At 36.1% G+C, this 72089-nt stretch overlaps 1 protein-coding gene and 1 pseudogene across 2 annotated transcripts; one reads left to right on the top strand and one right to left on the bottom strand.

The window, feature by feature from the left end:
• Positions 1 to 34180: 34180 nt before the first annotated feature.
• LOC143634551 (rop guanine nucleotide exchange factor 12-like) lies at positions 34181 to 38030 on the top strand. Its single transcript, XM_077102592.1, has 7 exons — positions 34181 to 34497; positions 34573 to 34689; positions 34780 to 34934; positions 35533 to 35607; positions 35691 to 35939; positions 36292 to 36612; positions 37456 to 38030. The coding sequence occupies exons 1-7, from the start codon at positions 34440 to 34442 to the stop codon at positions 37921 to 37923; spliced, it is 1443 nt and encodes a 480-aa protein (XP_076958707.1). The 5' UTR covers positions 34181 to 34439; the 3' UTR covers positions 37924 to 38030.
• Positions 38031 to 40305: 2275 nt separating this feature from the next.
• LOC143634566 (proline-rich receptor-like protein kinase PERK1) lies at positions 40306 to 43083 on the bottom strand (annotated as a pseudogene). Its single transcript, XR_013153880.1, has 7 exons — positions 42615 to 43083; positions 41806 to 42345; positions 41624 to 41710; positions 41369 to 41439; positions 41211 to 41287; positions 40960 to 41107; positions 40306 to 40885 (listed from the first exon to the last, which is right to left on the bottom strand). The product of XR_013153880.1 is annotated as a proline-rich receptor-like protein kinase PERK1 (transcript).
• Between the last annotated feature and the right edge of the window lie 29006 nt (positions 43084 to 72089).

Raw genomic sequence — 72089 nt, 5'->3', positions numbered from 1 at the left:
TGGACAAGTGAGTTATTATGGTCCGGAACATAATAACAGACTTGTCCGTACGAGGGAATTCAGGGGAAGTCACGGGGTACATTAATAGGTAAAAATGGCAACATATGTGTAAAGTATATAATATTATTTATACGTGCTAATGTGTATATATATATATATATGCATATCTTGTGGGTACAGGTATTGAGAAATAAGACCCGGATAAGGAACTGGGGGATGAAATAATAAAAGTACCGAGGATGCTGAAATTTCTAGAGCATCGGTTGATGATAAGCTTGACTTATCGGGCCATAGTTATGAAAGTACCAAGTTAGATCTCCCGTTTGACATTAGCCAGAAATATCTAGTAACCGTAACTCCCAACCGAGAGTGATAAATTCCTTACCCTACCAAAACCGGTACCGTATACCCTAATAACCCCAGATGTTCACCCGAACCGTCGACCCTCACGAACGGATGGACCTGTACTTGAACTCATTCTTATTCCATTAAGGTAAATAAATAAATAAATAAAATAATAATAATAATAATGAATTTGATAATAAATGAGCAGATAAAAATAATATAAAGAAATATATATATATATGTATTTCTCACTCTCAAACATATGAGTCATACCACCTCCAGATCGAGAATTACTGATTTTAGCAAACCTAGAACGCTTGAGGACATTGACTGAGCAAGTGATAGAGTTCCCATAATAGTAATTAATAATATTTGAAGGCAAACCCATGTTGCGCGATCACCTTGAACCTTGCAACTCCCTATGTTATCCTTACATCCGTTAGATGCCCATACCCATGTATGCTCGAATAGAATGATTACCCATACACAAAGAGGTGTTGGAATCATTATAGCATAGTTGGTTGTTCGTTAGTAGGTGGTATACCGTGTATGCCGGATATACGAATAGACACGGATATTATAACTCCGTGGTACGTAATCGTTTGGTGCTCACGGTGAGCATGTATCGGTTATGATGACATGCAGAAGGATATTGAAATCAAGCATGTTAAACATTAATCTTTGTTGAGAGAGATCTATATGTCAGTTGGTGACAAGGGTTATGAAACATATTTAAACGTTAACCGACGTCAGGTTAAGTCCATATGTTATTATATTTGTGGGACATATTGTAACGATTCCGACGAAACCAGGGATACCCTAACCGGTAGACGAGAGTTACGTCATATTTAATGTCGGATACATGAATTACCATAGTAATTATACGAGAATACATGGTTCACTGTATTGATTGTACGTGAATATATAATTCATCGCATTGATTATGCGATTAATCGATCGATAGTTATTGAAACCCGAACGAATCAAGGGTTCAATTATAGACGAAATATATGATATTTAGTGATGTTACGAAGCATTAATGCTTCGGGATAAGTGAATTAAAGCACAGAAAAAGAATTTCGATTTAATGGTACGTTGGTACGTTAAACGAAACCTTTAATACCAAACCGAGCAAGAGACGATCGATCAAGCCGAAAAAGATGCGTAATTATTAATAATATGATGTTTCAAGCTAATAAATGCCATGGTTTAAGTTTTTTTAAAGTTTTAAATCGGTTTTATATAAATTTCAATTTTAAGCCGAAAAACGACCGTTTTAGCCTCGTTTTAAGCCGAATTAGACATTTAACCGAAAAACGAACTGAACCAGATTATCCAAAACATTATCCGGATTTCGAGAATCCAAACTTGTGGCTAGAAATGAAGAGGTGGGTCCCACCCCACCCCTCCAAGAGGCCGATCGGACACCACCCCCACAAACCCACTTCATTTTCTTTTTTCTCATCAAACACTCCAACAATCTTCAACTCTCTCAAGATCATGATCCAAAACCGAGAGTTCTAGCAAGAAAAACAAGGTAATGATCGAGTTATTCACGTGTTCATCTTCGTTTCTTGAGTTTATTTGCAAGAAAATGAGGTTTCAAAGATGAAAACCGATTCTTGCATGATCAAGTGATGTATACGGGTTATACAAGGGATCTTGGTCCAAGAAAGGAGTTAAACGGACCAAAAACGGATTTTTACGGTTAAATCTTTGTTTTTAAAGCAATAACCGAAACTATAGTGTAAGAGGCTTGATCGTGAGTGTAACTTGCTTGGTATTGTGGTATGTGGATTGTAGGCTCTGTATGTAGTGGTAGATAAAGCGGAAAGACGAGTTTGTAGCTTGTAGTGGCGGAAAACGAAAGGTATATTCGGTTATGTTTGGTGTATGTGTTTTGGGACAGATTGTTGATGGTTTAGATTTGGGTCATGAAATTTTACAGGGATGTTCTACACATGAAAATAAGAGTTCTGTAAATGTTTGGTAAATTTTCGACAAAGGATGAATATTTGGTGAATTTAATGCTCGGTTTTGGCCAAAAATGGTGAAAAATAGTTAAATATCATGAAAATTCTGGAAAATTGCAGATAAGCTTTTTATATCATATGTAAGTCACACACAAAATTTGAGGTCAGTTGGAGAAGTCTAAGTATGCTTTTCGGTTAAACGAGTTCTAGGGTTTTCTAGCTCGGTTTTAGTGAAAATGGCATGTAAAAGAAGACTTTGGTTCTGGAAAAATTACAGGGGACTATGTGGATGGCAGGGAACATCCAGGAAAAAATTGGGATTTTTCTAAGGTCGTTTGGTATTTACGACATATTTAGTGTTTAAATGGTGTTTAAAAATAGATAAATAAATTTTAAATATAAAATTTATTTCTGGAAATATTTTTATAAAATTCCCCACTGTCAAAAAGTGATTTGTTCAAAATATCAAGATCCGAGACTAAACGGATAATTATTTGTGCTAATTATCAAACTTTTAAAGTTAAAACGCGTAAACCGGTAAAGTTCGTCTAAACGAACTGACTGATGTATAAAAACCCTAAAAATGAACTATTTTCATATAATAGAGTTAAACAAGTAAAAATGAATCATCCGAAAATAATTCGGATGATTTGGGTATTTTTACCCGATTTAACAGTTTCCGGTGCACTAAAGACGGAAACGGGTCACGCGGCCAATCGGAGCGTCTAAACCGAGCTCAAATTTCACAACTTTACTTAAATTATCAGTCAACGACTATTTTCGGGTCGTGTGTGACCAAACTAATTTTTGAAACATAAAAACGGGTAACCGTGCTAGGCACGCAAAACGGGGAAAACAAGCTATTAGAAAATTTGACTGTTGAACTCTAATCGACATCACAATCTGAGTCCGGAGAAGTGTTTCTGGGTTAACCTTGCCCCCAAAACGGGTACAGTGCTGGGTTAACAGTGTCCCCAGATGTACCGGTTAACTTAATTAAAGTTATATTAATAATGAGTGTATAGTAACGATCGTAGGAATCATATTAAAGATTGGACGTGTTAACTGATAATGATAGTTGTTACCTGCTTGCATGTGCTAAGGTGAGTTTCACGAGCCCCTTTTCCTGAATAGTTTTCAAATATTTTCCCGGGGCGGAAAGCATGTTACTAATAAAATGTTTAAGTACATACTGAACGCATGGATTTGCGTGTATTTATAAATATTTGATTATACGGGAATCGTACGGAATGGGTACAGTACTGGGTTAACAGTGTCCCCAGATGTCCCTAGAAGTGTTTCTGGGTTAACATTGTCCCCGGAATGAGTACTGTACTGGGTTAACAGTGTCCCCAAACAGAGGTTTCGCTTGTGGGCTCAGCATAATTACATCGTAATTCTGGGTTAACATTGCCCCCGGAATGAGTACGGTACTGGGTTAACAGTGTCCCCAGATAATATTATATTTTGATATGGATTTATCATGGTTTACTCAAATTGTGAAACTCACCAACTATTCATAGTTGACCCGTTTTCTCACATGCTTTTCAGGTACAACTAAGATGAAGTGATTGCTTACGTGCTAAGTGCTTGATGTGTGTAAGATTTGCGTGCGGGATGTTAGGATACATTATAATAAATAGAATTATGTATCGTATTGTATGTTGTGTGTATCACCTAGACGGTAATGAAATACGAGATAATGTAATTTGAAGTATATTAATGTATTCAGTTTTCTTTATAAACAATGTGGTTGATATCAGAGGTGTCTGTCGCACCCCGTTTACGTTTCCGCTGCGGTTACGGGGTGTTACACATATATACTAGACACTGGTATGTGTAATATGTATGATAATATTTGGTGTGTATGTCTACCTGCTGTTATGATTGAGCTGGTAACGAGTTATACGGTGAGATTAGTGTTGATTACTGCGTACGGGATGAGTACGGCAGAATGACATAAAAAGAGTAACTCCAATGATGGAGATTAATATGATTCAGTTGATTGCTCAAAGATAGCAGATGATGATACCGAATGTCGTATCACAGATCACTGCTAGTGTTGATGCAAATGTGATCGCAGAATTATAGATCGAGCAATCACATGAATATGAATATTTTAATTCTTAGTGGTATTACTAAGAGTGATAATGTCCCACCGAATACTATTATGACTACAAGTATTAGTTATAAACTAAACATGAATAGTAGTCGTAATGAATTAGATCCGGTATGAAGGATATATTTGTTGGTTGTGTTAAGGAAATAATTAATGTTTACTGATAGTAAAGAGAGGAATAGATTGGCAAGTGGATAGAAAAGATCGAAATGGTTAAGGATGTTGGTAAGAGTCTAGAACATTTTGTAGTGAAATATGCTACAGATATGTTGGTAGATTATGTTGTATCGTGATGGAACACGATGGTACAAAATTATAGTTAGAAAATTATCACTCAGATGATATGGTCAGAGTTTAAAATTCTTGTGCTAGAGCACTTTTATTCGAGTAATTAAGTTCAGAGATTGGAAACTGAGCTATGGAAGATAGAAATGTTGTGTGCTGATCACTTAGAACACGCTAATCGTTTGAAGGAATTGTCATGTCTGATAACATGGCTAATTACTCCTGAAACTAAGCGAAGTGAGCGCTATATTGGGGACTAACTCCATCGATAAGGAGTATAGTCAATCCTGTGAAATATACAACCTTTGGAAGGGTTGTGTCACAAACCAGCACTGATATATTTGACTCTATGGGAAGCGGACTGGAAGGACGTTAGGTGAGACGTCGAGTGTAAATAAGAGAAATGATAACGGTATAGTGCAAGATAGACTTTTGAATAAGTAGGTATGTCCTACAACCCAGAATTATACTAAGACTAGTTCTGGTGTGAAAACATGAACCGCATGAAGGGTCCTTCCCTAAATGTGGAAAATATGGTTATCAGCAGGAAGAAGAATGTCAAGTGATAGTAGGCCACAGGTGTGGTAAAGAAGGACGTAATGCCCCAATTGTAGAACCAATTGAAGCCATGTGAACCGGCAACCCCAACCCATTCGTGTAACAACCAATCCGAACCCAACAACTTCAATAACAATCCATCCAAAGAAACCAAATTATGCCAAACAGTTGTACTTGCTATGAATGTGGCAGTACATAACGTTTCAAGAGAAATTGCCCAAAGTTGAACCAGGGTGTCGTTGGAAGACGAACCTCATGACAAGCATCAACCTCTGATCAAGCAAGGAGCCGTGTTTTTGTGAGTAATTCGAATAAAGCACGTCATGATCCAAAGGTGGTATTAAGTATGTTGTAGTTTTAAATCAATAGACTTCAGCGATATTTTTACGTTCGCCGATAGAAGTTAGTTCCTGTTAACCTCCTACCCTTTGGAAAGATACCGATTAGTGAAACTATAGAACTCTATACTGTAGAATTGCTAACGGTAAATCCCTAATGGTTAACTAAATTGTTCGGAATTGTCCTATTATTCTGAACAATTAACCTTTCCTTATTAACCTGCGACCAGTAAAGTTAAGAAGTTTGACGTAACAGCTAACATGGATTGGCTAATTCAACATGAAGCTGAAATCAAATATGAAAAGAAGATGATTAGAAGCTCTCCTTCGGACGATGAAGCGATTAGATACAGAGAAAAGTGTACGGTATTATGTTACCACTCTAATATCATCTTGAGATGTTATAATATTTACGACAAGAAGACGTGGTGTATTTAACAAACGTGATTGCCAAAGTATTTAAAAGAAAAACATATAGAAGATATCCCGATGGTATGCGAATTTCCACAAGTTTTCCCAGAAGAACTTCCTGGATTGCCGTCAACCCGACAGGTCGAATTCAGAATCGATTTAATACCTCAAGCTGGCCCTGTTGCTAAAGCATCTTACCGACCTGCACCAACTGAAATGCAAGAATTATTGGAAAAGGTTTTATACGACCTAGTTAGTCACCATGGGGTGCACCAGTGTTATTTGGGGAAATGAAGGACGGAAGTGTTAGGATATGTATTGATTAGGGAGAATTGAATAAAGTGACGATCAAGAACAGGTATTCACTTCTTTAAAGTAAATGATCTGTTTAACCAACTGCAAAGGGCGATTTATTTTTAGAAAATTGATCTTAGATATAGTTATCACCAAATGAAAAAAATCCAAGAGGAGGACGTTGCAACAACAGCGTTTCGGACTCACTATGGCCATTATGAATTCTTAGTTATGCCTTTCGGGCTAACAAATGCGCCGGCAGCATTCATGGAACTCATGAACCGAGTCTGTAAACTTTATTTTGACAAATTTGTCATAACATTCATTGATGATATTGTGATATATTCGCAACGTAAAGAAGAGCACGAACGACGGTTAAGGAAAATTGTGGAAGTGTTAAAGCAAGAGGAGTTGTACACGAAGTTTTCGAAATGTGATTTTGAATAAAGAAGGCATAATCCCTTGGTCATGTTGTAAAGCAACAAGGATTTCACATAGACCCATATAAGATAGAAACCATTAAAATTGTGCCAAGCGCCGATTTTAAGTCTCCCCGATGGAGACGATGGTTTTGTCGCGTATTGTGACGCATCGCGTAGAGGGTTAGGATGCGTGTTGATGCAGAATAATAAGGTTATAGCCTATGCTTCCCGACAGTTAAAAGTACACGAGAAAAATTACACTACTCATGACTTAGAACTGGGAGCGGTTATCTTCGCACTTAAAATCTGGAGACATTATCTCTACGATACGAAGTGCACCATCTTCACCGATCATAAAAGTTTGCAGCACATATTCGATCAGAAAGAACTGAATATGAAGCAACGAAGATGGGTCGAGTTGTTAAGCGATTATGACTACGACAGCCGTTATCACCCCGGCAACGCTAACGTCGTAGCCGATGCCTTGAGTAGGAAAGACCTGGTTAAGCCATTGCGAGTGCGAGCGCTGGGGATGATAGTCCAGTCGAACCTTTCGGATCTGATTCGAGTCGCTCAACGTGAGGCGTTGAAAGAGGAACAATTGGAAAAAGAGGGACTTTACGGCAATGAGAAAAATTTCGAACAACGCGTGGACGAAACGCTCTATTTCAGAAATCGGGTTTGGATCTCGACTCTCCATGACCTTCGTGAATTAATCATGGACGAAGCGCATAGATCGAAATATTCCATACATCCGGGATCGGATTTGACTATTGATAATACGAATATCTGAAAGAATTTTATTAATGGCCGAGTTTGGAGAAAGATATGGTTACGTATGTTGGTGAATATTTAAGTTGTGCAAGAGATAAGGCTGCACACCGAAAACCCTAGGGAACGCCACAACGACAGAAAATTCGCCAATGATAGTGGGAATAAATTACAATGGATTTCGGGACGCAAATTCCCAAGATGTATCAAAGGCATGAGGTAAATTGGGTAATCGCGGATCGATTAACCAATCCTTGCATTTCATCCCAATCCATGACGATTACCACAATGAATTCTCGCCCAAATTCATGATGGTGAAATGGTGTCTTATCGTGGAGTACCATTTTCAATGATCTCAGATCGAAATAGTCATCCTACTTCCATTATTGGAAGGCGGGGAAGGAAGCATCGAGAGCTTGAAGCTTTTCTATGGGTGAAGTAATTATCTCCAATTTGTTAAATTGAAAATGGGCGTCAATCAAGCCATAAGATTTGAATTGATTCGAGAAACAACCAATCGGATTTATAATATTTAAAATAAGCTGAAAACAGCGCAAGATTGGCAAAGGATTTATGCCAACATTCATAGGAAACCATTGTCACTGGAAAGAGGTGACAATGCATTTTTAAGGCATCACCTTAGAGAGGTGATATGAGGTTTGGCAAAACCGAAAATAGCTCCTTAATATATTGGACCTTATGAGACTATCTCCATGATTGGTCATTTAGTCATCGATTAAAGTACTCCAGGGGCTAAGTACTATACATGATGTTTTGCCATGTATACGGATTGAAAAGTACCTAAGCGATGAGGCAACGAGAGTACTAGTAATGGAGGTACTCATAGAAGACATGCTTGATATCATAAATAATTCCGTAGAGATAGTAGACGGGAAAACTAAACAGTTTGGACATACCAAGCTTTATTGATTAAGATTAAGTGGAATTCACAGCGAAGACCAGATTATACCTGGTAACGCGAGGGTAAATTCTGAAGGAAAAACCCCCACCTTTCTCTCGGAAGGGGATAGTGGGCGTGTAAAAATTTCGATGACGAAATTTCTTAACGGGGGGAGAATGTAACAATTCCGACGAAACCCGGTATACCCTAACCGGTAGACAATAGTTACGTCATATTTAATGTCGGGTACATGAATTACCATAGTAATTATACGAGAATACATGGTTCACTGTATTGATTGTACGTGAATATATAATTCATCGTACTGAATATGCGATCAATCGATCGATAGTTATTGAAACCCGAATGAATCGAGGGTTCAATTATAGACGATATCTATAATATTTAGTGATTCAACGAAGCATTAATGCTTCGGGATAAGTAAAGTACGGCACAGAAAAAGAATTTTCGATTTAATGGTACTTCGGTACGTTAAACGAAACCTTTAATACCAAACCGAGCAAGAGACAATCGATCAAGCCGAAAAAGATGCGCAATTATTAATAACATGGTATTTAAAGTTAATGGAAGTCATGGTTTAAGTTTTTTAAAGTGGTTTTATATAAATTTCATTTTTAGCCGAAAAACGACCGTTTTAGCCTCGTTTTAAGCCGAATTAGACATTTAACCGAAAAACGAACTGAACCAGATTATCCAAAACATTATCCGGATTGCGGATATCCAAACATGTGGCTAAGAATGAAGAGGTGGGTCCCACCCCACCCCCTCATACATTCCGATCGGCAGCCCCTTTACCACTTTTATATTTTTTTTCAAGCATTCTAACATTATCCATCTTTCTCTCAACAATTTCATCCAAAAACCCGGAATTGTAGCAAGAAAACCGAGGTAAAAACCGAGTTATTTACGTGTTCATCTTCGTTTTTGAGTTTATTTGCAAGAAAATGAGGTTTCAAGTGATAAAAGGGTGAAAACCCGAGATGAAAACCGATTCTTGCATGATCAAGTGATGTATACGGGTTATACAAGGGATCTTGGTCGAAGAAAGGAGTTAAACGAGCCAAAAACGAATTTTTACGGTTTAAATCTTTGTTTTTGAATCATAACCGAAACTATAGTGTAAGAGGCTTGATCGTGAGTGCAACTTGCTTGGTATTGTGGTATGTTGGTTGTAGGTTCTGTGTTTAGTGGTAGATAAGGCGGAAAGACGAGTTTGTAGCTTGTAGTGGCGGAAAACGAAAGGTATATTCGGTTATGTTCGGTTTTGGAGTTTTTGGACAGATTGTTGATCGTTTAGAGTTAGGTCATGAAATTTTACAGAGGTGTTAGATATATGAAAATATGAGTTCTGTGAATTTTTAGTAATTTTTGGACAAAGGATGAATATTTGGTGAATTTAATGCTCGGTTTTGGTCAAAAATGGTGAAAAATAGTTAAATATCATGAAAAATTCTGGAAAATTTCAGATAAGCTTTTTATATCATGTATAAGTCACACACAAAATTTGAGGTCAGTTGGAGAAGTCTAAGTAGGCTTTTCGGTTAAACGAGTTCTAGAGTTTTCTAGCTCGGTTTTAGTGAAAATGGCATGTAAAAGAAGATTTTGGTTCTTGAAGGATGATCAAACAAGTAACCAGCAAGATCAAAACCAAGCTGACAGACAATCAAGTGTTGAAACCATGTTTCAAAACTTGAATATCAAAAATAACATAGCATCAACATCAAACCAGAATGAATATGAAGCTACAATGAACAATGAATCATCAGATTTAATCATTGAAGAGCCTGATCTCAATGATACAAATCTTGATTCAACTTTAACTTCAGATCACATCATCCAAACTTCCTTTGTTGAAAAATATCATCCTACTGAAAACATAATTGGTGATCTACATGACAGAGTGACTAGAAGTGCATCTGAAACTGCAAACATTTATTTATATTCCTGAATTTTATCCCAATTGAACCTAAGAGCATAGTTCAATCTTTGAAAGACAACATTTGGGTAGAAGCAATACAGGAGGAGTTAGCTCAGTTCAGAAATCTAAATGTTTGCTAACTTGTTGATAAGCCAAGAGGAAAGTTTGCAATTAGCACCAAGTGGATTTTCAGGAATAAGAAGGACGAAAGAGGGATTGTAATGAAGAACAAAGCAAGAATAGTTTCTCTAGGATGCCTACAGGAAGAAGGGATCGATTTTGAAGAAGCGTTTGCTCCAGTAGCAAGGCTAGAAGCTATCAGAATCTTCTTAGCCTATGTTGCTTCAAAAAATATCATAGTGTTCCAATTAGATGTCAAATCTGCTTTCTTGAATGGAAAGATATAAGAGGAGGTGTATGTCACTCAACCTACAAGTTTTGAAGATCCTGAGTATCCAAATAGACTCTATTAACTGAATAAAGCTTTATATGTTTTGCATCAAGCTCCAAGAGCTTGGTATGATGAGTTGTCAAACCATCTACTTGTGAATGGTTTTTAAAGGGGAGCCATTGATAAGACCCTCTTCTACAAGAAAATAGGAAGAGATTTGCTTCTGGTTCAAGTATATGTTGATGATATCATCTTCAGATCTACAAATGAACAAATGTGTTTGGAGGTTGAAAAGGTTAGGAAGTCCAAGTATTGTATGAGTTCGATGGGAGAGATGAATTTCTTTCTTGGATTGCAAGTTCAACAGACAATGGATGGAATATTCATTTGTCAGTCCAAGTATGTGCAAGACATCTTGAACAAGTTCAAATGCCAAGACATGAAGATTGCTTCTACTCCAATGGACACTCATGAGAAGATGGTAGCTGATGAAAAGGGGGAGTCTATAGATGAACATGAATACAAAGCTAAGATTGGATCATTGATGTATCTAACTGCTTCAAGACCAGACATTATTTTGCTGTATGTGTGTGTGCAACATTCAAATCAAGTCCAAAAGTTTCTCACATGACGGCGGTCAACAGAATCTTTAGATATCTGAAAGGAAAACCTGATTTGGGCATTTGGTATTCTAAGAACCATGTTTTTGGTCTAATTGCTTACATAGACAGTGATTATGATAGTTGCAACATTAGTAGAAAGTCTACATTAGGTGGTTGTCAATTCTTGGGGGACAAGCTAGTTTCATGGCAGTGCAAGAAACAAACAATAGTTTCAATCTCCACTGCTGAAGCTGAATAAATTTCTGCCTCTGCCTGCTGTGCTCAAGTCCTCTGGATTAAAAATCAACAGCTTGACTATGGTCTGAATTACTTGAACACTCCTATTTGTATTGATAATACTGCTGCACTGTTCAATGTTAAGAATCCAGTCCAACACTCAAAGACCAAACATATTGAAATCAGACACCATTTTATCAGAAATTGCAGTGAGAAAGGTCTAATAGAAATGAAAAAGAATTGATACCAATGACAACTTGGCAGATTTATTCACCAAGCCACTGAATAAAACAAGATTTCACTTTCTATTAAACTCTTTAGGCATGATCAACTCTGATGAAGTATGATTGATGATATATGCTCAATGTGCTAACTGACTATCTAATTAAAAGTCTTGAGTGAGTAATTTGTTCTATGTTTGACTATGTGCTTCTGTTTTGACTTATATGTATTTTACATGACTATGTTTGACTTAGGTATCTATGATACTTAGGTATGAATTCAGTGATTGACTATGATGTCTAGATAGGTGTGTCTATATCTGCTTTGAAATGATTAATATGCATGCTTATCTGATATCTTGCTTGTGAATGGATGATCTAAAATGATGATGGGCTTAGGACAGGATAGACTTTGCATAAATAGTCTTGAATTGTACATTATGTTGGTCTAAATTGTGTTTATGCATACCATTCATTTGTGGTTATCCTTGAATATGTTATTGATTGCTTCTGTCAAATTTATGCTTTGATTTGAAACTTGTGTGCTCAAATGGACATATTTCAAAGAAGTTTTTCAAAGTAAATCATTTTTGACAACTAAGCAAGTTAATGGTGTAGAGAAATGATAAGATTATTCAGTTCAAGCTTTATAGAAGCTCAAAAGGTTTATCAATGAAAATTGATCCAACCTTTTGGGAAGTGATAGTAGATTGATTATTTATACGAATCATGTGGATTAATAGTGTAACAATTCCGACGAAACCCGGTATACCCTAACCGGTAGACAATAGTTACGTCATATTTAATGTCGGGTACATGAATTACCATAGTAATTATACGAGAATACATGGTTCACTGTATTGATTGTACGTGAATATATAATTCATCGTATTGAATATGCGATCAATCGATCGATAGTTATTGAAACCCGAATGAATCGAGGGTTCAATTATAGACGATATCTATAATATTTAGTGATTCTACGAAGCATTAATGCTTCGGGATAAGTAAAGTACGGCACAGAAAAAGAATTTTCGATTTAATGGTACGTCGGTACGTTAAACGAAACCTTTAATACCAAACCGAGCAAGAGACAATCGATCAAGCCGAAAAAGATGCGCAATTATTAATAACATGGTATTTAAAGTTAATGGAAGTCATGGTTTAAGTTTTTTAAAGTGGTTTTATATAAATTTCATTTTTAGCCGAAAAACGACCGTTTTAGCCTCGTTTTAAGCCGAATTAGACATTTAACCGAAAAACGAACTGAACCAGATTATCCAAAACATTATCCGGATTGCGGATATCCAAACATGTGGCTAAGAATGAAGAGGTGGGTCCCACCCCACCCCCTCATACATTCGGATCGGCAGCCCCTTTGCCACTTTTATATTTTTTTTCAAGCATTCTAACATTATCCATCTTTCTCTCAACAATTTCATCCAAAAACCCGGAATTGTAGCAAGAAAACCGAGGTAAAAACCGAGTTATTTACGTGTTCATCTTCGTTTCTTGAGTTTATTTGCAAGAAAATTAGGTTTCAAGTGATAAAAGGGTGAAAACCCGAGATGAAAACCGATTCTTGCATGATCAAGTGATGTATACGGGTTATACAAGGGATCTTGGTCCAAGAAAGGAGTTAAACGGGCCAAAAACGAATTTTTACGGTTTAAATCTTTGTTTTTGAATCATAACCGAAACTATAGTGTAAGAGGCTTGATCGTGAGTGTAACTTGCTTGGTATTGTGGTATGTTGGTTGTAGGTTCTGTGTTTAGTGGTAGATAAGGCGGAAAGACGAGTTTGTAGCTTGTAGTGGCGGAAAACGAAAGGTATATTCGGTTATGTACGGTTTTGGAGTTTTTGGACAGATTGTTGATCGTTTAGAGTTAGGTCATGAAACTTTACAGAGGTGTTAGATATATGAAAATATGAGTTCTATGAATTTTTAGTAATTTTCGGACAAAGGATGAATATTTGGTGAATTTAATGCTTGGTTTTTTCCAAAAATGGTGAAAAATAGTTAAATATCATGAAAAATTCTGGAAAATTTCAGATATGCTTTTTATATCATGTATAAGTCACACACAAAATTTGAGGTCAGTTGGAGAAGTCTAAGTAGGCTTTTCGATTAAATGAGTTCTAGGGTTTTCTAGCTCGGTTTTAGTGAAAATGGCATGTAAAAGAAGATTTTGGTACTGGAAAACTTACAGGGGACTATGTGGATGGCAGGGGACATCCAGGAAAAATTTGGGATTTTTCTAAGATCGTTTGGTATTTACGACATATTTAGTGTTTAAATGGTGTTTAAAAATAGATAAATAAATTTTAAATATAAAAATTAATTCTGGAAATATTTTTATAAAATTCCCCACTGTCAAAAAGTGATTTGTGCAAAATTTCAAGATCCGAGACTAAACGGATAATTATTTGTGCTAAAAAGAAGATAAAAACAAACTTTTAAAGTCTAAAACGCATAAACCGGTAAAGTTCGTCTAAACGAACTGACTGGTGTATAAAAACCCTAAAAATGAACTATTTTCATATAATAGAGTTAAACAAGTAAAAATGAATCATCCGAAAGTAATTCGGATGATTTGGGTATTTTTAACCGATTTAACAGTTTCCGGTACGCCAAAGACGGAAACGGGTCCCGCGGCCAATCGGGGCGTTTAAACCGAGCTATAATTTCACATCTTTAATTAAATTATCAGTCAACCACTACTTTCAGGTTGTGTGTGACCAAACTCATTTTTGAAACGTAAAAACGGATAACCGTGCTAGGCACACGCAAAACGGGGAAAACAAGCTATTAGAAAATTTGACTGTTGAACTCTAAACGACATCACAATCTGAGTCCGGAGAAGTGTTTCTGGGTTAACCTTGCCCCCAGAACGGGTACAGTGCTGGGTTAACAGTGTCCCCAGATGTACCGGTTAACTTGGTTAAAGTTATATTAATAATAAGTGTATAGTAACGATCGTAGGAATCATATTACAGATTGGACGTGTTGACTGATAATGATTGTTGTTACCTGCTTGCATGTGCTAAGGTGAGTTTCACGAGCCCCTTTTTCTGAACTGTTTTCGAATATTTTCTCGGGGCGGAAGCATATTACTACTGAAATGTTTAAGTACATACTGAACGCATGGATTTGCGTGGATTTATATATATTTTATTGTACGGGAATCGTACGGAAATGTACTAAGATGGTAATTGTATGAGTTGCTAACATTCTAAGGCCCCGGAACACGAGTGATTAACTGAAAGCCGGTAGAGTGTGGATAGTACTATTGGTCCGACAAACCCAACTGGTCCGGCATGGATTTGCTGATGTTTACCAACCAGTTGCACATGTCTATTTTGGGTATTATATATATTTTGCTATGTGATGTTAGACATAGCGGTTTGGGGCAGGTTCGTGGGCGGAGTATGCCACGGGGTTGTGTGTGATAGTCAGAGGTTTCACTTGTGGGCTCAGCATAATTACATCGATAATATTATATTTTGATAATGATTTATCATGGTTTACTCGAATTGTGAAACTCACCAACTATTCGTAGTTGACCTGTTTTCTCAAATGATTTTCAGGTACAACTAAGATGAAGTGATTGCTTACGTGCTAAGTGCTTGATGTGTGTAAGATTTGCGTGCTGGATGTTAGGATACATTATAATAAATAGAATTATGTATCGTATTGTATGATGTGTGTATCACCTAGACGGTAATGAAATACGAGATAATGTAATTTGAAGTATATTAATATATTAAGTTTTCTTTATAAACAATGTGGTTGATATCAGAGGTGTCTGTTGCATCCCGTTTACGTTTCCGCTGCGGTTACGGGGTGTTACAAATAGGCTAAAAAGACTATTAATGTAGTCATAGATATGTATGGTAGCTTTCCATGATGTGTAAAACCCGAGGTGATATAAAAATAATGAATATGCTAAAGTTAATGTGTAGATACATTGTTGAAATACGAGTGTTTCAAGATAAATCTCTCCAAATGATAGGAAAAAAAGTAATTACCCAGTCATACACAAGTCTGTAGGTATCCGGTCACTCAAAATGAAACATATTATGTATATGATAAAGAACAACTAGAGCAATAAGATCATACATCAACCAAAAGTTGATAAATGTCCATAAATTTTAAAGAAAACAAACATGAGGGTTTAAACTAGAACTACATAGGTGTGGCATCAAAGTAAGTCCTTAACACCTTGAATGAAAGGCCTGTAAGTCCGTATTGCGTGGCAAGTAAGTCCAACGTTCAACCTCAAATGTTTGAAAAGTTTTGAAAAGTTGAATTACTAAGAAATTTTATAAATGTTTAGTCATAATAATATTTTAACCAAATATCAGGGGGTTGAAGTCAATTTGGGGTGATCTTGAGAAAGCTAAATAAGACTTAAGAAGAGATATGGAACATCATAGTGCAATAAGTGTTATCCATTTATGTATTATGTAACTAATTGAACCTTAATCATAGCACCAAAACAATGAAATTCTTGCTAAGTAATTACCTGTTGTTAACCTGCATAATATGCCATAATAATGTTGAGAATGAAGTATTGAAATGTGACTTAATCAATATGATCCCATGTTGTGATCTTTTCATAAAAGAGAAAAGAATTTAAGTTGATTAAACTGAAATTTGATCTCTTAATGCGTTATTTTCTCTTAAACTTTGAACCTGAAAGAGAAATCTTTTTACCATAAGGTTTAAGTCAAAAAGTGTTGCATTTTCACCTGATATGTCTGCATATGTAATTTCGAGTAAACACTGATACTTTTAAACTTTCGAGTAAACTTAAGTGTTTTTATTTGAAGTTTAACTCATTCGAGCATACTTGATACTTCTTTGTTATGAATATGTATGATCATGCATTTTCGAGTAAACTTTGATGTTTATGTACTTTCGAGTAAACTTGGTTGTTTTATTAGAACATCATGTCATTCGAGCATATTTGATGAATGTGTGATATAAAGGTGTCTAAATATGTTGAATAAGTGTTTCAAGTAAACTTGGGTGTTTTAGTTAAAATTTACTTATTTCAAGCATACTTTATGACTTCGGATTTAATTTGTTCAAAATGAATATTTTATGAGTAAACTTGACTATTTACTTGATGTTTAGCTCTATCGAGTAAACATGGTAAATGTGTCAAACATACTCGTTAAAATATTAATTTACTTATGTATTGAATATATCTGAATACTTTGTCTGAAATTGCAAGTGTTTTCGAGTAAACTTTGTCTTAGAGGGCTTAAATGGTTCGAAAAGACTAGCTGAAATCTCTAAGCCTAGATAATCACTTTTTGTTTATATAGTTTTATTTTGTTTTCATTAATATTTTGGTTTTAGGGGAAGAAAGGGGAAAAATACAAAAATATTGTGCTTTTCATTTATACAGATAAAATCCAAAAACATTTAAATATTTCAAAAATCCAAAAACATTAAAAAAAATTATGCTCCTCAAAATGAGTTTTGAAGCAAAAAGAGAAGATGATAGTACATTGGTCATCTAGTACCAAATCTAATAAGAAAGAAGCTTAAAAGACTGTGTGCTTAATTGTATTAGTGCATTGGTAAGCTTTAAGACAAGCAAGTAAGAAAAAGTAAGTGATATAAACATAAACGCCAACCAAATCTGGTGGATTACCATCTGTAAGCATGGTTAATATATGTTTTAAGTCTCAAAAAGATTTTAAAGATTGTTGTGTGTGCATGCGTTCATTTTTCTAAGAAATTCAACTTATTTTTCATTTCATTTTGCAAAGAAATTCAACTTTATTTTTTCTTTATATTTGCTTAAGTCTTGGACTCTCTACGCGTGTAGGAATACCGATCTGAGGGTTATGGCCTAAGTATTCTGCTTTATTTTATTGGTGTGTCGTACAAGCCTTGGATCTTCTCCGCGTATACTATTAGCAATGTATCAAGCTGGAGGTTAAGCCTGTACAATTTCAACTTATTTTATCTTTTTATTTTGTTAAAATGGAACCATATTAGCGTGTAGTAATACCGTTCTTAATGGAAAATTTTAGCATTCTTCTTTATTTTTCTTTTTATTATTTTTGCATGAGTCACAGCTAATCATTTTTAGTAAGAAAAAGACATACATGATAAGCTTCATGGTATGAGATATACAAGTTATGTCTGAACGATGGGGGCCACTTACGATTCGTGCTTAATTGAACAAATCTAATCATATCACTGAAATTTCAGAAACATTTGTTGTTAAAGTTTAAGTGGACGACAATAACAATGACTGACTTAACACCACTCATAATAACCCTGAAATATAAAACTATGGTGGAAGGGCGATTTGGTCAATATGATTCTTTTCTCAACTCACAAAAATACGTATCGCTTTCGTAGAATAGTTTTTAATATTTGTCTTAGTTATTAATTCTGTTTTAATTTTGAAAATATTCAAAATCTAAAAATATTTTGTTTTTATTTTTATGTCTACATTATTTTCGATAAAGTTTAAAAAATTGAAAAATACAAAAATATTTCCATGTCGGTCCCGTATATATCCCTCAGTCACTCACTATTTCACTGTCGTAACCCACACGTTAAGTGTTGACAAGAAGGTTAACGACTTCCTATTTTAGGTAAGAACAGTAGAGTATTAATGGCGGAAACACTAACACCCTAAATGTTGCTTAATAGACACAAAGGTAACTAACACACACTGTAACTCAAAAGATTTCCATTAGTATTATGTCAGATACAACGAAAATCAATTAGGGTTTCAGAATGGAATGTTTGGATTTTATGGCATATTTCTGTGTAGGAATAAGTCAGCCATCAAAATCACAATCAGGTGTAAAGTCTAGGTGTGTCATAGGCGTGCTCTAATATATTCCTTTTATAGGCCTGCCCTGACACCTGACATTCCTTCTAGAAACCCTAAAGATAGTGAAATTACATATTCAAACGGAATACAAAATATTCTAAGTGAAAACAGGTATTCGAGCAAGCTTTGCAGCTTTTGTTTTCTTCGAGCAAACCTGGTAAACATAAACTGTGCTGGTAACAGTTCTCTGGGCAAACTTTACTTAGGATATTTTCCTTGGAAAATATTCATCTAGCAGACTTCAATCCTCTTGACCATATCAAACTTTTCTCGATAAAGTCCTACGAGCAAACTTGTTCTTCAGAGATCCCTTCGATCATTTGTTAACTTTAACTTATTGAACAAACCCAAGTGTGCTGGCAACACTGTAGCTTCCGTTGGTAACACTGTAGCTTGCTCTTAGTTGAACCTTGCTCAGCAGAACTACTTAGATAAATTCTTGATCAACTTCTGTAACGATTCCGACGAAACCTGGTACACCCTAACCGGTAGACAATAGTTACGTCATATTTAATGTCGGGTACATGAGTTACCATAGTAATTATACGAGAATACATGGTTCACTGTATTGATCGTACGTGAATATATAATTCATCGTATTGAATATGCGATTAATCGATCGATAGTTATTGAAACCCGAACGAATCGAGGGTTCAATTATAGACGAGATATTTAGTGATGTTTACGAAGTATTAAAGCTTCGGGATAAGTGAATTAAAGCACAGAAAAAGAATTTCGATTTAATGGTACGTCGGTACATTAAACGAAACCTTTAATACCAAACCGAGCAAGAGATGATCGATCAAGCCGAAAAAGATGCGCGATAATTAATGATATGATGTTTTAAGTTAATAAATGTCATGGTTTAAGTTTTTAAAGTTTTTAAATCGGTTTTATATAAATTTCATTTTTAAGCCGAAAAACGACCGTTTTAGCCTCGTTTTAAGCCGAATTAAACATTTAACCGAAAAACGAACTGAACCAGATTATCCAAAACATTATCCGGATTACGAGAATCCAAACATGTGGCCTAGAATGGAGAGGTGGGTCCCACCCCACCCCCCTCATTGAACCGATCGGACATTAGGGGTGTTACCCATTGTCTTATTTCTTTTTTTCAACAACACTCCCACGTTCTTCAACCCTCTCTCAAGATCATGATCCAAAACCGAGAGTTTTTAGCAAGAAAACAAGGTAAATAATCGAGTTAATCACGTTTCCATCTTCGTTTCTTGAGTTTATTTGCAAGAAAATGAGGTTTCAATGATGAAAACCGATTCTTGCATGATCAAGTGATGTATACGGGTTATACAAGGGATCTTGGTCCAAGAAAGTAGTTAAACGAATCAAAAACGAATTTTTACGGTTAAATATTTGTTTTTGGATTCATAACCGAAACCATGAAAGAAATGGCTTGATCGTGAGTGTAACTTGCTTGGTATTGTGATATGTTGGTTGTAGGTTCTGTATTTAGTGGTAAATAAGGCGGAAAGACGAGTTTGTAGCTTGTAGTGGCGGAAAACGAAAGGTATATTCGGTTTATGTTCGGTGTATGTGTTTTGGGACAGATTGTTGATGGTTTAGAGTTAGGTCATGAAATTTTACAGGGATGTTCTACACACGAAAATATGATTTCTGTGAATTTTTGGTAATTTTTGGATAAAGGATGATTATTTGGTGAATTTAATGCTCGGTTTTGGCCAAAAATGGTGAAAAATAGTTAAATATCATGAAAAATTCTGGAAAATTGTAGATAAGCTTTTTATATCATGTATAAGTCACACATACAATTTGAGGTCAGTTGGAGAAGTCTAAGTAGGCTTTTCGGTTAAACGAGTTCTAGGGATTTCTGGCTCGGTTTTAGTGAAAATGGCATGTAAAAGAAGATTTTGGTTCTGTAAAAATTACAGGGGACTATGTGGATGGCAGGGGACATCCAGGAAAAATTTGGGATTTTTCTAAGATCGTTTGGTATTTACGACATATTTAGTGTTTAAATGGTGTTTAAAAATAGATAAATAAACTTTAAGTATAGAAATTAATTCTGGAAATATTTTTATAAAATTCCTCACTGTCAAAAAGTGATGTGTGCAAAATTTCAAGATCCGAGATTAAACGGATAATTATTTGTGCTAATTATCAAACTATTAAAGTTAAAACTCGTAAACCGGTGAAGTTCGCTTAAGCGAGCTGACTGGTGTATAAAAAAACCCTAAAAATGAACTATTTTCATATAATTGAGTTAAACAAGTAAAAAAATGAATCATCCGAAAATAATTCGGATGATTTGGGTATTTTTAACCGATTTAACAGTTTCCGGTACGCCAAATACGGAAACGGGTCCCTCGGCCAATCGGGGCGTCTAAACCGAGCTCTAATTTCACATCTTTAATTAAATTATCAGTCAACCACTACTCTCGGGTCGTGTGTGACCAAACTCATTTTTGAAACGTAAAAACGGGTAACCGTGCAAGGCACGCAAAACGGGGAAAACAAGCTATTAGAAAATTTGACTGTTGAACTCTAAACGACATCACAATCTGAGTCCGGAGAAGTGTTTCTGGGTTAACCTTGCCCCCAGAACGGGTACAGTGCTGGGTTAACAGTGTCCCCAGATGTACCGGTTAACTTGGTTAAAGTTATATTAATAATGAGTGTATAGTAACGATCGTAGGGATCATATTACAGATTGGACGTGTTAACTGATAATGATTGTTGTTACCTGCTTGCATGTGCTAAGGTGAGTTTCACGAGCCCTTTTTTCTGAATAGTTTTCAAATATTTTCCCGGGGCGGAAAGCATGTTACTAATAAAATGTTTAAGTACATACTGAACGCATGGATTTGCGTGTATTTATAATTATTTGATTATACGGGAATCGTACGGAATGGGTATAGTACTGGGTTAACAGTGTCCCCAGATGTCCCTAGAAGTGTTTCTGGGTTAACATTGTCCCCGGAATGAGTACTGTACTGGGTTAACAGTGTCCCCAGACAGAGGTTTCGCTTGTGGGCTCAGCATAATTACATCATGTTTCTGGGTTAACATTGCCCCCGGAATGAGTACAGTACTGGGTTAACAGTGTCCCCAGATAATATTATATTTTGATATGGATTTATCATGGTTTACTCAAATTGTGAAACTCACCAACTATTCGTAGTTGACCCGTTTTCTCACATGCTTTTTCAGGTACAACTAAGATGAAGTGATTGCTTACGTGCTAAGTGCTTGATGTGTGTAAGATTTTCGTGCGGAATGTTAGGATACATTATAATAAATAGAATTATGTATCGTATTGTATGATGTGTGTATCACCTAGACGGTAATGAAATACGAGATAATGTAATTTTGAAGTATATTAATGCATTCAGTTTTCTTTATAAACAATGTGGTTGATATCAGAGGTGTCTGTTGCATCCCGTTTACGTTTCCGCTGCGGTTGCGGGGTGTTACAGAAGTTGGTATCAGAGCCATTGGTTATAAGGAATTAGGATGTCTTTAAAAGATACCTAAAATATAACCAGTAGCTCAAGTATTATAGGATCTGAATATCAACTAATAATTTATAGTTACGAGAGCTGGATGAACTTGGACGGACAAGTGAGTTATTATGGTCCGGAACATAATAACAGACTTGTCCGCACGAGGGAATTCAGGGGAAGTCACGGGGTACATTAAAAGGTAAAAATGGCAACATATGTGTAAAGTATATAATATTATTTATGCGTGCTAAGGTGTGTATATATATATGTGCATATCTTGTGGGTACAAGTATTGAGAAATAAGACCCGGATAAGGAACCGGGGGATGAAATAATAAAGGTACCGAGGATGCTGAAATTCCTAGAGCATCGGTTGATGATAAGCCTGACTTATCGGGCCATAGTTATGATAGTACCAAGTTAGATCTCCCGTTTGACATTAACCTGAAATATCTAGTAACCGTCACTCCCAACCGAAATTGATAAATCCCTTACCCTACCAACACCGGTACCGTATATCCTAATAACCCCATATGTTCACCCGAACCGCCGACCCTCACGTACGGATGGACCTGTACCTAAACCCATTCTCATTCCATTAAGATAAATAAATAAATAAATAAAATAAAATAATAATAATAATGAATTTGATAATAAATGAGCATATAAAAATAATATAAAGAAATATATATATGTATTTCTCACTCTCAAACATATGAGTCATACCACCTCCAGATTGAGAATTACCGATTTTAGCGAACCTAGAACGCCTGAGGACATTGACTGAGCAAGTGATAGAGTTCCTCATATTAGTAATTGATAATATTTGAAGGCAACCCATGTTGCGCGATTACCTTGAACCTTGCAATTCCCTATGCTATCCTTACATCCGTTAGATGCCCATACCCATGTATACTCGAATAGAATGATTACCCATACACAAAGAGGTGTTGGAATCATTATAGCCTAGTTGGTTGTTCGTTCGTAGGTGGTATATCGTGTATGCCGGTTATACAAATAGACACAGATATTATAACTCCGTGGTACGTAATCGTTTGGTGCTCACGGTAAGCATGTATCGGTTATGCTGACATGCAGAAGGATATTGAAATCAAGCATGTTAAACATTGATCTTTGTTGAGAAAGATCTATATGTCAGTTGGTGACAAGGGTTATGAAACATATTTAAACGTTAACCGACGTCAGGTTAAGTCCATGTGTTATTATATTTGTGGGACATATATACTAGATACTGGTATGTGTAATATGTATGATAATATTTGGTGTGTATGTGTACCTGTTGATGTGATTGAGCTGGTAACGAGTTATACGGTGAGATTAGTATTGATTACTGCGTACGGGATGAGTACGGCAGAATGACATAAAAGAATAACTCCAATGATGGAGATCGATATGATTCAGTTGATTGCTCAAAGATAGCAGATGATGATACCGAATGTTGTATCACAGATCACTGCTAGTGTTGATGCAAATGTGATCGCAGAATTATAGATCGAGCAATCACATGATTATGAATATTTCAATTCTTAGTGTTATTACTAAGAGTGTTAATGTCCCACCGAATACTGTTACGACTACAAGTATTAGTTATAAACTAAACATGAATGGTAGTCGTAATGAATTAGATCCGGTATGAAGGATATGTTTATCGGTTGTGTTAAGGAAATTATTAATAGTTCACTGATGGTAAAGGGAGGAATAGATTAGCGAGTGGATAGAAAAGATCGAAATGGTTAAGGATATTGGTAAGAGTCTAGAACATTGTGTAGTGAAATATGCTACAGATATGTTGGTAGATTATGTTGTATCGTGATGGAACACGATGGTACTAAATTATAGTTAGAAAATTATTACTCAGATGAGATGGTCAAAATTTAAAATTCTTGTGCTAGAGCACTTTTATTCGAATAATTAAGTTCAGAGATTGGAAACTGAGCTATGGAAGATAGAAATGTTGTATGCTGATCACTTAGAAAACGCTAATCGTTTGAAGGAATTGTCGTGTCTGGTAACATGGCTAATTACTCCTGAAGCTAAGCGAAGTGAGCGCAATATTGGGGACTAACTCCATCGATAAGGAGTATAGTCAATCCTGTAAAATATACAACCTTTGGAAGGGTTGTGTCACAAGCCAGCATTGATATATGTAACTCTATGAGAAGCGGACTGGAAGGACGTTAGGTGAGACGTCGAGTGTTAAAGAAAAGAAATGATAAAGGTATAGGGCAAAATGGGCTTTTGAATAAGTAGGTATGTCCTACAACCCAGAATTGTACTAAGACTAGTTCTGGTGTGAAAACATGAACCGCATAAAGGGTCCTTCCCTAAATGTGGAAAATATGGTTATCGGTAGGCAGAAGAATGTCGAGTGATAGTAGGCCACAGGTGTGGTAAAGATGGGCGTAATGCCCCAATTGTAGAACCAATTGAAGCCATGTGAACCGGCAACCCCAACCCATTCGTGTACAACCACTCCGAACCCAACAGTTTCAATAACAATCCATCCAAAGAAATCAAATTATGCCAAACGGTTGTACTTGCTATGAATGTGGCAGTACAGAACGTTTCAAGAGAAATTGCCCAAAGTTGAACCAATGTGTCGTTGGAAGACGAATCTCATGACAAGCATCAACCTCTGATCAAGCAAGGAGCTGTGCTGTTGTAAGTAATTCGAATAAAGCACGTCATGATCCAAAGGTGGTATTAAGTACGTTGTAGTTTTAAATCAATAGGCTTCAGTGATGTTTTTACGGTCGTCGATAGAAGTTAGTTCCTGCTGACCTCCTATCATTAGAAAGATACCGATTAGTGAAACTATAGAACCCTATACTGTAGAATCGCTAACGGTAAACCCCTAATGGTTAACTAAATTGTTCGGAATTGTCCTATCATTCTGAACGACTAACCTTTCCTTATTGACCTACGACCAGTAAAGTTAAGAAGTTGTGACGTAATAGTTAACATGGATTGGCAAACTCGACATGAAGCTGAAATCGAATATGAAAAGAAGACGATTAGAAGCTCTCTTTCGGACGATGAAGCGATTAGATACAGAGAAAAGTGTAAAGTATTATGTTACCACTCTAATCTCATCGTGAGATGTTATAATATTTACGACAAGAAGACGTGGTGTATTTAACAAACGTGGTTGCCAAAGTATTTAAAAGAAAACATATAGAAGATATCACAATGGTACGCGAATTTCCACAAGTATTCCCAGAAGAACTTCCTGGATTACCGCCAACCCGACAGGTCGAGTTCAGAATTGATTTAATACCTCAAGCTGGCCCTGTTGCTAAAGCATTTTACCGACTTGCACCATCTGAAAGGCAAGAATTATTGGATAAGGTTTTATACGACCTAGTTAGTCACCATGGGGTGCACCAGTGTTATTTGGGAAATGAAGGACGGAAGTGTTAGGATATGTATTGATTAGGGAGAATTGAATAAAGTGACGATCAAGAATAGGTATTCACTTCTTCGAAGTAAATGATCTATTTAACCAACTGCAAGGGCGATTTATTTTTAGAAAATTGATCTTAGATATAGTTATCACCAAATGAAAAGTCCAAGAGGAGGACGTTGCAACAACAGCGTTTCGGACTCGTTACGGCCATTATGAATTCTTATTTATGCCGTTCGGGCTAACAAATGCGCCGGCAGCATTCATGGAACTCATGAACCAAGTCTGTAAACTTTATTTAGACAAATTTTTCATAACATTCATTGATGATATTTTGATATATTCGCAACGTAAAGAAGAGCACGAACGACGGTTAAGGAAAATTGTGGAAGTGTTAAAGCAAGAGGAGCTATACGTGAAGTTTTCGAAATGTGATTTTGAATAAAGAAGGCATAATCCCTTGGTCATGTTGTAAAGCAACAAGGATTTCACATAGATCCAAATAAGATAGAAACCATTAAAATTGTGCCAAGCGCCGATTTTAAGTCTCCCCGATGGAGACGATGGTTTTGTCGCGTATTGTGACGCATCGCGTAGAGGGTTAGGATGCGTGTTGATGCAGAATAATAAGGTTATAGCCTGTGCTTCCCGACAGTTAAAAGTACACGAGAAAAATTACACTACTCATGACTTAGAACTGGGAGCGGTTATCTTCGCACTTGAAATCTGGAGACATTATCTCTACGGTACGAAGTGCACCATCTTCACCGATCATAAAAGTTTGCAGCACATATTTGATCAGAAGGAACTGAATATGAGGCAACGAAGATGGGTCGAGTTGTTAAACGATTATGACTGTGACATCCGTTATCACCCCGGCAAGGCTAACGTCGTAGCCGATGCCTTGAGTAGGAAAGATCGGGTTAAGCCATTGCGAGTGCGAGTTCTGGGGATGATAGTCCAGTCGAACCTTTCGGACCTGATTCGAGTCGCTCAACGTGAGGCGTTGAAAGAGGAACAATTGGAAAAGGAGGAACTTTACGGCAATGAGAAGAATTTCGAACAACGTGTGGACGAAATTCTTTACTTCAAAAAAAATTGGGTTTTGATCCCGACCCTCCATGACCTTCGTGAATTAATCATGGACGAAGTGCATAGATCGAAATATTCCATACATCCGGGATCGGATTGGACTATTGATGATACGAATATCTGAAAGGATTTTGTTAATGACCGAGTGTGGAGAAAGATATGGCTACGTATGTTGGTGAAAATTTAAGTTATGCAAGAGATAAGGCTGCATACCGAAAACCCTTGGGAACGCCACAACGACAGAAAATTCGCCAATGATAGTGGGAATAAATTACAATGGGTTTCGGGACGCAAATTCCCAAGATATATCAAAGGCATGAGGTAAATTGGGTAATCGCGGATCGATTAACCAATCCTCGCATTTCATTCCAATCTATGACGATTACCACAATGAATTCTCGCCCAAATTCATGATAGTGAAATGGTATCTCGTCGTGGAGTACCATTTTCAATTATCTCAGATCGAAATGGTCATCCTACTTCCATTATTGGAAGGTGGGGAAGGAAGCATCGAGAGCTTGAAGCTTTCCATGGGTGAAGTAATTATCACCAATTTGCTAAATTGAAAATGGGCGTCAATCAAGCCATAAGATTTGAATTGATTCGGGAAATAACCAATCGGATTTATAATATTTAAGATGAGTTGAAAGCAGCGCGAGATTGGCAAAGGATTTATGCTAACATTCATAAGAAACCATTGTCATTGGAAAGAGGTGACAAGGCATTTTTAAGGCATCACCTTTGAGAGGTGATATGAGGCTTGCCAAAACCGAAAATAGCTCCTTAATATATTGGACCTCATGAGACTATCTCCATGATTGGTCATTTAGTTTATCGATTAAAGTACTCCAGGGGCTAGGTATTATACATGATGTTTTGCCATGTATACGGATTGAAAAGTACCTAAGCGATGAGGCAACGAAAGTACTAGTAATGGAGGTACTCATAGAATATATATGCTTGATATCATAAATAATTCCGTAGAGATAGTAGACGGGAAAACTAAACAGTTTGGACATACCAAGCTTTATTGATTAAGATTAAGTGGAATTCACAGCGAGGACCAGATTATACCTGGTAACGCGAGGGTGAATTCTGAAGGAAAAACCACCCCACCTTTCTCTCGAAAGGGGATAGTGGGCGTGTAAAATTTCGAGGACGAAATTTCTTAACGGGGGGAGAATGTAACGATTCCGACGAAACCCGGTACACCCTAACCGGTAGACAATAGTTACGTCATATTTAATGTCGGGTACATGAGTTACCATAGTAATTATACGAGAATACATGGTTCACTGTATTGATCGTACGTGAATATATAATTCATCGTATTGAATATGCGATTAATCGATCGATAGTTATTGAAACCCGAACGAATCGAGGGTTCAATTATAGACGAGATATTTAGTGATGTTTACGAAGTATTAAAGCTTCGGGATAAGTGAATTAAAGCACAGAAAAAGAATTTCGATTTAATGGTACGTCGGTACATTAAACGAAACCTTTAATACCAAACCGAGCAAGAGATGATCGATCAAGCCGAAAAAGATGCGCGATAATTAATGATATGATGTTTTAAGTTAATAAATGTCATGGTTTAAGTTTTTAAAGTTTTTAAATCGGTTTTATATAAATTTCATTTTTAAGCCGAAAAACGACCGTTTTAGCCTCGTTTTAAGCCGAATTAAACATTTAACCGAAAAACGAACTGAACCAGATTATCCAAAACATTATCCGGATTACGAGAATCCAAACATGTGGCCTAGAATGGAGAGGTGGGTCCCACCCCACCCCCCTCATTGAACCGATCGGACATTAGGGGTGTTACCCATTGTCTTATTTCTTTTTTTCAACAACACTCCCATGTTCTTCAACCCTCTCTCAAGATCATGATCCAAAACCGAGAGTTTTTAGCAAGAAAACAAGGTAAATAATCGAGTTAATCACGTTTCCATCTTCGTTTCTTGAGTTTATTTGCAAGAAAATGAGGTTTCAATGATGAAAACCGATTCTTGCATGATCAAGTGATGTATACGGGTTATACAAGGGATCTTGGTCCAAGAAAGGAGTTAAACGAATCAAAAACGAATTTTTACGGTTAAATATTTGTTTTTGGATTCATAACCGAAACCATGAAAGAAATGGCTTGATCGTGAGTGTAACTTGCTTTGTATTGTGGTATGTTGGTTGTAGGTTCTGTATTTAGTGGTAAATAAGGCGGAAAGACGAGTTTGTAGCTTGTAGTGGCGGAAAACGAAAGGTATATTCGGTTTATGTTCGGTGTATGTGTTTTGGGACAGATTGTTGATGGTTTAGAGTTAGGTCATGAAATTTTACAGGGATGTTCTACACATGAAAATATGATTTCTGTGAATTTTTGGTAATTTTTGGATAAAGGATGAATATTTGGTGAATTTAATGCTCGGTTTTGGCCAAAAATGGTGAAAAATAGGTAAATATCATGAAAAATTCTGGAAAATTGAAGATAAGCTTTTTATATCATGTATAAGTCACACACAAAATTTGAGGTCAGTTGGAGAAGTCTAAGTAGGCTTTTCGGTTAAACGAGTTCTAGGGTTTTCTGGCTCGGTTTTAGTGAAAATGGCATGTAAAAGAAGATTATGGTTCTGTAAAAATTACAGGGGACTATGTGGATGACAGGGGACATCCAGGAAAAATTTGGGATTTTTCTAAGATCGTTTGGTATTTACGACATATTTAGTGTTTAAATGGTGTTTAAAAATAGATAAATAAACTTTAAGTATAGAAATTAATTCTGGAAATATTTTTATAAAATTCCCCACTGTCAAAAAGTGATTTGTGCAAAATTTCAAGATCCGAGATTAAACGGATAATTATTTGTGCTAATTATCAAACTTTTAAAGTTAAAACGCGTAAACCGGTGAAGTTCGCTTAAGCGAGCTGACTGGTGTATAAAAAAACCCTAAAAATGAACTATTTTCATATAATTGAGTTAAACAAGTAAAAAAATGAATCATCCGAAAATAATTCGGATGATTTGGGTATTTTTAACCGATTTAACAGTTTCCGTTACGCCAAATACGGAAACGGGTCCCGCGGCCAATCGGGGCGTCTAAACCGAGCTCTAATTTCACATCTTTAATTAAATTATCAGTCAACCACTACTCTCGGGTCGTGTGTGACCAAACTCATTTTTGAAACGTAAAAACGGGTAACCGTGCTAGGCACGCAAAACGGGGAAAACAAGCTATTAGAAAATTTGATTGTTGAACTCTAAACGACATCACAATCTGAGTCCGGAGAAGTGTTTCTGGGTTAACCTTGCCCCCAGAACGGGTACAGTGCTGGGTTAACAGTGTCCCCAGATGTACCGGTTAACTTGGTTAAAGTTATATTAATAATGAGTGTATAGTAACGATCGTAGGGATCATATTACAGATTGGACGTGTTAACTGATAATGATTGTTGTTACCTGCTTGCATGTGCTAAGGTGAGTTTCACGAGCCCTTTTTTCTGAATAGTTTTCAAATATTTTCCCGGGGCGGAAAGCATGTTACTAATAAAATGTTTAAGTACATACTGAACGCATGGATTTGCGTGTATTTATAAATATTTGATTATACGGGAATCGTACGGAATGGGTACAGTACTGGGTTAACAGTGTCCCCAGATGTCCCTAGAAGTGTTTCTGGGTTAACATTGTCCCCGGAATGAGTACTGTACTGGGTTAACAGTGTCCCCAGACAGAGGTTTCGCTTGTGGGCTCAGCATAATTACATCATGTTTCTGGGTTAACATTGCCCCCGGAATGAGTACAGTACTGGGTTAACAGTGTCCCCAGATAATATTATATTTTGATATGGATTTATCATGGTTTACTCAAATTGTGAAACTCACCAACTATTCGTTGTTGACCCGTTTTCTCACATGCTTTTTCAAGTACAACTAAGATGAAGTGATTGCTTACGTGCTAAGTGCTTGATGTGTGTAAGATTTGCGTGCGGAATGTTAGGATACATTATAATAAATAGAATTATGTATCGTATTGTATGATGTGTGTATCACCTAGACGGTAATGAAATACGAGATAATGTAATTTTGAAGTATATTAATGCATTCAGTTTTCTTTATAAACAATGTGGTTGATATCAGAGGTGTCTGTTGCATCCCGTTTACGTTTCCGCTGCGGTTGCGGGGTGTTACAACTTCCTTCAAGCTTGCTGGGATCATTGTTTATTATATAAACCTTGCTATATCTTCCAAATACTGCTTGGTTTAGTCAAGAGTTTGCTCGGAAACAAATCTTGCTTGACTTGAAGAACAACCTTTCTAGACAAAGTGAAGTATGCTCGAACTTACACTTAAGAAGACTTCAAGAAGAAAACCTTGCCCTGAAGGCAAAATACCTTGCTAGATTAAGTAAAAGCTTGTTGGGAGGCCTAAGTGTGCTCAGTTTCCATACTTAGCCATTTTCAGAGAGGTTGAGAAGATTCCAATTTTCATTAGGTCATTTCCTCATCCCAACAATCCCCCCCCCCCTAGATTGGAACACCCTCAGCTGTACCAAAACACCTCTTTAGGTTACATACACTTATAGAAATACACATCAAATTTTTAGAAGGAATTTACATAGAAAAAATGAAATGATTACAACTTATAAATTTTGTCAGAAGGACATTACATATCAAGCCTAATCTGAGTTGTATCTTTATCTTCTAGAGCTTGAAGCCTCCATCATTCTTTCCAATCTCACAGTTGCAGCCCTTTCTTTAAACATGAATAACTGCCTGTGGTGAGGATGCCGAGAGGGCAGAGTCCATCTGATTATATCCTCTAGATCCTCCACATGCAGAAATTCTAACTCAGTATCTTCCTTGATGATGCCCAAGGCCAGTCCATCAGAGTTTCTGAGAATGAAGGATTCATCTTGATATTCAAAGACAATACTTGCAATCCTTCCATTTCTCAGAACTTCATAATTGGGGTTTATCATCTGCCGCCTCATATTTAAGCACTCCTCCATATTTGCAAGAGGGTTTTTATTTTTTATCTTGGACTTGTATGTGTCTTCAATATATCTGATCTCCCTCATCCTTTTCACCCTTTTGTTCCTCTCATACTTAGATAGTTCCCATTTCCTCTTCTTGTTCAGCATGGGGAACCCTTTCCTGGCTTGATCCCTGAGATGTTTTGATAGTTCGTTTTGTTGTCTTCCTGCAAACCTATGTCTGTCATGATAGTCATACAAATTCAAGGTTGCCATCTCAGCCAACTTCTCCTTTTTAAACACCATAAAATCATCCTTAAACACAATTTCCCTTAAATCACTACTGTTCATCACCACTTTCAATGATTCAATATTTGCATCAAAGTACATCCTCTTTGGTAGGTCTACTTCAGAAGGTGGCCTTTGTTGTCGCTGTTGAGAGGCTCTAGTGGTTGGTATTGGGACACTTACAGCTGAGGGCCTAGAAGTAGTTTTCTCTTTAGGTACAGAGGCCCTCACATGCCCATAATTCTTCTCAAATAAATCCACAGTCTTCTCTTTTGGCAGCACAATCAGCTCCAAATAGTTTTCACCCTCCTTTGCCATAGTAGTAATCATTCTCATTATCTCATAATCAGCCGGACCTTCAGGGAAAGATATATGAGTTCCAATTAATTCACCCTTGGGTCCGCACTAGAATTGTAGCAACTTCCTCTACTCAGCTTTCAATTTCTCCCACTCAACTTTTTCAGTATAAAATAAGTCCTTTAGTTGACTTTTTCCAAGGTTAACATAAACACCTTCAGCCATCCCTTTTCTAAGCATCAAGCCTTTGAGGGTCTTGATCGTGTTTCCGCCTTCCCATGGCTCTACATTCTCAACCGGTTCTTGCTTTACAGGTATAAGAATAGGAATCTTTGGTGATTTGGGTATTCCCTGATCAAACTTGGTCTTTCCAGCCTCATACATGGACAACTTCTCGGATCTGCTCAAATTTTTCATTTCATCTCTTCTGCCTCTAGCCTCCATCAACCTGTCATATAAAATAACTTATTCATTCTCCCACAACATCTTCTTCTCCATCTTTTCCTTGCCACTAGACCAAGCTAGTGATTATATAATTAAATTTAAACATTAAATATACATATTGTTTTTTTATAAAAATACATATAATTTAAAAAAAATAATCAGGCCTAGCGGTTATCGCGTCTGTAGCCATCGACCATCCGGCCAACCCCAAGTGACAGTCCTACAGAGATCGTCCCCCATGACCCATACAAAAGCTGTTATAAATCCCTTAGACCCTCCACTATGGGCGCAGAGGAGATGGTTGTCAGGCGCCGTTGGGCGCGGAACACCATCAAGGGCGCCTTTGATGGTGAGGCGCCGTTGGTGAAGGTCGTCAGAACGGTCGGCGCGGAAGAGGAGAAACAAGTGGGCACCAACCCACAACAAATATATTACCACCCTGAAGAAAAAAAGCATTACCCATAGCCGCCTCAGCTAACTGTTCCTCCAGGTTCCTTGCTTCACTAGCGAACATAATTGGCGGGAACAAATCAAGGGTTTGGAGCACCGAATCAAGCTCAACTTGATCTAGGTATTCCGGCAATTGAAGCGCCTTCTTGGTTCTCCATCTGTCGACAGTCCATTTCGCCGGAGCTGCGGTTTTGGGTACGGCGGTGGTGGTGGCGACGGTGGTCGAAGATTGGGTTTTTTGGGGTTTTTTGGTTGAGGGTTTTGATGGGTCTGGTGAGTGGAAGGCGAGGATTGGTTGGGTGAAACGGTGGCCGGCGTTGGTCGGAAAAGATTTGAAGGGGGATTGGATCTTGAAGGATTTGGTGGGGAGGAGAGAGTTGGCGGATGAGAAGGCCATATTAGTAAATAAGTGATGATTCAAGAGGTGGTCTTGAAAGGATTGAAGGTGGTGCATGAGGGTAATATAAATTTGTTGGGTTTTTTTTATAAAAAAAAATAATAAAGGGGCATCTTTGGGTGGGGCTTTGATGCCCCCAGTGCCCACATGGCGTTGAAGTGGCACTGTGGATGGGCATCAATGCCTATCATCATAGAGGATGGTCTTATACAAAATGGGGCGAATTGCGTCATGTGGCGCCCAGTCAACAAAGAATGGATTTTTGTTTTACGGGTGTAATAGTGTTGTAGCCTCATATATATATATATATATATATATATATATATATATATATATATATATATAAACATTAACAAACAACTGGCGATAAATATTCATTCCCTCCCCTTAAAATGCCCCAATATTGCTTGGGGGATGGCGTTCCATATAAAAATCGTCCATATCGCCCATTAATATTACTCACGCACTACATATGGCTTAGCAATTGTATTATTATTATTGTAACGATTTAATACAACTGAACTTGCTATAGGAAGTAAACATTCAATTTTTGTTCTAGAAAACTCCTTTTTTTCACTTTCGTCACATGTCAACATGTGATTGGTTGTTTCTTGTTATTTATACTTTAGGCTATAAATATATTAATCAATATATTTATGAAATAAGATTGCAACAGATATATTAGTTGACCTTTAAATGTCATTCGCGCCCTTTCTGCCAGCCATGAACTCAACCTTCTTTAATTTAGATAAACATAAACATGCAGCCACGTTCATACTAATCTCCCAATACATAACTTTTCAATTCCTTCTTTATTTCCAAAAATACTCAAAATCATGCTACACACATTCATATCTTCTTTTCATGAAACAAACCCATAAACCTCAACAAACATCATCAATCACCCCAAAACAAGAAGCATGTCAGATGTACCCCAAAACAACAAAGCTCCAGATCCACTTAAGCCGCATAATTCCGGTTAGTTTTGTTGGAAACAACTATTTATTTATTTTTTTTAAAAAAATTGTTTTAACTTTTTTTTTGTTTTTGTAGATATGGAATTGATGAAGGAAAGATTCGTGAGGCTGCTTTTGGGAGAAGATATGACGGGCCGTGGACAAGGGGTTTCTTCGGCTTTAGCTTTATCGAATGCAATTACAAATCTTGCTGGTAATATTATTATTATTATTTTATTTTAGATTTGTTGAATATTTGGGAGGTTTTGATTTATGTATCTTCAGATTTTTGGGGAATTTGCAGCTTCTGTGTTTGGAAAACAGAATAAACTTGTTCCGGTTCCTGAAGATAGAAAGCGGAAATGGAGAAAAGAAATTGATTGGCTTCTGTCGGTGACGGATTATATCGTTGAGTTTGTTCCGTCTCAACAAATAGGCAAAGATGGATCGAATATGGAGGTTGTTTATGTGCTTTTTGTTGGTGTTTTAGTGTGTGCTTTATATGATCATTTGATGGGTTTTTGGTGTTACCTCAATAGTTTTTGTACAAAAAAATCAATTTCATACACTTTTTTTCACTGGAGTTGCTAAAAATTTATAAATAGTTTGGACAACTTTAAAGATAAAAAAAATTCAATTTCATACACTTTTTCTTTTGTTATAAATTATGATTAAACCGTTACCCCCCCCCCCCCCCCCCGGGGGCGATGATGGTCTAGTCTTTTAGTATAGAGATTAAGGTTGATCGCTGAATTGATGAACCGAAGACAACCTATATATATATTTATTTGTGTTAAAGACATTATCATTAATCCGGAAATGCTCGCAGTCTATTCTATCTTTTGACAGTTTGATGGGTCAGTATATTAAAAGTTCAACCCAAAAACGACCTATTAAATTAACAAGTTAGAAACAACAACCTAAAATCTGATTATCTTTGTATCATGACAAGATTTACCGCCCCTAATTAAAATTACAATTTGAACAGCTTTCAACAAGTTTGCCCAGTTTAATTTGCTCCCTTTTAGATATTTTTTCTAATTAAGATTTTTTGCAGATAATGGTGACGCAACAGCGAAGAGATCTACTTATGAACATTCCCGCTTTAAAGAAACTCGACGCCATGCTAATTGTAATAATCTCATACATAAACTTTTATGGTATACGAAGTACGCCAAAGTTGTTGTGAAATAATGACATAAAAAGATGTTTCAGGATTGTTTAGACAACTTCAAAGATCAAAAAGAACTCTGGTATGTACCCAAAGATGCAGACGAATCAATTGAAAGATGGTGGATACCACGGGTTAAAGTTCCTCCGGGCGGGCTTTCAGATGAATCAAGGAAATGGATTCAACATCAAAAGGATACCTGCAGCCAAGTTCTTAAAGCTTCCTTGGCCATAAACGCGCAAGTTCTTTCAGAAATGGAGGTCCCGGAGACCTACATCGATACCCTGCCAAAGGTGATTTTAAACCGAAATAACTGAATTTTAGGTTTGGTTTTGTATGAATCGAAAAGCTAAAAACCGATTTTTGTTATCGTGTTTATAGATTAACTTATTTACCTTTTGAACGTAAAGTACTTTACAAAAAAATATTTAATGGTGTAGGCCAATAATTTATGTCGAAATGTGAAATAATCAATAAATCAATAATTAACAAAGATTCACTGCACACAAATTTCAAGCCAAAATGTCATAACTAAAAAGAACTAAAACTAAACCAACTCATTGTAAAAACCAAAAACCAGATTAATCAAAACCGATCCATGCTATATTATGATTTGTACCTCATGAATGGATTTATGATAAACAGAATGGTAAAACCAGCTTGGGAGATTCAATCTACAAGAGCATTACCGATGAGTTTTTTGACCCGGGTCAATTTTTATCGACAATGGACCTGTCATCAGAGCAGAATGTAATGGATCTGATGAACAAAATGGAAGCTTCAATTGTAATATGGAAAAGAAAAATGAATTATAAGGAATTGAAGTCTTCTTGGAGTTCAAGTGTAAGCTCTGAAAAACGAGAAGTGTTTGAAGAAAGAGCAGAAACCATTTTACTACTCATCAAACAGAAATATCCAGCACTTGCTCAATCTTCACTAGACGTTAGCAAAATTGAGCATAATAAAGTATGTTCATGAAAATTTCCCCTTTTACTTGTTTCTATACATATAAACGAACCGAGTCAAGTCTATGGTTTGCTCGTTTAGCTTAACATGACTCGAGTTTAAGCTCCGGCTCATTTTGAGCTCTGTATCTAAATCACGAGCTTGGCTCGTGCAAGATTTTTCAAACTCTAACTCGGCTCGTTTGTTATATGTTAATTATTTTATTTATTACATATATATATTGATTTTTTTTTATATTTATAGTGATAGTTTTATAATATATCATCATATGTTATAAAGTTATTTTTATGAAAATTATGCAATATATTTATTTTGTATATACAAGTACAATATTAAGGATTGCAAGCTTAGCCACTTTGAGCATATAAAGCTTGGGTGATGAGCTTATTTTTAGGCTTAAGTTTAGGCTCGTTTAAGCTAACTTTAATTGAGCTTTTAGTTGGCCGATCTAAATAGCTCACAAACGACTCAGATCTATTTGGCTCCTTTATTAAATTATTGTATACATACCAATTTTTTTCTATAATTATAATTTTATAAGTATACATAATATACATTATTTAGTTACTTTTATCATAGTGTATAATTAATTTCTTCGTGTAATATATTTATTATATTGTATAGTATTTCATGTATATGAATACTATGTTTATTTAGGCTTGCGAGCCTAGCAACTTTGCTTAATAAAGCTCAAGCTCGTTTAAGAAATGCGCTTATTTCTTTTGGCACAAGCCATGGCTCGTTTGAGCACAACTTAAATCAAGCTTTTAGCTGTAAGTGGCTTGGCTTGTTTGCATCCTCATTTCTAATTGATGGTAACTCTATGTTATGTGAATCATGCAGGATGTAGGTCAGTCTATACTAGAGAGCTTTTCAAGAGTGTTGGAGAGTTTGGCAAACACCGTAATGAGGTTAATAGAAGATGTACTCAAGGCCGATGAAGAGGCACAAAATTTATCATTGGGGATGATCAAGAAGAATCAATCAATGGATTCCATGTTAGCACAAAATCCATCAATGGGGATGATCAAGAAGAACCAATCATTGGACTCCATGTCAGCATTACCGCTAAACATGCATACACTTGGCAAACTATTGGATCGAAGTCCTTCAATTCAAAGTCCTAGAGGAACACATATGTTGTCGGATACCAAGGGATGGGGAGTGGATCAAGGAGAACTGATGGAGGAAAATGGGAACTCTAGTCCTATTTTAAAGATTAAACATGTTAAAATCTTGACAAAAGCAAAGATGTCGTATATTGAGAAGCTTGAAGCTTATGGATTAAGAAGCCCAACAGCCCGACATTAACAGCTTCCTAATTACTAGAACAAGGAACATTTTGTTATAACATTTTGCCTTACTTAGATTAATGTTTGTGTTTGCCCTCATAACTTGTGTACCTATCTCTTGATTGATTTTTGTATGTTACATTGCTATTTTTGAAGCGGGTGCAGAAGGTGGTCCACAGTGACTCGCAGAGTCCGAAGAACCAAGGACTTATATTTAGTAGAATAGGCATTGCGATTCAAAGAGGGATAGTGGCGCAGCTTGATGCTCGCTTACCCATTATCCAGATGTAGCTCGATTTGTGTTATATAAAATAATAATTGTATGGGAAGCGTCCGTATCTAAGTCTAAATGGGTATTGACAATGCATGCATAAGATTGAATTCCCTATACTCAGAGAAATATGTAAACTTGAGAGGAGGTTCTATACATGTTCTACTTGCATCCTTCAATTAAGTCCTATCCCTAGAGTTTTTATTAGTAATTATTTTCAATGGGTTCTTTATCTCTATCTTTTAAATTTAACAAAAAAACATAATTTCTTTAATTTATACATCATTTTCCAAAAAACATCCCCCGACCCATTCTTCATTTTCATCTCTAATTTCTTTAATTTATACTACTAACTATTTTGTCTTATTATCATTTTCAATATAAATTGATTTCTAATATATTTTTATAGAAGGGTAGTTGAAAATGAAGTGTTGTGGCAATGCTCTAAATTTGGAGACCTCCTATACCATTTCATTAAAATTTAGATATGGAGTTTGAAGATAGAGAATAAATTAGAGTGATTATTTAAATGATTTTTTAAAGTTTTAAAAATGAAGATGTGTATCTGTGTATAGAAAACTCATTAAGAATGCTCTAAGGTTGCATATCTAGACTTTAAGGTCCAATATGATGCATATGATAACTGAGTTGATACGAATGAAATTTTCTCCAAATGTCATATCAACAAGTGTATAGCTAAGTTTTATATTTAAGCAGTCATTAAATGGTATACCAAATGTACAAACTATTCGAAGTTAATTAAAATATATTTTGAAGATAATAATGTATTATCCACCTCCACCTTCATTTTGATGAGTTGTATCTCCAAAGTCCAAATGCGTAACTTATAATTCAAATCTGAAATTAAGGGTTAGTACAACTACCTACTTATTTATACATACAACACCATAGCAATCTAAATGTCAAACAGGAGTAATGAGGTTTACAAAAAATAAATAAATTAATAAGCGAATAAAATTCTTAAATGAGGTGCACTTTCCTTCTCCATCCCGCATCCCTCTTTGGTAGGCCATGGAGCAATGTTCCCGCGCGATAATGTTATTATTTTAGCCGCGTCAACCCACGAAGTTCCATCTTTCTTTCACAACGTGTACCCTTATCGTCATCAAGATTTGTAAAAATTCGTGGGGAATTTGTCTGATGGTTTTGCCCATCAATATCACCACCACTCAGTCCCTTTACGTCTAGGGGTTTCCACTTTGAGAATCCAGGGGGTGAAGTTTTTTGTAAGTTCGACCATATCGACAATCAACCTCTTCGTAATGAAGTTTGGTTGTAGTCTTGTTAGTATTTGTTTCTGATTTGACCGGAGAATCAAATTGAGAAACCTGAAACTCGAAATTCGAGTAATTTTTAACAATTCCTAAATTATTGTGTATGTATATGATTCTAAAGTCCGTTAACATTTTTATTCATCTTATCTTTAACACCCCTTAACCTATAAAGGAGTAGTGCCCACTTGTTAATCTTTCTCAAATCAGACTTGAATGTTAATGTTATGATAAAGATATACAACCTTATCATCCTACAACACACCTTGTTAACCACCTTGAGAATAAAATATTTAGATTTCTAAGTTGAGATGGCTTCAAAGTGAAAACTTGTGGCATAAATCAAATGGTGATGTGTTCCATCAGAATGTGTAGATATTTTGAGTTTTTAAACTTTTTTTTTCAAAATTTTTTTGTTTATTATTTTATAAGATAGGACATTTATTTACCAAAAATCTACATACTAAAATTCAAATATACACATATTTCATTTTTAGAATTCCTTTATAGATTTTATATATGATCTCTTCCAACCATGAGTTTTTATGTCACCTTCAATCATATTATACAACTTTAGTTCAGTTTAGAACAAGTATGTTCTATAAAAAGCATAGTTCACTTAATTTAAATAAAACCTAGCAACATGCTAAAATGTACAAAACAATCATCTAACCGAATCTTTAATACCATCGCGTACACAAATTTGCATAGATATTTATTTGTGCCATAATATTCGATCCCCATATCATCTAGAAGCCATAAAACATGGTGACGATGCCAGCACATAAAATGTTAAAAGACAGCTAATATTGTTTTGTCAACCCTTCAATTAACCAACTGTCAAAAACCAAAATTCTTACCAATTCAACCAAAAACCGTTGAATCTTTCAACTTCAAGAATTTTATACGAATTCACTTTATCAAATATAAACACATATTAAAAAATAATAATTAGCATAATCATTTGTACAATTATCATCAAAACCCTTCACCCGAACCCCGAGTATCTTTCCTCAACTTCCCATCTCCATTTGGCTCGTGTTCGGCACGTCGCTACTTGACCCAGACGGGTTCAACCCGTACTCACTACTAGCATACTCTTGTGTGCCTAAAGCCATTTTTCTAAACTTGATCATGTCTTCATTGTACTGAGCCGTATCATAGTCCGAGCTCCCATTGTAGACCGAGCTGTGACCCGGTTTGACTCCATCATCAAGATCAGCCAGTGACACGTCACCTTCTAGAGCTCGAACCACCTGGCTCATCTTGGGCCGGCGCCGAGCAGAGTGGCGTACACAGACAGCAGCACACGACACCATCCTAGCCATCTCTTCATGGTTGTAGTCTCGTTGTAGACGCGAGTCAACAATCGAGTCAAAGTTTCCGTCTTCCAAAGCTCGGGTTAGCAATGGCCTTGCCTGTAATAACATGATTAGTTTCATATTACGAAATAATAATCCAAACACGCGTAAAACGAGTTTTATTTACTTACCCAGTCAACTAAGCTATCGTCCATAAAAGTGTTGTTAGAATCAACAGGTTTACGACCCGTGATCAACTCTAAAAGCATGACACCATATGAGAAGACGTCTGATTTCTCGGTGAGTTTGCCTGAAGCCGCATATTCGGGTGCTAGGTAACTACACATTTCAAATTAATAACAAATACATAAGTTATAATAATTCAATGAACTGAAAATAACTTTAGATATTGAAAATTAATATAACGGGTGATCAGGCATACCCAAAAGTTCCCATCACACGGGTTGAGACATGAGTAGCAACATCGGAAGTAATCTTGGCAAGTCCGAAATCAGCAACCTGAATAATAATTTCAAACCCGATAAATACAATTTTATGGACACTAAAGTGCGAAAAAGAGCCTGCAAAAAAGATACATACTTTTGCTTCAAAATTGAAATCAAGAAGAATGTTAGCCGCCTTGATATCGCGATGTATGATCTTGGGATGACCTACAAATACGCGAAAGAACGTTAAAGACGATAAAACAGTCTACATGTTCTTTTATTTAACAATGGAATAATCACATGTATAACATCAAAAACTAGGGTGGCAAATAGATACTTAAATAATCAGGTTTTGGGTTGTCATATCTTAACATGCATAATAATAACCATAATGAAAGAAAGAACTTACAATCCTCATGAAGATAGGCTAGTCCTTTAGCCGATCCAAGCGCGATACGCAATCGTGTTGCAAACTCCATCACAGGTCGATTTTTACCTAAAACATGTCAACAAAAGAGATATCCTAGATAAATTTGTTAAATATAAAGTGATAAAGCTCAAAGTTGATGTAATTTGATGAAATAAACATACCATGTAAATGATACTCCATGGTGTCATTAGGAACAAACTCATACACAAGCATTCTTTGAGTTCCACTAATGCAATATCCAACCAATGAAACAAGATGCTTATGATGAACTCGACTAATTATCTCAACCTCCGCTTGAAACTCCTGCTCACCCTGACCGCTCCCAACTTTCAGCTGCTTAACCGCCACCTCTTTCCCATTCGGGAGAACCCCTTTATGGACATAACCAAACCCAACTTGACCGAGAAGATTAGCTTCTGAAAACCCATCTGTAGCCATGGCTAGTTCTTCATATGTAAATGTACTTTTGGAAAAACCTAGTGATAAACCCGGGGATGGTGGTGGTAGTGAGTTTGAGCCACCAGAGTAATTTGATCCCGAACCACCACTGCTGCTAATGAATGGCGGTCGAGGTGGTGGTTGTGGTCTGGCTGGTGAGGGAGGTGGTCTTGTTCCCATTGGCGGTGGCATTGTAACAACATGATCACCGGGAGGTGGAGCGTTATGATTCCATTGTTGAGGCGCGCCACCGTAAGGTTCAACTGTACCAATAAATTGTTGTTAATTTTTTTGGAACAGCTAAATCACACACCGTTTAAACCAGCTAATCTATGCATATTTCACCGAACACAAGTTTCTATGCATAAGAATTAAATGCTGATAAAATATATAATTTTGAAAAAATTTTGACTGTATGAAATTGTCCCCCTATTGCTATTGTAAAATTCTGCTTTATATAACTAAGTATATGTTTGAATGCTAATTCTACATCTAGATTAAAAGAAAAAGAAATTATTATGTATAAATTGACCTTTAGGTGGAGGAACATGATAACCATCAGGACTATGATTACTTGTCCTTTTCTTCCTTTTACAGCAAATAAACAAAATACTCAACACAGCAATTATAAAGACACCACCAACAGCAATCCCAACCACCGTCCCAGTCGATATCCCGGAAGAAGAATCATCAGACGACGGAGGACCGGAAGGCACACTCCTCGGCGCCGGCGGGCTGTTCCTCCCAGTCGACGGCGGCGGGGGGTTCGACCCAGATGGAGATGGTGACGTGGGGGGTTGCGGCGGCGGAGGTTGAGTGGACGGAGGAGTCGGAGTTGGTGTTGGAGTGGAAGGAGCTGGCGGAGGAGAAGTGACGGCGGGTGGCGGAGAGGCAGGGGTGGATGGTGGTGGGGCGGAGGCAGGGGGTGGTGGTGAAGTGGTGTTAGTGGCTGGTGGTGTCGGAGATGGTACCGGCGGCGGAGAGGACATAATCAATTAAGGTTTGGTTCATCATCATCATCGTACTCGGTGTATCCCACCAATAGCAAAGTTATGGAAGGGTCTGAGGAGGGTAAGATGTAGACAGCCTTACCTCTACCCTATAAGGATAGAGAGGCTGCTTTCGGTGAGACCCCCGGGCTCGATAGTAGTTTTGCATCAAGCCTTGGACATAAGACACATAGCACTCAATCATCGGGACACCGGCTGATCGGTGCATGTACCCTTGTCTTTCGGCTATCAACGCCACTACATGATGCCTGATTAACCGTCCGTCACTTTTAACGTTATTTTCACAAGATTAGTAAAATAACGTCAAAATTAGTGCAATTTCACTTTTGCCCACCCGAGGGTTCACATATATATACATCATATGTGCGCACCACAAGTAGGGCTACAATTAAGGTTTGGTTGTTGAGTCAAAATGATTTGTTTTCCGGCGAGAGAGAATTAGTGCGAAAGAAATGTTAAATTGGAATGAAAGAATGAATGATTTCGATTGGGAAAAAAGAAATGTGTTTTGGTTTATGATTTATTCGTGTGCGGATGGGGCCCACACGGATCCACAACTGCTGATTATTTTTATTCTTCTGTAAAAGATATTTATATTTGTTTTCCTTGTGGGGAGAAAGGAAAAAAACTAAATGATACTAGTATATTACTTTGGCATGTGTTTACGGTTATTGCAATTTCAGTCGTCAACAACTAAAAAGTTAGTTAAATTGATGCTTCTCACTTTTAAGTTTAGTTAAAAGTTATACGGATGCGTTTTACTTTTCAATCAAATGTGGTAAACATGGTTCACTTTAGGGTGGTAAAACACACACAAATGGATTGTGTTGGATTAATATGGATAATTTTTAAAATTAGAATGAGTTACAATGGATCAAAATAATTTTTTAATTAGGTCAAGATTGGTTGGGGAAATAATAGTGACTTTTGTTTATGGGTTAGAATGGGTTTGTTTATGGGTTAAAATGGACTAAAACAAGCTCCATCCAATTTTATTTTAAACAAAACCCACGAAACTTAACAGAAACGGAGAAATGAAAACCGAAATCATTGAAACGAACAGATACCGAAATCGACCGAAATGAAAAAAAAAACAAAACTGAACCGGAAAAAAATGAAAAAAATCGAACCTGAACCAATACAAAACCGTTTTTTTATTAACGAGGATAAAGGGGGAAACATTTTAATTATTTTACATTTTGCGCTTTTTATTTATATTTTAGGTCGTTATTTTTTTTATTAATTTTTTTGAATGTTTTTTGAAAGGATTTTGAAGCCCTTTGTATTTTACCCTACACTTGGGTCAAAATGGGTTAGTTTTACCCATCTTGACTTATACGCATCATAGCCCTCTATTTTAAAAATCCATCTTGATTCATACCCATCCTGACCCATAACCTTTTTAACATATCACCCAAATCCAACCTAATCCACTCACATTACCACATCTGGTTCACTTGAAGTAACTATTTGTATCATAAAAAGGGACTATCGTAGCTTGAGCCATTGTTGCTAAAACCGAAGTCTTAAGCTCACGCAAGCTATTTAAGGACTAAGATGATGATGATGATGATGATGGTGGTGGTGGTGGTGGTGGTGGTGGTGGTGGTGGTGGTTGACAAGTGTAGTGATTAAGGTTATGTTTGTTTTTACTTTAAGATTTGCAATGGGCTTATGTTTGTTGACGCGCAAACATAAGTCTTTTTTTTTTCTTTTTTTAAAAGATCTGAAACTGTTTTTATGGTTTTTAAAAATAAACTAATCTTCACACTTCTTAACATTCTACCAACACCCAATATCCAACACCACCACCACTCACCGTGGGCCACCACCACCGTCCCCAACCACCACCCACTACCACCGTCCACCACCACCACCCACCGTCCGACACCACCTACCACCACCACCCACCGTCCGCCACCACCAACCCCACCGTACGCCACCACCACCACCCACCGTCTGCCACCACCGTCCACCACCCACTGTCCGCCACCTTCACTGTCCATCACCCACCGTTGGCCACAACCACCGTCCACTACCGACCACAAACGTCCATCACCACCACCCAACGTCCACCACCACCGCTCACCGCCTACCACAAATCGTCTACCACCAATCGTCCACCACCACCCACTTCCACAATTTGTACACCACCACCAATTATTTAAGCAGTCTACCGACGTTAAATTACTTCTATCTACTATGATACGTATGATAGGTAACTAATTTTCAGCTTATGCAGACGATATCTAGTTTATAAAACAAAAAATATTGTATTTTCAGATTACCATATCTTCACTTGTAGACATGAAATCAGATTACAGATAGTTTTTGTCTTCAAAAACAAACAACACCTAAGTTGGGTGAAGTTTGTATGAAAATAGTTTCTATAAATAAAATATGCTATTACTTTGTATTTATTGGTTTGTAAAATAAATAAAAGGAAAAAAAATAGTCGCTCGAGCCCAATCTCGGATCTTGTTACCCAAAATCTCGGTAGTGATAGGGTCTCGGATCTTGCCACCCAAAACCTCGGTAGTGATAGGGTAGGACTGTGTTCTCGTTGATACAAGGTGATCATATGAACTTTATATGAAATGAAAAATTTTTAAAAATAATAATAATTTTATTTTGAAATTGTTATTTGTAATAGCAATTCAGCTTCCTTATATTTCCATACTAGAGAACTATAACTAAATCATTTTTTCATAAACTTTGGAAAGCGTAAGGAGGCGAAGGATATGCAAGGATGAGGGAGCGGGACACTGGTCATGATAGCAACAATAGTTTCGTCTACGAACAAGTGATGATAATTGACCAGGAGAGGCGTTACGAGGAGTGGAGAAGTAAGAAATAAACATAAACAAATATTTTTCATTTATTTATTTATTAAGTCTGTGGATTAACTAAAATGGGGGTGGTTAGTACCGGTACCAATGATCTTGTTGCAGTATTAACAAAAAGTAAACTCAAGCAACGATTACCAATGTCCATGTTGCCAAACGTTCAAAAATCTAGTCATTGAAAGTTAAAGAAATTAATTTTTAGAAACGTATTGCCTCTAAGCTTATTACAATTTTTTATTATAAAATTAAAATAAAACCCTTATATATACCAACTCAAATCTTCTATCTTTTACTCAATTTCTCTCACTTTTGTAGACGTATAATTTAATGGATTCAACTCCTTGCAGTTAAAAAAATAACAGTTCAAGTCAAAGCACTCGCAAAGATCAATCCCAAAACTTGTAAAACCAACCTCAACTAGACCCGCAAAATCAATCACAATTCTTTCTAGAAACCCTTCACTTCACACAAATATCAACCCACAATTTCAACAACCTTTTCCATCTCAACATTTGTACAAAACACGAGGCTTAATATATAAATATATACATGAGCATTTTGTACAATTCATTATATTAGCGTTACCTTAGCTTTTCATTCATAATTTAACAACATTATTCAACCTACGTTATACTACATTCATCACAATTCCATTTATATATATAATTTAAAACAAAAAAAATTAATAAAAGAAAAAAAATAAAAATGATTGGGTGCGGATTAGAGTGGCGTGCATGGGTAGGCCGGCTCATTGAGACCGTGTCTTAGTGGCCTGGGAGTAAGGACAGTCGGACACAATGTTTCAATGACACTATTAGGATATGTTTGGTTGAAAGTAATGGAATAAATGAGAATTAAATGGGAGAATGAATGAAATAAACAAGGAAATGAAATGGATCAGTATTATTCATTTGTCTTGTTTGGTCAACCTTTAGAAATAAAATGAATAATTACTTTATTTTGTTTGGTATTCAAAAAATTGTAAGAATAAAATACAAATAATAAAAACATTCTTATCTCAATATATTTTTGTTTACAAAAAAGAAAAGAAAAAAAACCTGAAATGGCGACGGTGGTGGTGATAGCTCCGGAGGTGAAAATGATGGTGGTGGTGGTCAGGTGGCAGGGGAGGTTGTAACATCATGAAATTTTTTGGATAAAAAATGCCAAGTTTCAAAGTTCAAGTACCAAAATGAAAATTCTTTTTTCAGTCCGATCGCAATACGCGATCCCTCAAGACCCAACGTCATCGCGTGTCACGATGACGTGGTCTGACAACAGACACGTGCCCCGCCACGTGTCCCCACGTGGCACTGCGTCAGCCACGTGGCACACGTAGAAAAGCTACTTCATGATTCATCAAGCCTAGTCGCGATACGCGACGAACTTCCATTGGGCCCATCGCGTATCGCAATCTATTAAAATAATGATTAAGGATCCGTTAACCCATCGCTATACGCGATGGATCCTTAACAAGGCCTATCGCGTATCGCGATGGGTCAGCTTGACAGCGGTTATAAATAGGGCCACCAGCCCCTCTCATTCATCACACAACTTTCACACTCATTTTCTCTCACTAGAAATCCCTTTCTACCTCGATAAACGTGCCCCGACCCTCCTCGTAATCTGGCCCTAAACTGACGTTGCCTTGAAGTTCGTGCCATAAACCAACGATGTTGCATTGAAGTGTGTGCCAACCCGAGACAAACCAACGTCCCGCCTTGAAGTGCGTGCCGACGAGTTTTGAAGACCGTTGTGTCTCGATTTGCTTGCCAAAGAAGTGTTGATCAAGATTCTCAAGAAAACGTAAAGGCGTTGAAGTACTACTCGAGTGTCTAGAATTTTATAAGCAAACAAAGGTAGGGTAAATGGCCGAATAAAATAATATTATAATATTAAAAGGCTTAGACCTTAGTCGAGGATATACACGATACCTCGATAATAAATAAAAGAAAATATAACAAATAAATATATATAAGAAATATGAAAGTAAAAGTAAATATTTGTTGTTGTTATTATTATTATTGTTTCTTAGATAATAAGTAAAGAAATAAAATATACTTTTCTTCTAGAAGAAGAAAATTAGAATTTAACAAAAGTGAACAAGTAAAACTAAAGGTTTAAACTTGTAAAAGAAAGAAAAGTATTTTGAACTAAAGGCTCAAAAATAAAATATGATCGAGGTAAATATTATACAAAAGAGACTAAAGGTCTTAAGCTAAATTAAAGATCTAGTATTAACAAAAGGTTATACTCGTACTGTAGGTCCGACATAGCTAAAGAAAGACCGATCAGTGAAAAGAAGCTGATCCTTTAAAAGGTGAATACGCACAACTTTTATAACTTTTTTAATCGAGTAAAACAAATTGATTACATGAGATCACGTATCTCTAAAACATTATGAACAAAATTGATCGCTGGCCCTCAAGCTGTCATGTACGTTTGTTTGGATCCTTACATATGTGGTAGACGGTGGGTACACCGCGTAACACCTGGTTATATGCCTCCGCTACGATGGGCCGAACCTAAGTTGCGTCCAAGAGAGGTTAATCATATGTATACTGATGGTAGCTAAGTAATTTCGAACGTTGCGGTGTTTGCTCAACGGTTTCGAGTAGAGCTTAAGTTTGTAATTGTGTTATATATTTTTAACTTGATTATTCTTAAGTCACGATGGGCCGAGACCTAAGTTGTGTCTTGAGGGGTAATTAAGTAAATAAAGTATTTTATGCGTCAGCTTATTCACCAGCATGTGTTGCTGACGTATTTTCAAACTGTTTTATAGGTAATGAAGGTTAGCCGCTTGAAGCATTGAAGTTGGAATAGGCGATCTGATGGCTCAGATAATTTTTGTTAAATATAAAATGTAAATGGTGGTTTGTATAAAACAAGTAATCTTTTGTAAACATTAACAGGTATTTTATAAATCCGTCTTTTGACATGTAATATTATATTTTAATCCACGCTAATATTTCCGCAATTAATCCGTGATTCTGAATTATTTACAAAAACGGTATCAACTGATGGTCACACGCATAGGCCTAAGACTGGGGTGTGACAGGTTGATAATAGAGCCATCGATCTTAGTGAATGAGGTATTAATTAATAATACCTAAGCTTCGATTCAAGTGAATAGGAATTATTATTACTTGTTTAATTTAAATAGAGATAAGATAGTTTGGTAACCTTTTCTATCCATCCTCAATCTAAACCACCCATAGATGTCATTCAAGAAAATGATAGACCGCTACATGTGCGCACAAGGAAAGCTGGATGCCCCAAACCAATTCCGAATGATAACATGAGCGAAGACTATTATGATGATTTGTTTAACCAAGATCAACCGATTGACCGACCCAAACTGGTGTATTTTCCTAGAACACAACAACTACCGATCAACCTATCAAATGAACCATCAAGACAAGAGTATGAAGCCCCATGAACTTCAAGTTACCATCCATAGAGCATCCCGGATAATCATCCGTCCAACATTTCGACGTATCACCCATCTGACATCCCGATTTATCATCCATCCAACATCCATCCGTCCTATGAATTTCTAGCTAAAAAACAAATCGAGGTGGAACCCGATTCCGACTGGATGCAATGCCACTCTGATCAAAGACGATGGCACACTGGAACCTCTGCTTACAACTCTGTCGATTCTCACCCCAATGAACCTTCTCAAAGGCCGAAGATGAGAGTCATCCAACCGTACAAGAGTTATCACTCGCACCCTTTGGTGGCTGATACAACAAAAGCAATGGAAGAAGAAGATCCAGAAGAGAACGATCCGGAAGAAGAGGAAGACCCTAAAGAAGATCCAGAAGAAGAGATCACTGAAGCAATAACAACTCCATTAGAGGAACCATCAAAATGTCCGCCCACTAGATAAAGGATGCATGCAACCATTCTTTCACATGAACCTATGCTTTGATTCTAAAGATCCCTATGTGCAATATATTCAAAGAACCAAGAACCATTCTCCGCCAAATTTCCCACCTTTTCAAGGAAGAATTCCTTTGCTTGCGGAACAAGCTGATGAGATATGTCAACAAGAGGCAGCCGCGGAAGTATTTTTCAACCATCCATTTAAAGCACTGTCATCGCCATATACAAAGACTCACTATGACATCGTGATGATGGGATATCGTGATCCGCCTCCACAATACGGATATCCAAATGTCATTCCACAATCTCATGAAGAACATCTCGATAGGGCACCACACGAAACTGACGAGTTAAGGAAGAAGTTGCTGATGAAGGAAACAAAAAGAAGAAGATAGGAGACAAGCTTCTTCACAAGTGCAACAAGATGACAAAGATGGTCAAGAAGTTCACGAAGGATTAGGAAATAAGATGGTGGGATTAAGTGTTGTTATAATAATTGTTATGTAAAACATATGGATAGGTAAATATATATATCAAGTGATGGTATATATATGTGTGTGTGTGTGTGTGTAATGTGACGATATATATATATATATATATATATATAAATGTATATAAATAAATGAATAAAATATGTTTTAAGAAAATAAATATAATTATTTTAGAAATGTCGAATCAAGAAAATCAACATAATGAAGAAGCTCCTCGCCAAGGAGAAGAAAACCGCAACAAACAAGACAAAAGAATATCAGAACAATATATGAAACAAATTCAAGAAATGATAACAAAAGCCGTGAGAGTTGAATCTTATCTTAGAACCGAATCTAGGCAACCTCATCACACTGATCAATCTCGAAAATCCATAAAATCTATATCCCGTCCTAACCTGTCTCATCCTGAAGAAAGTGTCCACGAATCAAATTCTGGAGGAGAGTTCAATAAAAAGTTTAAGAAACCAAAAATCGATAGTTGTTCATTCAAGGACTTCAAAAACTTTGGTCCTAAGGAATTCTATGGCGGCAAAGGCGCCATTGCAACACTTAGATGGTTGGAAGAAATGGAGTCGATCGTGATTATTAGTAAATGGGCCGAGCAAGAGAAGATTCAGTAGACGGTCCAAATGTTCAAAGGTGAAGCTCTGGAATGGTGGAACAATCTCATCATGAGCAAGGGAAAATCATATTTAATGGCTTTCTGTTAGACTTGCATGCTTAGGTTTAAGCGGACCACAATATCCTTGATTGTCTTAGCTAATTCTTCAAAGTAAAAAAATTTTGATCTTCTTATTTTAAAGTTTATGTCAAGTTGTGGTGATATGGTGAAAATCAAAATAAGCATGAATTAAAATTAGAGGGTGATAGTTCCTGATATTTTGTGCCTTAATTGAACCTTAAATCACATCACACAAATTTTAGAAAACTTTTTTATGGGGTTTTAGTGGACAACAATACCAATGACTGACATAACAACAGTCATAATAAAGCCAAAACATAAAACTGTGATGGAAGGGCTATTTGAGCAACATGATTCCTTGCTCAAACTCACAAAAATATGTGTTTTACAAGCTTGAAAGTTTATTGTTTGTATATACTTCTTCATAGTCTTACTAATTTGTGTTAAACCAAAAATATTTTACCTTTCTGATTTATTTCCGACTCTTGATGTTGGGATTCTATCTTTGATAAAATATGATGGGAATGATGTACTGAACTTGTGTTTCTAATAGTGTTGTAAAAGTCGGATTCCAAGGCCATGGAAAAGGCAACTACTCGGTCCTCGGACCTCCACCTTGGTGACTTTTTCCAACTCAGCCACTGTCAAACTCGGTCTACTCGGTGCTACTCGGCCCTACTCAGCCAACATCAATTTTGACTTTCTTTTTTTTTACTAAAACCTATAAAAAACAAACTAGAAACCCTAATTTTATCACAAACATGATGAATTGTTACAGATTGTTATTATAAACATGCATCATTTTGAATTATGCTTATTATTCACAAAAATTATGCTTATTTGTACGTGAATTATAACTGTTTTGACATATATGTAATATACAAAAAATACTTTTCGTTATGTTATATTTATCATGTCCCAATACTCCCCGAGTACTCTCCAAGTATTCCGAGCACTCCCTCCAAGGGTCGGCCGCCAAGGGACTTCCTAGCAACTTTTGCAACATTGGTTTCTAAATCATAATATGCTTTAAAAGTTTAAACATCAATTGTTTATACAAGGTTATTAACTTGGACTTGTTAAAACAATATTCTTTTCAGAAAATGGTTAAAAGTTAAATTATTCTTGTTTAACCAAGGTCATTAACTTGGCCTTGGTCGAACACATGGGTGTGAATGTTCGAATTTGGAAATTACTAAAATTTGTCATCATATAGTGCATAAGTTTTTAAAACTTATACGACATATAATTCTAGGGTTATACGACTCATATGTTTTTTTCACTTACTCATTATGTAACTTTGATCATACAATATGTGGCACTAATTCTGATGTGTAAAAACGACTTATAGGTTTCATCAATTAATACACATCTTTCACATTTTGGTCTGATAAAACATACACATCTATATTACCTTGATACTATAAATTGGAGATTAATCTGTTTCAATCAAGATTATGCGGTGATTCTTACTTCACGGAATCTGTTGTGTGCTAACAAGATCTGATGAAATGAATAGACACGTCATTTCTGGTGTATCTCAAAGGGGTTTGCAATTGATGTGTTTAACAATCATTTCTAAACTTAATCATTAGATTAATCATGTTTCTTTGTGTTATTTTGAATGATTGTTCATACTAAACCTCAAAATGCTTTACAAACTGGTTTTAAGCTGTTGAAAATCAAAATTGATGATTCAAAAGTGATAATCGGGGGGTTTAATGTTAAAATCTATAAATTTTGATGTCAAACATATATCTGTGATCAGATTTAGTTTTTGAAAGAATGATTATCACCGTGTAAGACTTATACGATACATTAAACCATATGGTTGACTTATACAGAGATCAAATATGTTTGAAGTATAATCCGTATAATTAAAACTAGAGTACAGCGTGGTGTGTTTACTGGATACAAAAATATTGATGTTTCAAAATGATTTTTTACAAAGATATAAGCTGAGATTTACTTTCAGATTTATAGTCGAAATGTCCGTAGTGCTTATAATTGTGTAATTGAATAGGGTGATAGCTAATGATCTTGATAACGATGATCCTGAGGATGACAAGTTTAGAGTATTCTTGCAGTTTAAGGATGTAAGGATATAACAATTCAAGGATCCACAAGGAAATGACGAAAATAGTTTAATCAAGACGATGTCTTGATTTAGTATCTCCTGACAAACATGTTAATATAACCGGTCAGGAGAATCATGAATCAACCAGGTAATATGATGGTGATCCTTGGTCTGCTGATGACCAAGCTTACATTCTTGATAATATCTTTTGATCACCATCCAGGTAAAACTCGATTAGTAGGATCAGGTGTTAACATGTATTGCATGTGGATGTGTTCTTTTTTATCAAATTTTATTCTAAAAACCCACAACATGCAAATTTACAAGAAAGTTAAAGATTTTGAAGATCAAGACCTAGAAATATCCAAAGGGGAGGTTGTTAGTACTGAAATGTCTATCTCTTAGGGCTTGTATGTATTAGATAACAGTCTGGATGTGTTTTTGTCATGTTAGGGCGAATAATTACCTTTTACGGCATATAAGTAGTTATACAACGCATAAGTTATGCGTCGTATAAGATTTACACGACATTTAGGTGCTTAGCTATGTTTATAAATAGCTAATAGACTTTTACGCGATGAGAAAGCAATTCAGAAGTAAAAGTATTGTAACATTGTCATATTCTGTCTGTACATGAATTGTTATTCATAATATACGAAGAGTTAAAGAAGTTTCTTGTTCATTTCACATTGTTATGGATTTCTCACGTAACATTGAAGAGTAGATATCATTGTGAACATCATTTCACATCTATTATACGATCCTACCAGGTTCCTACAAGTTCCCTGGATTATCATCAAGCTTGGTACTTGGTCTCTTTTTTAGATTTATTTATTATCCAAGGCCTTAAAAGAGGGTCTTATCCACACTTACGCTAGCTTTGGCCCCTGACATTGCTCTAGGTTTTAGAGAAATCAAGTCAGCCAAGGCATTGTGGGAGGCTCTTATTGATGTGTTTGAGGGTATTGAAGACATGCAGCAACATAAGAGGGACCTGCTGTGTCACAAGTTCAATATGTTTAACCACATCCTATGTGAATCACTTCATACCCCACTCCAAAGATTCACCAAGCTTGTGACTCGATTGAGATCTACAAAAATAGAGTTAACTCTTTTGGAAGTCAAGAAGAAACTCCTAAACTCACTCCCTCAAAGCTGGGATATGAATGTTGTTGTGATTAAGAAGACCAAGGATCTGGATATGTTGACAATAAATGAGATGAAGGCTATGATCAAATCCTATGAAATGGATGACAAGCAGCGTGTTATCAATCATCCTAGCTCCAACAATACTGTTGGATTGAGTTCATCCACCAACAATGCTTTTTCAACTCAAGATGGGTTTGTTATGTTCAGATCCATATTAAACCGGTCAACTGCTCCAGTTTACCACTCAAGAACTTCGCCCAAAGCCTCTCCAAAGAATGCATTCACACCCTCATCAAGCTCCAATGCCAAGCCAGCTCCTCAGATTCCCACCATCTCTACGGAAACTGAGGAGAACATTGCCCTGATAGCAGGATTCATGAACTGGTATAATGCTTTTCTTGCTGGTGATATAGTACCACTAGTCATGTTTGCTAGCAGGAATAGATTCATTCTAAAGATGAAGAAGTGATGGATATCTCATGGAAAATGGATATGGCTGCGTTCAGGGCAAAGAAATTTATTAAAAAGACTCGTAGAACAACTAGGCCTTCACAAATGACCAGAAACTAGGTTTTGACAAGTGAAAACTCAAGTGCTACAACTGCGATGAACCGGGTTACTTTGCTCATGAATGCACCAACCCTGCTAAAGAATTTTACAATGAAAGGGCATTGATTCTAGTTGGACATATAGGAGCAGCTGGGTCCAGCACTAACAAAGCTATGGTGGCTCAGGAGTTTGGATAGGAGGAGCAGATGAAGGCCTTGAAATTGGAGAAGAGTTGGCTAACTTGGTTCAAGTTGATGAAGTCGAGGAGAATCAAACTGAAAAGAAGGTGAAATAGCTTCAGTTCGCATTTATGATATATCCCTAGCTCCAAGCAGGTAAATTCTAAACTATATTCTCAATCTTGCATTGATAAAGTTGGTATATATAGAATTCTATATGACCATCTTCTTAGGGAGATGTAGATATTCAACGTGCTAACAACACATTTAAGGCAAATGAAAAAATATATAAAGAGAAAATAGATGCCCAATTAAAAGATGTTGCGAAACTTGAAGAAGATCTAAGTAGGCAAGGCTGTATTTATCACGATGCCAAAAATAAAATAGCCAAATTAACTGTTGAACTAGACGCGTCAAAATCTGAAATAGCGAAAATAAATTCTAAATTTGAGAAAACTGAATTCAGTTTTAAAAAAATTGACGTATCTAGTGCAGTAGTTGAAAACATGATTGAGTATCAATTTAAATACATAGATAATATGGGTATAGGACTTGGGATCAATCAGGTTTCCCCTCCATTCAATGATAATTATTCTTATCTTACCTTAACAAAAGAAGACGAGGAGAGGGAATAATATTTACAGTAAGGTAAGAAAACAGTAAATGAATGAGAATTCATGCCGTATCACTTAGATAGATCTAGTCTTCAATATGATTGCATTATGGATCAATTACGTTAACTGTTGGTGATGTGTGTGTTGACAGAGAATTCGGACAGAGTAACGAGGCAATTCGATATAAAATAAGAAATCTGTTATAATTAGAATAGATTACAAGATATATATATATATATATATATATATATATGTAGGAGACGACTCATTCATTAGACATGCCTAACGAATGAGTCTTCCGTTCGTTATGCTATTCGTTATACAACTCATAATGAATATCCTTTAACTTATTCATCAAATAACCTTAACGAATGAGAACAAAACACACATGCTCATTCGTTATTATAACACTAACGAATGAGTCTTACATTATTTACCAAAATACCCCATATACATTAATCTATTTTCCAAAATACGTTAAGCAAAGACCGAGATGCCAAATGATGTATCAACAAACTCCCCCCCGTCTCCAGCTTTGTGGTATTCATACTTTAAATCTGTTGGTCTTCCAATCAGCTCAGCTATGAATTCCAAACGCATGACAAACTCGAATGCTTCATTGGAACTGCATAGCTAGGACACTGTCTTTATTGTGCGCCCATTTGATCAAATTATAATATAACACATTGTTATCGGATTCAAACAAGTTAACCAGCCACATCAGATCGATGACATGAATAAACTCCGTCTTTAATCATGAACCCAGTTCAATTACCCTTTACCAGTCTTATCATCGTAGTACCACCGATTAAATCTTTTATAAAGATTTTGTTGAAATGTCTTAAAGGGACTTTCTTCAACGTCCTAGGCGGATTTACGTTAAGCACCAATTTCCTCTAGCCGATGTGTGGATCGATCTCATTAATATATTTCCTGGTACGCACTTGTGGCTTGAAGAACTTAAAACCATACCTTACCTCATGCAAAATATGACAATAAAACCAATATGCCAAATGATTATCACCTTTGTTCAAGAATGGTCTATTCGTCAACGTACGAACATCCCATCGCGACATGGTAAGAACATCTGTAAGACGCTGAAAGTGATATATACCATTCTTCCACTTCACGATACATACTTTAAGCTCCAGTTCATACATCCATGAGACAGTATTACATTTAACGGTCTTCACGGCTACAAACATCGTCATCTGAAATGCAGTCTTACGGGCCTTCGATTGCAAATAATCTTCTTTTTTCCGCATGCCGCAACGACTCGATCATCTTGTTCATCTTCTCAACATTATAATTAGACATATCAATAGAAATATGTCATGTCTCGGGTTCATTAACTTTCTATTTACTCTTTCTCTTCTCAAACTCCTTCCTCAAACCCTTTTCAGCTGCTTCATATGTTCGGTAGTGAAAAATAGAATCCCATCATTAGAGTTAAACCGGCTATACGTATCTGAGTATTGCTCAGCCATCATGTCTTCCTTTTCAACATCATCATAATCAGCATTCCCAGAAGGAACACTTTTATCAAATCTAACCTCCTCAATGTCTTCAATATCCATATCTACCTGTCTTTATAGCTCATCAACAGCCTCTTTGTTATGTAATAAAGAATAGCGATTTGTTCTTTATTCAAACAATAATCAACAAACCCACCTTCTTCAACCTCATTCGCATTCACCATACTCATCACAATCCCGTCTTCATCAACAAATAAACCATTTTCACTTTCATAGTATTAAGGGTTGTATCTTAGTTGAATCATGATAAATTTCCAACTCATTCCCACTTTACCCTCCCCCCCCCCTTGGCAGGTACACTACCAGATGATGAACCACCTTGTTGCTGATCAAAATCGTCTGCCTCAGGATCCTTGTCATGATCATGACCCTTCAACTTCTTTAGGATATCTTCCTTACAATTTAACTAAAGGATCATTACATCTTACTTCTCAATTCTCCCCCCCCCCCCTGAGCAGCAACTAGAGCTCTCAAGTCTTTGTTTTCTCTTTGCAAGAATTGCAGACCCCGCATCATTTGTCTTTGATCATTCAACAGCCATTTGATTCTCTTGCAAGTGAACCAAATTCATCAACTGAAATAACTGATGTTGCACAGGTAAGTTATAGAAATTCTAATGAATTAGCTGCATCGGGCCTTGAGGTCTATCAAATGACATAAATGAATAATCTAGCATTGGCATCTGCATAGCTCTAACGGATGGACTTGTATTAGCCAGGCATTGTTGAGGAGACGATGTCGGCATCAAAGATAAAACATATCGTGGAATATACATAAAATGTGAATTTGTAGAAGCCGTTGTCATTAATGTTACCACCGGAGATGAAGTAACTTCTGGTGTTGTTGGAGTAGACACTACTAGAGAAGACACAGTAGTGGCAAAAGCATAAACCACCACCCGGGGTTCTTGTTGTGGCTCCAGGATAACTACTCCGAACTGCACCTGATTAGCTTTGGCTTTGGCTTATTAATTTCAATGTCCTTTCCTTTAGCCTTACTTTTACGTGCCTCTACACCACCATCAGGACCACCAGTTCCACCATCATTTCCACCATTTCCATCACCATCACCACCTTCAGGTTCAAAATTAGAATCATCATGGATCCAACGATCATTAGGTGGAGCTTGAAAATCTGCACCAGCCAAATGCCCAATCAATCGTTTATAGTTTGGCCTAGTGTGTTCAATCTGACCCTGGTATGTTTGAATCCTTCGCATAGTATCTTCATTCATATGATCCAACACAATCAGATCATTCTTATTCTCTAGGTCTTTTATAAGATTAGGCTCTAAATGAGTTTTCGGTGGTCATTTAACAGGTGCAGGCTTGTTAATGGTGGTTTTTGATGTTTTGGAGAAGGATGACATGGAAATCGAAGTGTATGAATGATGATAATCATTGGGTTCTCGGATTTTGGTTGATAGAAAACATATGGTTGACCGAAGTCATTTTATTTTGATCGAAATCTAAATTTGTTAACAAGAATTTTTGTTTGTAGTTAACAATTTTGATTGAGAAGTTTATCATGATCATTTTAGCTATAACATTATACTATTATTTTGAAAATGGGTCTAACTTGGCTTGTTTGATACAGATTATGGCATGGTTGAGAATATTTCCTTTTAACAATAAGGTGTGGGAAAACTGGCACCAAGAGGAACAAAGGCTATCATTTTATTGGATCTCCAAAAGCACAATGAAAAGAACATCAAAAAGATATGATTTCGAGCCAGCAACAGGTTCAGGATCAGGTTCGTGGGGCCAAAAGGTGGTTAAAGAGGATGTTGGACCTGGATGGGGAAGAAAGAAGACTAAAGTTGAAAATGAGAAGTGTTCAAGTGCTTGGGATCAAAAGGTGGTAGCAGGTAATGATGGACCCGCATGAGGTAAAAATAAAATTCAAAACGAATATGTGTCAAGATCAGGTTGGTGCCGGAAACTGGACCCAGTTTCTGTGCCAGCTGGATCAACCAAAAAGAGGTCAAGAAGAGGGTGAACAGAAATATAGTTTATAGGTCTGGAATTGTAAGACTTGAGTGTTACTTGAAGCAAATGCACATGTTGTGATAAACCTTGAAGAAAGCTATAAATAAATGGGGGTATTGTTATGGTATATTTGTTGATTATACTTTGCTTGGAAAGTTTTATTGTAGTTTACAGTCTTTTTGTGATAACCAAAATCCTTTTCGGTGGGCTTTTGGGTTTAGTATGGGCTACGCCTATGTGGCTTGTAATACCCTATATATACTTATGCTTATAATTGTTTAGGGTTAGACATCAAAAGCATTATCATTTTAATCATCTTTGTTCATCGTCTTTAATTCATCTTTGTTCTTCAATGACCAAGTTGCTAGTTTCTGCCTAACAATGTGTTTACTTGCTATCATATAGAAAGATCCATCCACGGGACTTACATCTATCAAGTACCATCCGGCTAAAGCCAACGGTGTAACTAATGCCTTCAGCCGAAAAGAAACCAAACCTTGACGTGTTCAAGCCCTACATCTCACTATCCATTCTGGTTTACCCGCTCAAATCCATTAAGCTCAATTCGAAGCCTTGAAGGCGGAGCATGTGAGGTCTGAAACTCTTCATTGTGAAGACAAGAATCATGATTTATACAGTGTATAACATATATATACTTAACATTACAATAACATTCTACACACTGCTATCTATATAATACAAGACATACAAGATCTAAGCAATAGACATTAATCACTAACAAACTCCCCCTTAGAAGTTGCTTAGTCTTGGTCTTCAAAATATTCACAAACTTTAAATTATCAGATCAATCATCAAGGCTAAAGAAATTTTTACGATACACCTTCCGAACTTCTTCAAACAATTTGACATTTGTCTTCTCTTTCAGCTTCTGAACAAGTAATGTATAATAATTTATAAATCGTTTCAGTATTAAAATATCTCCAAATAAGGGTAATATCAGAAATTATACTAGAATAATACACAATAAGGTTCATAATTTATATATGTAGGTAAATATATTCTCAAAGAATAAGACGAGCTAATATACGAGGAAAAACAGAGGAAACGGTGAAAACAAACTCAACACACCCCATGGTGAATCAACGCATGGCCATGCCTAGAACATACAAAGAAAAGACAAAAAACCAGGAAGTCATAACATAGCCATATTAACCAAAACACACTCCATGTTGAAACTACAAGAGGAAAAGACAAAATAGAAGATTTTGAAGCTAAACATGGCCATGCTTTACCAAAACACACACATCATGTTTTGATGACCTTATCAGCCTATGAATTGAAATTTGGACTCTTCTGGAAGTCACCAAGATCGTGCCCAACTCACCACGGTCGTGTTCACCTATGTTTTATGATCTGACAATGAGCATTTATTACAACACGACAAAAATGTCACCATGGGCGTGCTTACTTACTAAACATAGCTTTGTTTTGATGACCTTATCAGCCTATGAATTGAATGCTCATCTATCACGTTCAATACACCTTCAACTACATTAAATTCTCTTCGCCCACCTCCTTTCTCCACAATTAATAAGGGAATAATGCCATTCATCCACCTTCGAAGATTAATGAGATTAAGCTCTTGGGAAGAAGTCATTAGCATCAAAGATTAGTCATTCAAATTTGTTAGATTGTTCTAATTTGATCATATTTGAATCTATTACTTTGACGGATAACATTATATCTACTATTGGCTAAACTTTCATACTATCATCTTGGTTTATAATAAATCTTAGTTGAAGTTTAATAATATTGGTTAAACATGTGATAGGTTTTTAATAAGTAAAGGTTATGTTGTAATTATTCTATTTATGAGGATTGTTAAAATACTCATAAAAGATACCCCAAGTTCTGAGCTTGACGATAAGCCGAGAAATTGCTAGTCTTGTAAGGCCTTGGTTAACCTTAAAAGAAACACCAAGTACCGAGTATGATGATAAGCCGGGGAACTGTCATTCTTATAAGGGTTTGGTTGAGAAAAACATAATTCCTAATATGAACATGTACCAAATTAAGTGTTAGTAGTAACTGATCATCTTAAATTGAGGAATGATTAGAAATGTTGTGAAATCGGATTGTCGAGGTTCTTCCACTAAAATCGGTTAATTACTTGTCAAGTGATGTGCAACATAACTTATTTTAAACAACTATTTGGTGGTTATTACATGAGTTCTATAATTGTTTAAGAGTTGTGCGGGCTAATACTTGATAACTCAAGGCTAATCATTTACAAATTAAATAATCTTAATTTTTGTAAGTATAATACAAAGGTTATTTTTACTAAAATATCAAGGACAATTCACTTAGTAATTTTAGGGATTGTCTCATCTTTAAAGTAAGTTATATTATAAATATTAATTATAAACCACTTGCTTACGTAAAATGATGTTTTAGTCGAGGCCATAAAGTTATGCATACTTCTTACTTTAATTATCACAGAATAACATGACTTAGGAATAAGGTGTTATTCTCGCATTTAATCACCATAGCAAGCTCATATCACATGTTTTCTAATTAATTGTTAAACTAAGTTAAGAGAAGTTTTAACAAACATGATACACTTTTATCCTTGATCATCTCTATAAAAAAATAAAAACACAAAAAATATTGTTTTTAATTTATGCTGTTATATTTCTCTACAAAACTATCTATCAACCCAAGACCACTATGATGTTTACTTCCGGTTAGAATAAATACAACGATTTAGTAGTAAAAATCAAACAAGTGTGTTCGTGGATCGATACTTGGTTCTTACTTATACTACACTACATGCGATAGGTACACTTGCCTATTTGTGTGTGGTTTAGTTAAGATAATAATCATTTTTATAAATTTAAAACTCGACATTGTGTGAAACAAACTCTTGAAGAACTTAACAACATTTTCTATACCATCCACACCACATTAAGTTTTTGGCGCCGTTGCAGGGGACACACGGTGAATTTTTACAAACAATCCAAGTATTTATTAAACAATGTTTATAGTATATATATTTAAAAACTTATTAAAAAGATCAAAAATACTTTTCTATCTTCTTTATTTTTATTTTTATATTTCTAGTTATATAAGTTTCTTAGTTTAGTTTCGTTTAGTTTAGTTTTAGTTAAGCAATTAGATCTTTTTACTTTCCTAGTTAGTGTATGTCATCTACATCTACTCCGAACTCGTTTCACCACTTTCCGAACCCAACCGCCACTTTCCCCGAAGAACACGGACACGGGCACGAAAAGCAACCGAAGGAGTTAATGATGAACCAGAAGAAGATACAACAACCGAGGAGAACCAAGTGGAGCTATGATGGCGGAATTAAACAACGAGCTAAACATGAGCCAATATGGAAAGCCGACACTTGACGACTATGGCAATAGCGTTGCACCACCTAATAATCTTTTAAACTTCAAAATCAAATCTAACACCATTCATATGATTGAAAACTCTATCCAATTTCATGGACTTCTCGACGAAGATCATTTATCGCATATTTCCATATTCCTTCGAATTTGTGGAACCTTCAAAATCTAAAATTGATTCGAAGATCAAGCGAGACTTAAACTCTTTCCATTTTCAATCCGAGGCCACGCCTTGGAATGGCTTGAATCTTTATTATCTGGTACCATTACCAACTTGGATCAAATGGTAGAGCAATTCCTTCTAAAATACTTTCTACCCGACAAAACTGCCAAGTATCACGCCAGCGTCACTGTATTCCGGACATATTGCGACGAGTCACTACATTCAGCATAGGAGAGATACTAGAGCCTTCTTCGACGATGTCCGCACCATAGATTTAACAAGTGGCTTCAAGTCCAAACCTTCTTCGGCGCTCAGATTAGCCAAAACAAACAAGAAATCGATTAGGTTGCTGGTGGAGATCTAGGGACCAAATCTCTGAATGAGGCATTAGATATCTTAGAAATAGCTGTCAAGAAAATCTTTGCCTATAATCCACCTCGATCAACCCCATCACACAAAGGCATACACCATGCCGATAATTATACTTTTATCTCTGCACAATTCGAGTCCCTCTCGAAGAAATTTGAACAGCTTCAGTCGGAGTTGGTTAAAGCAAAGGTAAAGTATGACAGGTGTGGAGGAGATCACATGTTCAAATACTGCCAAAGTATGACGATCGAAGGATGTGACTTCTTAAGCCAAAAAAATAACATGTATGACACCACTTATAACCCTGGTTGGAGAAACCATCCTAACTTCAGCTAGAAGGATGGAGTCAACAATCAATCTCCACATGCCTTTGATAAACGGCCTTTCAATAAAAACCAACCCTCTCTACCTAAACCTCAATACCAAAACCAAAGTACATCTACCAACCAACATTCGAGTGGTGGATATACAGTGAAGACTCTTCTAATGCAACTCATAACACGTACTGACGCTTTGAACAAATTGGCCAAAGACTGATTCATGAAGAACGAGGTGGAGCTAAGGAACCAAAAGGCTTCTTTGCAAAACATCGAAAGCCAAGTAGGTTAGTTAGCCCAACTACTTTTGTAAGAGACCACCTGGAGGACTCCCTGGTAACACAACTACCAATCCCAACGCTCAAGCCAATGCCATAACCCTAAGAAGTGGCAGAACTGCTACAAACAACTAACAAGTCACAACTATCCAATCGGAAGGTGAGACTGAGGTTCTTGACACACATAATAATCAACTTGTTCCAACCACTCGTAAACCTATCAAAGAACCTGTTAAACAATATTTTCCACCAATTTCTTATCCAGGCCGACTGAAGCAGGAAAATATGGAGGTATGGTACGGCAAATTCCTGGAACTCTTTAAGCAATTGCATATTAACCTTATATTCATAGAAGCCATTTCTTAAATGTCAAAATACGAAAAGTTCTTAAAGGAAGTTCAACCCAACAAAAGAAAGCTAGAAGAACTATCACACGTGATACTCAATAAATAATGTTTCGCCATTCTCCAGAACAAGCTTCCAAAGAAGATGACTGACCCAGGAAGTTTCATTATCCATTTTCTGATAGGAAACTTGTTTGTCACCAATGCCTTTGCCAAAATAAGAGTAAGCATCAAAATCGACAAATTCGTCTTCCCAGTCTTAGTTATTCTAGACATGGATGAAGACAACTCTATACCCCTTATCCTAGGAAGACCATTCTTAGCTACCTCTAAAGCACTCATAGATGTTTGCACCAACAAACTAACTCTCAGGGTAGAGGATGAGGAGGTAACTTTCGACATAAGGAAATCTATGAAACATCCACAATACACCGATGTTTTTGCATACTTCATTGATATGTGTGAATCAATAGTGAGCTGTCATTTTATAAAAAAAATTGAAAAAGAAGCATGTGATACACAACTGATCGAGAAGAAGGCACTTGTCGTCAATTCAGAGGATCAAGTTGTTTGTTAAAAGGAGGAAGAAGAAGAAGAAGAAGAAGAAAGAAACTCGAAGGAGACATTCGAAGAAGTAGATAGAGATATAGAGCCTAAAGCCAAACCTTATATAGAAGATCCTCCTACTTTAGAACTCAGAGAATTACATAAACACCTCGAGTACGCTTTCCTTGAAAGCAATTCTCATTTGCATGTCATCATTTCTTTGGACCTTTCAAGCTATGGGAACGAAAGACTACACGAAGTTCTAAAATCTCATAAGAAAGCCATCGCTTGGAAAATCATGGACATCAAAGGCATCAGCCCGTCATTTTTCACTCACAAAATTATGATGGAAGAAGACTTCAAACTCGTAGTGCAGCACTAGAGACAACTAAATCTGAACATGCAAGACGTGGTGAAGAAGGAAGTTCTCAAACTTCTTGATGTAGGATTAATTTACCTCATATTTGATTCTCCTTGGGTAAGTCATGTTCAAGTATACCCAAAAAGGAGGAATGAAGGTGGTCACCGATGACAATAAAGAGCTGATTCCTATGACAACCGTCACGAGATGGCGAGTTTGCATCGACTATCACAAACTCAACGACGCCACTAGGAAAGATTCCTCTCCCGTTCATTGTAGATGCTCGAGCGTCTATCGTGAAAGATGTACTACTGTTTTCATGAGTCAAGGTTTCGAAAGTTAGATTGTTTTCATCCATCTTTCACGATTCAAGGTTTCGTTTTCATGATTCAAGGATATTGCTTAGTTGATTATTTATGTATACTTTTTTCCTCCTTTATTAAATCCACTAAGTGCATTAGTTTCTTTATGTTAAAGTTATTTTAATTTGTCTTATAGTGGCCGATTTTGAATCGGAGTAGCTAAAACAATGTCCCATATAAAATCTCATTACTTAATTTGATCATATTTCAACGTGTTACGATTACGATGACAAAAAGGCCCAATATATTTTAATTCGCTTTAAACCACCAAAAAGATTGGGCCACTGATACCCGACCATCACCTTTGACAACTCCTGCACATGCAGCACATTTGATATATAGTGACTATATATGGCAACTAGATGCGTCGTGACATGTATTTCAATCTTAGACGCATACGCAATTGTACATGTATCTCATATAGAATCTCATATCAATCAGGTATTGGTTAGCCCGTTAGTTTGTTAAAAATGAAAAATAATGGGCTGGTAGATGGCTTTACATCTCAAAAGCAAAGAAGAAATAAAAAAAGTTTACGGGTAGCACAAATGGATATGCATATTACGGTAATCAAATCAAGTATCGCTAATATCATACATGTCTCATAAATTATATATTTAACAATTTGAAAGATTTGTATGCATAATGAGTTGTATATTATTCATTAGGTCTTTTTTTTCAATTTTTTCTCTTTTATTTTTTATTATATACTTTTTATATATCTCTTTAGTCTCTATACCTTTTATCTTCTTACAAGTTTGTCACAAAGTATGTTTCATTTTTAATCTTAATAATTTTTCACTTTCAACTTTGTTCTCTAATACTTTTTATGTTTTACAAAATTTTCATTTTATGTTTTAGTCTAAATTTTGCAAATTTACACGCTGCAACACGCATGTGTTGTTCAACGTTCTTACGTCTACCTTCCCCATTCAACTTTTCGGTCATAAGATAACTTAGTTATTATTTTTTGTGTTTTATTTTTCGGTCTACTTTTCACGTGTTAACAAGCCGCAACAAATGGCCGTGATTGGAAGTTTTTAGGTCTACTTTTCATTCGGTTTAACAATCCTACCACAAAGCACGAGTCCAACGCCCCCGGTCTATCAGCACATGGGTTCGATAAATGTTTCAAGGTTACCTTTTTTTAATAATTTTCTCCCCACGGCAACGCGGTGGGGCTTAGTACTACTTTAGAACAATTTTAAAACTAATCATATACCCCTACCTTCGAAATTTCTTTGGTCTCGAATTCACTCATCTGAATTGGTTTTCAAACTACTGTAGACGTATTTCGTGGTCCCTAAGGATTTGCAAAAATGTACGTTAAGCCCCTACAATATTATCCTCTTTCAATATCAATAGGAACAGGTGCACATGGGCTTGTGTTGTGGCATAATATATGAATGATATATTATTGACCAAGGTTCGGTCAACCTTTGATTGCGCCGGCTGATGCGTTTTGGATTTTATTTTTTCTTATTTTGTTTTTTCAGTTATCCACTTAAACCGACAAATAATATGTGTATATTTCATTAGAAAGCAATCATAAGCAATTGATTCTACAAATTCATAATCACTCTAGTACCAAATTCACATGATCGGTTTGAATGTCGTTGGGTAAAGAACATGACACTTAGCCCGAAAAGGATCCATGGCACATCACTTGTATATTCAAATATAACACAAATATTTTTCTTACTAACGGAACGTGACCCCTTTTAATAAACACATTTAAGTATAACTTTCTTTTACGCCCTGCTTGCGGTGCGCACATATAATGTATATATGTGTGAACTCTCGGGTGGGTAAAAGTGAAATTGCACTAATTTTGACGTTATATTACTAATCTCGTGAAAATAACTTTAAAAGTGGCGGAAGGTTAATCAGACATCATGTGGTAGCGTTGATAGCCGAAAGACAAGGTTGCATGCCCCAATCGGCCGGTGTCCCAATGGTTGAGTGTTATGTGCCTTATGTCCAAGTCTTGATGCAAAACTACTATCGAGCCGGGGGTCTCACCTGAAGCAGCCTCTCTATTCCTAAAGGGTAGAGGTAAGGCTGTCTACATCTTAGCCTCTTCAGAACCTACCATAGCTTTGCTATTGGTGGGATTTACTGAGTACGATGATGGCGACGATGATGATGATGAAGTATAACTTTCTTTTACTAATAGAATGTGACACCAAACGCATTAAGTATAACGTTCTTTTACTTCATAGTATTCCAACTCAGACCTTAAGTTATTTAAAAGATTGTCACTCGGCTATCAACCCAGTAACGGCTAAAAATATACATAAACAACGCATCAGACAACTTATACCAAGTTACCAACACTATTGCTTCTTTATGCCAAAAACTTTACATCAAAAAAAGAAGTATGATATCGGTTCACATATGTTTAATTAAGTAGGATGACGTCATAATTATGTTTAATTTTAATTTAATAAAAAAATATTAGCGAGTTGTGAATAAATAAAAACGAGTATGGCTTTCTACCCGATTTTTTTTCTACATGTGTTGGCAGAGCATGTAATGTTCTTCCTTGCATCATAAAGTTTGAAAAACGAAAGTTAAATGAAAAAAAAAATAAGTTTATATTTTTTTCATTTATGTTGAAAAATTAACAAGTATTTATAAGTTTGTAATCAACTGGTTAAACATTTGTTTGTTTTTAATAACGTGTCTCAAGAACAAAAAAACAGGTTTTTATTACTTGATCTAATATGAGAAAGTAAGGGTGGTCAATAGATTATAGATATGATTCGGATTCATGTAATTTATGAGAAACTCATACCAAACACAATTTTCAATTGACTGGTGGCATGGTATTTATGGAAAAAAGGAATATTTCCATCAACCAATAAAAATACAAGATGTTATTATCGCGATCTGTTACGTTGTTCACTAGGTGGGGACCGATGACGTGAACGATGACATCAACCGTAATCCCCCAACTATAACCAGCAAAGATGAAGAGCTCATGTATGCTCACTCCTACGCTAACACCTATAAAGACAAAGTACTGATTCTCACATCAAAGAGTGGTCACGTAGGCTTCTGAGTACCGAATCATCCATATTTTGGAATTCCTTTGTCAATAGCAAAATAAAATGAGCGGCTGGGTAGTACAATTGGACAAACCGGGTTGGGCGACATACAAGAAGTTTCTATAACTCTTTTCACATTGTACGCCAATCTCAAAAAGTAACATTATTATATATATTAATTACCAACTTTCTTATGCATAAAGGGTTATACTCCTAGCTAAAGGGGTTATACCCTTTACTTCACATATACAAAGCAAAAACCTTTTAGCCTTTTCTTTTTTATTATTTACGTTTCGATTTAATACTTGAGCGTACACGCTCCAATGGACGTGCATATTGAACGTTTTACATATAATTTTTGTTAGATTTAACTGTCTCGATGCAAAGCACGGGTACGCCTGCCTTCAACACAAAACTTGAATAAAACGTTTTAATATTACTTTTTCATAGGTTTACGACCCCCTCCCCGCGCAACGCGGGGGGCTTAATACTAATGTTAAAATTAAAACTCAACTTTGTTCAGCAAAATAGTTTTTAGAAGGTTTTATGGATAACTTTGAAATTTGAAGACCATCTAAGTTAATTTTTTTCAGCTTAACAGATTTGACCCGTTGCTAAATTAGTAAACTACCACAGGCCCAATCCAAATTCCCATGGATGGGATGGCAAAACCCATAGGCCCAATAAAAAATCCGAACAATTACTGCAAATGGACTTGAAGTTATGGGCATAAAAGCATAAATAAGCCCTTTAATAAATTTATAATAGTTATCGTTCTTAAATTTATGCTTCAAAATATGTTAATTTAATATTTACTTCTTATATTTTTACAAACATTTGATATTTATAATTATATTTTACTTTGAAATTGTTTGAAGGACTATGGTACAACGACTATATTAATAGTGTTTAACGGGTTTATTGTTTCTTGTATACTGATTATTTATTAAATATTTTATTTTCAAGAACTACCCGTATAATACATGGGCCTCAAACTAGTTCACTATAACTTATTCCCAAAAAAATCTTTTTTGTAATATTATGAATTTATTATCATAGTTTAAAATGGCTATATGTCCTATATATAACAAAAAGAATTACTTTGAAGATCACTTAGCATCATAGTATGTCGATTTTTGATTCGATGTGACAGAAGTAAATGGGTCCAATAGAGAATATAATTTTGCTCGATGACAAAGTTAATTACTGACTTACTGACATCATTAATTTTATCTTTTAGTTTTAACCAAGACTTATTTTGACCCTGTCGGCTTTGTCCCTAAAGTATTGACCGAAGTTGTGCAAGACCAACCCAAGCCTAAAAGTAGGTATCATCAGCAAAATTCAAAACGGTTGCCACAACGAATATAGCACACAAAGAGAGTATGGCGGTTCAAGAGTATAATCCTATCAAAGTTTCCTGACCTGCTAAGAATTAAAGAAAACACGACCGCTAGTCTCACCATAGGAGAGGGCCTTCTATGATCAACCTTCGACGTGAGAATCAGTGATATGATTCGAGAGGTATAGTAGGAGTATGTAGAGAGAGTTTAGAGAGAATAGGGTGAATTAGAATGAGTAAATATCTTGGGTGGAATGGTCCATTTATAGGTAGTTTAGAAGTTTCTATAGGGAAGCTGAAGCTTCTTAAGTAGAAAATGTGATGGCATAGGCCATTTCCGTGTAACATGCACTTAGCTTATATTTTGTCTTGTAGCTATTTTTACTTTATGGCAGGTGTCAGCTTTTGAACAGTGATGACTTTTTTCGAAGTCACTGTAGTATAAGCTACTTAGTTAATTTAGGAGACTTTGTGGGCAAATGTCAAGTTTCCCCATCTAAAAGCTTATGCTTTCTCCTCTTTAGTTCATAAGTTTCCCTGCTTGTAAGCTACTTTTCCTGTTATTAAGATTATAGATGGGTAAGGATACCAACCACATCAAAACAAAAGATTTTCAAACTATAATGTTACATATGACATGAGGGGCGGGCCACACATGAAATGCTTTATGGCCAATGAACCCCTGAATTCATGCTTTCAATAACAACTCATTAACAGTACCTCACAATAGTGTGCTTTGGATATGAAAGAATCAAACAAGAGTTGATTGATTCAAGATCTTCATGATTAGCACCCGTATATGGTTTGTACTTGAAGGGAATCAATATTGAGGCTTGAATCAATTCCAAAATTTTCAAACACAAAGGCACTTTTTATCAATTAACATTTATACAATGTCATTTTTGTATCATAAAACCAAATAATTTTAGTTATTTTGGTCAAAGTAAAAGAGCAAATCGATCTCGATGTTTGTTGTATGTATATCTTCTAACTCACCCTATTCTCCTAATTTTAGTAAAAGAGCAAATCGATCTCGATCTCGATCTCGTAGTTAAAAATCGATCTCGATCTCGATTTTTGTTGTATGTATATCTCCTAATTTTAGTTATTTTGGTCAAAGTAAAAGTGAATACTTTTATAATCACATTTTTCTCCTATTTCCCATATTTCGGTAAATAAAAACTCCAACATCTTATTACATGTTCTTAAGGCCATGAAGTATACTCTAACACATTTTAACTCTACATCACTCATTTTTCTCTCTTTCACTTCATCTTACACATCCTTTTAACTTCATCTCACACCTATTAATTGTTAATTCAATGTGTTGTTATTTGCCTTTTAACCCGTAAAAAGCATAATCCTGGGCCCTTTTTAACAAATTTAACACAAGTGGGGAGTGGTTTAATCCATCTTTAAAGTATCTATGTCATTCTAACATGTGTTGAGGTTAGAGCATACCCCATGGTCAAATATACATGTAAATGACTTAACTAAAAAAACCCTTATGTTAACTTAACTGATTCTTTGCTTACTGGGTTGAATAGCTTATGTGATATTCAATATCAATATAACTTCAACTCAAAAAATAACCCAGAAATGCATTAATAAACATCACACATGAACCAAACATTACATATAAATAATGATCGAGTCAAATAGAAAGTTTGTACATTTGTATACGAAGTTAATCAATTACATAAGATGTAAAAAAACCAATATTGGATTACCATGATACAAAATTGGTTGATTAACGAACCTTCATATACTATTTACTCGTTTCAATTTTTATTCATTAGGTTAAAAGTCATTTTAGAAAAATATGGGCCAAAAAAACATATAAAAAATCACGTAAGTTTAAAACCGGTTTGCCGGTTTAAATCGGTATTGTCAGGTCCCCGATTTCAGCTGGATCTCACTCAAATCATGTCATAACTCACACAAATAGATGTGTCGACAAGGGAGTTAATGACGGGTTGCTATATTTAGAAAGATTACCGTTTGTTAAAGACGGAATCAATAACAAACGATGTGGTTGCTAAACAGTAATCAAAGGTAACTAACACACACAAGATTCACTCAAAAGATTTCCATTTATATAATGTTCATCATACAAAGGGTAATCGATTTAGGGTTTCTTGAAGGAAAGTTTTATCCGTACTATTCTAGGACCGTCGTCACTTTCGAGAAATATTCTTTCTTATCCGAAAAGTGTAAAGGCACAAAATTCTTAGCTGGTCCGTAGGCGGCGTGCCCTAAAACATTCTATTTATAGGCCTGCCACCCTAGGACAACTGCCATTCCTTCTAGAAACCCCAAACGTAAATACATATTCAAATTACATAATCAGAAATATTATAAGTGTAAAACAAGTCTTACGGGTAGGCTTTGCAACAATTTTCATTTTCCGAGTAGGCTATGTACTCTGCCATCCTTCAGGACTTGGGAACATAGAAGTGTGCCCGGGATCAGTTTCCGGGTAGACTTTACTTGT

This window comes from Bidens hawaiensis, unplaced genomic scaffold (genome assembly GCF_021521415.1).
Source record: "Bidens hawaiensis isolate Kalapana, Puna unplaced genomic scaffold, B.hawaiensis_p1.1 tig00007125_1, whole genome shotgun sequence".
Taxonomy (NCBI): domain Eukaryota; kingdom Viridiplantae; phylum Streptophyta; class Magnoliopsida; order Asterales; family Asteraceae; genus Bidens; species Bidens hawaiensis.
The sequence above is the reverse complement of the archived record's forward strand: the minus strand, read 5'-3'. Positions and strand labels throughout refer to the sequence as shown.

Bases quoted from the DNA above. Each gene is read 5' to 3' on its own strand.
- LOC143634551 (XM_077102592.1), top strand. From the start codon at position 34,440: ATGTCAGATGTACCCCAAAACAACAAAGCTCCAGATCCACTTAAGCCG. The intron at 35,608-35,690 runs GTAATAATCTCA...AAGATGTTTCAG, and splicing joins AACTCGACGCCATGCTAATT to GATTGTTTAGACAACTTCAA. The intron at 35,940-36,291 runs GTGATTTTAAAC...TATGATAAACAG, and splicing joins ACATCGATACCCTGCCAAAG to AATGGTAAAACCAGCTTGGG.